Genomic DNA, 72,089 nt, shown 5'->3' on the forward strand with positions numbered 1-72,089 from the left:
GTTGCAAAGTGGGAATAAATACAATGGCAATCACAACTGGCCTCCACATTCTTTAACACGACTACAGAGGATTTTAGATGGATGGATGGATTAAAATAATATACTGTATACTGTTTACATAATGGTGGTACAGTTGCTTTGTAGTTAGCACTGTTACCTTTCACCTCCAGTATTGGGAGCCGGAATTTCACCTCTGGTCTGTATGCATGGAGTTTGCATTTTCTTCCTGTACTATTCTTTCCAAAATGCATGAGCCTTTAATACTAACACAATGATGCTTTAACACATTATACAGTTACCACAATGATGCTATTCAGCATGTTTTCTCATAGCTTTCTTAAATGCCCTAAATCACTCACCACATCACTGGCAAACTCAGCTCAAACACTTTAGTATGTGTGAACATTGAGACAGTATGTGAACACTCTATTTAACCTGCTGTTTTGTGTTTCTTTTAAACAGTTAAATACCATGAAATTGGTTCTGAGAATGTGCAAAAACCCTGTGAGCAGTTTGAAGAAGCACTTAAAAAAATAAGAAAAACTATGAAGAAGACTGAGATAAAAGAGAGTAAAGTGATTCTGTTTTATATCCCGATTGTTTCACGAGCTGGAACCGACATTGAAGCTGCACTGCAAAAACTCAAAGGCTTGGATGGTTTGTGATATAATTTTTTTCCTGCTTTTAAATTTTATGCTTTTTTTTGAGAAATGCTTATGCATTCTCTAAAAAATATTTACAGATAAACATGTCGTTGTTGTGGTGCTCCATCACACATTTGACAAAGAGAGTGTGGTACCAGACAGCAGCAGAGCTGTGAACAGAAAGAAGACCATCACTGTTGATTGTCTGTTCCATGAGGATGAGGGACTGCTCAAGTGCCAAAAGAATGATGATGCAGTAAATAAGGTTGCAAAATGGATTCATGTTGAAGTGGTATGTATCCTGAATTTCAGTCAGTTATCTGATAATTTTCTGTGTTAATGTAAATACATTAGAATTTTCAAAACAACAGCAGAGGTTAGTGACTAATTTAGTAAATTTTTGCCTTTTGTCATGATACTTTTTAAATGTTTATTTACAAAAGAATGTCAGTTTACCTAAAAATGTCTTCTTTCGACTAGCAAAATAATACTAGTTCAATAATTTATTTCAGTATTATTTAAAGTTTCTTTGGTTTTCACTCTGGAAACTAAGAACCATTGTGATTCATTGAGCCCATGAAGAGCTTATTATTTATTCTGGTGCACCAGGCATGGTATGTCTCACATTAACATACATTATTTTTCCCTTTACAGAAACATCCTAAGAATGTTAAAGATGGTAAGTCATACTTATTACCTCAAATGTTATTGTCTAATAGAATTAACAATTTTAATTACCTCGGTTCTCATTTGGAGGTTAAAGCACTCTCTAAATTCAAATAACTTTAATAACCTCAATTGTTTTGTTTAAAGATTTATTGTCTATAACAATCTTCATTTTTTTTTTGTTCTGCTAACTTCCAGATGGAAAGACAGCGGGAAGTGGAGATGGAGCAACAGTCAATGGGGGGTCCCCTGTAAGTTCGGAACAAAGTTCGTAGCTGATGTAATGTACAGTACGCCTAACAGAAACTTGTTACCCAGATGTTCTGCAATATTACATGTAACTAAAATGTTTTAAATAGTCCAATAGTTTGTTATTTAATTAATATTTAAAATGTTTAAAATCTCCTTAAGCTTTCGAAATGTTTTGAACCTTAGAGTGGTACTAAACTGCGTACAACTTAACCAATGTTAATAATTTTACTATAACAACATTGTAGGAAATGTCTCATTTGCTTTGTAACCCACCAGTAAGCATGACGAGTTTATTCAGTAACATTAACATCTGTATAATAAAATTCCAATGTGTGCAAACACACACAATAAGCACAAATAATGTACGGTTAGTGTTTTAATAAGTAGTTGAACATCTGTTAAATCTGTATAATCCTGTGTAACAGTATTAAATGGATGTTAATAAACATGTATTGAACGCTAATAAAATAAATTTTGTTTTACTTTTAAGCAAAAGGACATCAGATATCTTTAATAAGCTTATAAGCTTATATTTTAACATGTATAAATAGTTCACCATGCTCATCTGGACACCCCACTATGGAGACAGATTAAAAAGGTATATTTCAAGTATTTATTGGAAGAGATGTTCATACAGCACAGGTCAAAGGTCAAATATTGGATATACCTGCAATTATTGGTGATAAAGCTATCAGCTTGGTATAATGATAACAATAAAGGAAATTTACTTTCACTAGTGTCTCATCGCTATATTGAACTACTGACTTGTATAATATTTTGTACCTGGACTTCCCCCTTAGAAATGTTCACCTTGTGGCCATAGTGTCTGGGCAAATTAAGCTTTAGGTTACAGGACGATGACAGTTACCTTCAGTGTGGCAAAGCATCATGAAGATATAATTTTATCAAAATGCAATTTTATGGAATTTAACATACAAAATGTATTAAGGAAATACAAATCAATAATTTGTATAGCTTATGAGTAACAAGATATGCATAAGGAGATGTGTACAAAACCCTGTTCTGTTCTAACTTAAAATACATATTTTGGACCTCATGTTAAGAGTTCGAATGAAATGTAACACTCCGAACCACCTCCCAGCCTTTTACCTGCTCGATTAGTCATTGTCTAAGCAGACCTGGCCGTGCAACAGCTTGTCAGCCTTTTGTTCTAATACTTATGAACCCCCCATATGTGTGTGTGTGTGTGTGTGTGTGTGTGTATGAAAATGGCTGGACTGTAATTGCTCTAATCTTAAGTGTTTTATTTCGAACATGGTTATGAACTTGAGCCAAATGCCTTTTGTAGTTCCAAAATGTGTGGAGCTGACACTACTGTATGTATAGTATTTAAAAAGGTTGGGTTAAAAAATATCAAAAACATAATAATAATAAAATATTATTATTAGCTATTTTGATTATAGGGGAAAATAAGCAAAAATCTAAGAAGCAAAAAACTAAAAACTAGAAGCAAAACTGAAAGTTACTTTTGTTACTACATCAAACTATTTGTAATCTCATGAGTCTTGCCTTATTTTCACCTGTGTAGTATATAGAAAAAATTATCCATATCTTGTATTTCCAGTCTAACCTGATATCTGGCGAGCAGAGGCATGACCAGAGGTAATATAACAAAGTGAAAGCACTGTATTGTTCTTGGCTGCTCTCAAATGACTGTAAGCCACAGACAGAGCTTGGGCTTTCTTTCGAAAATAACTGTTGAATCTGATTTTATTACTTTTATTATTAGTAAGATTTTTTGACTATGTGATTATTTATATGCTATTTTGATTAGTATGAATAAAGTCTTTTCATCTTAAGCTCTTCACAGATAATATCAGGAGAAAGTGAATCAAATGTTCATTCTTTGCAGATTTTTACCTTTTCTTACAATTTAATGTCTTCTGCTCTCCTATTTTAGTCTGTTCATTTAGTATGAATGAATATACTTGTAGTAAATAATAATATGTACAGTAAAGTAAATACTGTACTAGGCATACAGTACATGCTGTTTAATTCCCATCCCTCCCTCAAAATAGTTACTAAGTCTTTCCTGAAATTCAGACTTGCTAACAGTTTACAAAAGAACTTCAAAAACCAAGAAAATCTTTGTTTCATTTTACAGTTTTTTTTTTCCACTGCAATGTTTTATTTGCACATTTGCATTTGCAAGTGTCCTACTGTGCATGGTGTCACTTGTTTTGTTGAATTTACTAATTCCATTATACGGCTTAAGCTGGAAATAAACTTTTGTATGTCTTTTCCAAATTATTATGTTTTATATATATATATATATATATATATATATATATATATATATATATATATATATATATATAAAAAGAAACAATCTTGAATTAACAAGAGGTGTTCTGATCGAACCAGGACTATTTTTATTTATCTTTATTTCTCTGCTACACTGATTCACTCATCCCAGCGTATGAAGGTAGAAAGTTTTCTTAATACGGCAGAGCCATGATCAAACTGCCTGCTTGCTGGGTTTCCTCCAACTACTCTGGTTCCCTCCCACAGTCCAAAGAACTGCAGATTAGGCTAAGTGTGTGGCACATACACACAGTGTGTATGTGTGTGCCCTGTGATGAGAAGGTTTAATTGTTATTCCCAATACTGTAATGGTATACTTTAAATACTCAGGCCTTTCATTCTATACGAGAATCCTTTGTTAAGCATTGTGCTTCTGTCTCATTTATTTTTCACTTGCAATTGATCTTTGCTGTAAAAATGGGTGTGTTTTTTAAAATAATTTGTAGAACAGTTATGTACTGTACATCATATCCAAATACATCATATTTTGATCCACAAAAACACAGAAAGAACCCCACAGAAAACAAGACGAAATACTGTAAGCCTTTGTGCAATATTAGCAGGCATCAGAATTCATTCCACAGAAGAAAAAAAAATTACAAAAGAAATATAAAAAATGAGTCTCATTCACAAAAATATGAGGGATGTCAAGTCATTTGAAGGATGCAAACGTTTTAAAGAAGGTTGTAAGTCCATGAATGAATGAGGCTCAGAGACCACTGCAGTCGTTCATTTGAACAATCAGCTAGTGGAACCCTCTCAGGCCTCTCAGCCTGGTTTGATCACCAAAGGCATTCTGGTTTTACAGGGAAATACATGACCACATACAGCTTATGGCTGGGAGTTATTACCACATCCCCTGTACAGTCCTGACCTCGCTCCAAGCCATTTCCACATGTTTGGGCAATTAAAGGAGTTCCTGGGAGGCCAGAATTTTAGATGTGAAGCAGGCAGTCTGATCATGGCTAGAAGGTGGTACTGAGTAAACTTTCTAGGTTGATGGTATCCAAGCACTAGTGAAAGGCTGGGATAAATGCATTAGTGATGGGATAAGTGCATTAATGTAGCAGGGATTACATAGTGAGATAAAGCTAGTTCTTATTCTCTTACTTGATCTGCCTTTAAAGATGAATAAAATTGCAAAACTACAGGATTTAAAAAAGAAGAAGTGAAAAACCCTCACATTCACTCATGTAAGACTTAAACATGGAAATGAAGCATCGATTTATACAGTACTGCAGTACTATACAGTAAGTGTTATACCAGCCTATTTTATTAAATATGTAATATACTCATAAGAACATAGTTTTGTCTTTTTCCTATTTGTCCTTTTATCTCCTTTCTTTGGGAAAGGAAAAATAGATATTATTCTAAATGATTTTGCAAAAAAAAAAAAAAAAGGGAAATAAAATATGCCAGTAAAACTATGCAGTACAGTACACATTCTCAGTATTATGAATGAACTGTGGTTTATTCAGTAGCATTTCACAGTGTGCAGTAGGGCTTCCAGTCTTCCATCTTTTGCTTCTAAAAGAGACTTTCCCAATCGGTACTCTGCTTCCCTCACAAACTGGAATCAGGGCACCAACAAGATTACAGTAATTGAGGAAAATTGTGACATCAAACCAAACGTAACACAAACAAGCAAAATGCACAAATGTTCTGATCATTCTGTTGTTCCTGAGGTTTATTCTCACAAGCACTTTTTAGACATGGAACATTTTGAGCTTCATCTATCTATATAAATAGATGTTTTTTTCATACAAGCCCTTTGCAGGGCAAGCCTTTTTCCTTTTCCTGCAACCATTTCCATACATAAAAAATGGTAGAGTTCAATTCTGAATTTTTTTATGGATGGCTAAATCCATAAAAATTGACCTAGAATGCTTTTGTTAAATTTAAAAGTGGGCTGAAAAGTTCTGAGTGAGTAAAGCTTGAGTCTGAAGCACAGCTGAAACTACTTCCTGAACTTTTAAAAATAACCTAATAGCAATCATGCAAAAGACAATTAAATACACCTATCTTATCTTGCAAAATGTCTAACAAGTCATTAACAGCATTAATGATGTTTAAAAAATGCAGCTCTACTTATTTCACATCATTTTTGATTTCCAAGGAATGTTCTTTAAGAATATATAGCCGTAACTTGAACATGACAGTGCTTAAAGATATATTGATTTTTAATACCTGGACAAGACATATTTTCCATCTTAGAATAAAAAAATGCATATAGAGAAAATTACCCAAAAAATTACCCAATCAGGCAACACATCCAGATTTTGCAGCATGATTTTCTAGATTGCTGTGATTGGTTGGGCTATGTTGCAGGTGTGCGTGACTATTTGTAAATGTTCCTCATGCAGTTTAGATTGGATCTACTTTGAAAGTGATTAAAAAAAAAATATATATATATATATATATATATATATATATATATATATATATATATATATATATATATTTAGTAGGGATGTCGCTTTGTTGATACTGGCCTATTGCTAAGCAAACACAACAGAGAGGTTGTTTCAATTCAATTCAATTCAATTCAATTCAATTCAATTTTATTCATATAGCACTTTTAACAATGGTCATTGTCTCAAAGCAGCTTCACAAAATGAAAAGAAAATGTACGGAAGTGTCCATGAGTGAGAAAAAATGTGTTTGAATAATAATGAGATTGTCCCTGATGAACAAGCAAAGGGTGTCAGCAATGGTGGCAAGGAAAAACTCCCTGAAATGGCAATAGAGCAATAGGAGGAAACCTTGAGAGGAACCAGACTCAATAGGGAACCCATCCTTATTTGGGTGATAATGGATAACAGGAATTATATAAGGACATCATGTCTGTTAGGCTACTGGAAGTTCAGTATAACAGAAGTTGTCATAACATAAAGTTAACATAAAGTCAAGTTTAGCACAGGGATGAAACAACAGGTGCAGAGTACAGATGGGGTCTGGATCATTGGGAGCTCAGGAGCAGCATGTGTAAACCTGGAGGTGGTCCTTTTCCGGATGCCTCAAGATCCTTGCAGGGTTGGCCTTTGTCTATTAGAGCTGGCACAATCTCCAGAATCCTCGGGATGGGTAGAAAAATAAAGAAGAGGTGGAAAGAATTAACATAGTAGCTGTTCAATTAGCGTAGTTACGGTTTCATCACTTGCACAATTTCTTATTAAGATAGCGATCTGGCTCTAGCAATTCCTACTGATTTCTTTTTGCATCTGAATAGAAAGACTTCATTTTTTTATTCAGGATCAACTTTATAGACAAAAATCATAAAAATGGACTGAAATGCAAGACTGAATTGAACAGAAGATCATTAACACTAGTGGTACAAAAGGTAGCAAGTAGGTTAAATTATGCCATGAATCTGCCATGATAAATGCTGATATTTGCTGGTGTGATCAGAAGGATACTAAAGTAAACTAAAGAAAGACTTGAGTCACACACTCAATTTTCCCATCCATTGGTATCAAAAATTAAATAAGGTTTTTAAACTGCAAACATTAACCACGAGGGCCCAGTATTGAAATCCTTGCTCAGAGGTGGATGAGCTAGTTTATTAATATTATTATTATTTTTTTCACTATTTTCCATTTTTTTTTGTTTTATGGAAGATGGTATATACTGTACTTTGTGTGTATTTATGTGCTTATTTTTGCTGGTTGCATTGGCATGTGTTTTTAATCTTAATTATAAAGTAGCTTTTGTGAATGTTGCATTCCTTATGAGAAGTAATAAATATATAATTAAATTATGATAGATCACAAAGAATCAGGTTATTGTCAATGATCACACATTTGCTTGTAGGATCTGATGCATGTGTGGATTCTTAGTAAGTATTCTGCAGAACATGGAATAATCATCTAAAGGAATTTCATAGAGAAGCAGGTGGATGAACTACTATTGCATGACTAAGCTGCACTTTTTCATGCAGCCCTTTTTCACATCCCTGGTATGAAGGATTGAACTGAACGGAAACTCTTTGTCAGTATCTTGAGAATTGTGTAATAGTTTTTTTTCATGATGTGTACAGTAAGCATTGTGATTGGACTGTAAGCTTGCATAATAACATCAGCTCACTTTTGATCAGTCTATGTTGAATAAAGTTTGAAATTGTAACAACGCGTGTCTCACGAGGGTCAAAGCTGCGAATAAATACTCTGCACTGTACAGAACGGGCAGATCTGAACAGGCAGAGGCGCAATATTTTATACACGCTGTTGCCAGGCAACGCCGCCGCAAGTCAATCAATTCAATTCAATTCAATTCAATTTTTATTTGTATAGCGCTTTTAGCAATTTTCATTGCCGCAAAGCAGCTTTACATAGTCAAAAGAATTATTTAGGTTTGTATGAAATGTGAATTTGTATGAATCAAAATGGTCAGTTTGTCCCTGGTGAGCAAGCCGAGGGCGACAGTGGCAAGGAAAAACTCCCTGAGATGGTAAGAGGAAGAAACCTTGAGAGGAACCAGACTCAACAGGGAACCCATCCTCATTTGGGTGAAACAAAAAGCAGTAAATGATCTGCATTTATACAGTGTGTAGGGTGGGAGGCAGTTCAGCTATAATAGCTGATGTTAATTGATGTTAATATGGAGTCCAGGTAGTTATTGAAGACCCAGGTAGACTTGTAAGAAGTTCCAGTCATGACCTATCGAACTGTCAAGTCCCCAGAGAAACAGTTGCCAACACCAGTCAAGGCCAGAACCATTTTCTAGGTAGAGAGAATCATTCCCAGACACCAGACGCATCCCAGAGAGACACACGGGGCATCCATGTGACGAGATCTTCAGCCAGAAGCGGGGCACCAGGATGGGTCAGACAGGTCCGGAGGGCAGAGGGAGTCTGGATCACTGGCAGCTCAGGAACGACATGTGTAGCTCGACAGAGAGAGAGAGAAAGAGTGAAAGGGGGGGACAGGAGGAGAGAGGAAAAAGAAAGAGGGGGGGAAAGAGAAGAAGAGGAGAGATGGCAGTTAGGTATGGTCACAGTCACACAATGTATAATGTGAATGTATATTAACTGTAGCGTGCAAGCAGAGACTCCGGCAGGACTAACTATGACAGCATAACTAAAAGGGAGAGCCAGAAGGAAACACAAACATGAGGGCTTCCTGACATGTAAAGCAAACAATCACCTCACCGTCAGCAAACCTGAGTGATTAATGAGAGTGAGGAAGACAGCATCCAAACATACCAGTTCACCATAATACTCTACGTCCATGAGTCCCCCAGATCTGCTCCTTTACCTATGGCAAATCTATTTATAAAAATGCTCGGCTAAATAAATAGGTTTTTAGCCTGGACTTAAACACTGAGACTGTGTCTGAGTCCCGAACACTATTTGGAAGACTATTCCATAACTTTGGGGCTTTGTAAGAAAAAGCTCTGCCCCCAGCTGTATTTTTCATAATACGCGGTACTGACAAGCAGCCTGCATCCTTTGATCGAAGTAGGCGTGGCGGATCGTAAGACACTAGCAGTTCGCTCAGGTACTGCGGCGCGAGACCATTTAATGCTTTATATGTCAAGAGTAGTATTTTAAAATCAATGCGAAATTTCACAGGGAGCCAATGGAGTGAAGATAAGATAGGGGTGATGTGCTCATATCTTCTGGTTCTGGTGAGGACTCTCGCTGCTGCATTCTGGACTAGCTGAAGCTTATTTATGCATCTAGCTGAACAACCAGACAGTAAGGCATTACAATAGTCCAACCTAGAGGTGATAAAAGCATGAACTAGTTTTTCTGCGTCGTTTAGCGACAATAAATTTCTTATTCTGGCAATATTTCTGAGGTGAAAGAATGCTATCCTGGTAATATTATCTACATGTGCTTCAAATGAAAGGCTGGAATCAATAATCACACCGAGGTCTTTCACTGTTGCATTTGATGGAACAGAAAGGCCATCTAAAGTTACGGTATGATCTAAAATTTTACTCCTAGCTGTATGCGGTCCTATGACTAGAACTTCTGTCTTATCCGGATTTAGCAGAAGGAAGTTAGTTAGCATCAATCAGTCTGAATACTGTAGGTGCGTTCCAAACGGCCTGAAGTACAGTACCATGCGGAGTATACTTCACTCGGTTATTTCAATCTGCAGGGGAATAAAAGTGGTCATATATTTATTATCATTATTATTAAGGACATATTAAAAGGACACAACAATTTATATTTTAATTTAATCATGATCATTAGTATTATATAGGCTAGTAATCTGCAAAAAAATACATCTCTGTTCATCTTTAATCAATTATTATTACAATTAATAAATAATTTATTTTAAATAAAATATTTAATATTTAATCTGTAGTGTGAAATTTTCACAGCAGCAGCGACATGTATCCGAGGGGTTTATGTTACCATGGTAACGCACGTGGGAAGTGACGTCAGCGCTGGTGCCTTCGCAAGGTGTTCCAAATGGTGAAATTTTGTTGAGCGAAGTTACCTTCACCGACATTCACTGCAAACGGAGCAGGGAGTAGGGAGCACCCTGTGAATGGAACACAGCCCGTGTCTATTTAACGGTCCTGATACTGTAGTGTACCTGCGCACTTCGCGTGATCATTTAGGAAGCACCAGTAAGGTATCAGGGCCAGAGAAAAGACAAACGTGCAGACAGTTCAGAAAGAGCGGCAGAGAGCCAGCCTCTGTCTTCCTAAGACGCCGGTGAACGAGAGAGAGAGAGAGCGACACGCATCAGTTAAGCGTGCTTTCGGTTTGGGTTAATAGTGTTAAAACATAAAGCTCTCTTTCTCTCTCTCTCTCTCTCTCTCTCTCTTTCTCTCTCTTTCACACATACACTCGTATAAATCCTCAGTAAGGGTGAACGCCCTGAGAGAATCTTAGGTTTTATTTTTAGTTACCAGAGCCACGTCCGGTGTCGCGTAGACGGCGGAGCTCTGTTTTTTTTTTTAGTTTTTCAGTTTCCTTTTGTGTCGTATTGAGTTAATAATTAATAATCCCACGCTATCTCCATACGGGAGGATCATCCCGTGAAGGGGTTTCTTTCGTTGACCCCTTCAGAAGCTCTGCGTTAGGGCTTTTATAAATACTATAACCATACTGTATGTTGTGGTGTGGCGCTCCAAACCGCACCACGTAATAGAAATAGTGAATAATTGAAGTAAATATATATAATATATAAAGTAAATATATAATTGGTTTAGAACTCTCATAATATTGTCTTTGTGACAAATATATTTATTTTTATAATAACCTAAAATATTTTTTATAACAATTAAAAACTGTAATTTTATTTTTAAATAATTTAATTGTATTATTAAAAGTGACATGTTTCTGTGCAGGAAGCGGGGAGGGGCGGAGTTCTGGAAGGGAATGTACAAATGGGTGGAGCTAAGAGAGGAAGGGGCGGACCTATCAAATCAAGAAAGTAAAAGTGAAAGAAGAAGTTAAGGTAGGAATAAAATACATAAACGTCTGTTAATAATAATACACATAAATATACCAAATGATGGTTTTATTTTGTAGCTAGATATGAAATAAATATAGAATGTAGTTATATAATGTTTTGTATTTGTATAGTCAAACTATGAATTCTGTGTTTTTGTTTCTCTTTCTCCCTTGATCTTTCTACTTTGTAGGTTTTCTTTTAGTCTGAACCCCACAAAAATATTAATATGGCCTCATCTGGAAGCAGCAGTAAGTCAGATATACAGATGGTTATGGTCTGTCATTCCTCACTGTTTAACTAGCAGAGGTTATAATTGATATTTTGTCAGTATTATAAAGCTTTCTTATGGAATTTTATTAGTGAGTTTAGCACTGAGTTAGTGATTTTGTCTTTTTCCTGCTGTCTAAGCTGGACAGTCAATACAGAATTATGCTTATGATAGTTTTGAAGTAAAGTTTACAGTAGTGGCGTCATGGTTGCATAATGGTTAGCACTGTGGCCTTGCACCTCCAGGGTCTCCTGGGTTTAATTCCTGCCTTGGGTCTGTGTGCATGGAGTTTGCATGTTCTCCCTAACCTTGGTGGGTTTCCTCCGTGTATTCTGGTTTCCTCTAACAGTTCAAAGACATGCAGATTAGACTAATTTGCGCTCCCAAATTTCTCGTAGTGTGTCAATGAGCATGAATGTGAGTGTGTGTACTATATGTTTGTGTGCCCTGCGATGGATTGGCACTGCATTCTGGGTATACGCTGCCTCGTGCCCTAAGTCTCCTGGAATAGGCACCAGGGCCCTGAGACCTTGTATACAGGATAAAGTGATAGAAACAATGAATAAGAAAAATAAAAAGAGAGAGAGAGAGAGAGAGAGAGAGAGAGAGAGAGATGAGAGGTTATAGTAGCATTAGCCTGACAAAATTGCTAGTTCCCTACTGCAATAAGACTAATTTAATCATTCAGGCTAGTTTATAAAGTAAAAGTTAGTTTAACTTATGCTATTTACATTGTGTGAGTAGCATAGTCTGACCCATTAACATGAATTAGCTAAAAACACAACATTAATTGTTAATAATTGACTTTTTTCCTCTTATTTAAAGCAAGTTAATAGAGGCCTGGAAAGCATAAAAACATAAATGAATAAATACATATATTAATAAATCAATAAAAAAAATAAAAATGGATAAGCAAAGTATTGTTCTGTTTTGAGTATTCAAAATCAGAATGTCAAAAACATTAAGAACAAGTATGTGAAACTTCATGGTTCTCTACATAAAATCTGATCTGAACGTCATAAAATCTTTTATGTCTCCATCGAGAACAACCATAAAAATCCTCAGTGCTTGTGGAAAAAGTATGTGAATCATTGAGTTAATAACCTCAAAAAAGCCAATTGGTGTCAAGTGTTAGTTTGGAGGTGAGGACTAGAACTATTTTAAATGATTAGAAACCACTCAAACTTTTTGAGTTTGTTCTACACAAGATTCTTATGTGACCCATGCCTCAACAAAAAGAGCTTAATTTGTTTTATTTATAAGAATTATATGATTAAGAATTCTTGATTTACATAAAGCTAGACAGTGTTACAAAGTAATTTCAAAAACTTCAGAAATTCACCAGTCTGCAGTTAGGCAAATGGAGACAGTTTGGAACTGTAGCTACTCTACCAAAATGTAGGCGCCCAGTCAAAATGACACAACGTCCAATGAGGTAAAGAAACAATCCCGAGTAACAGCTATAGATTTTAAGGCATCATTGGAACTGACTAACATATGTGTTCATGGGTCTACAGTACGTAAACATTGAGCTAGTAGGCTGTGCATGGTGGGACCTCACAAGGGAAGCAGCTGTTTACTAAAAATAACATTGCTGTGAAAGAGTACATTGACACTTCACAGTGATATTGGCAAGATGTTTCGTGCACTGATGAAACTAAGATTGAACTATTTGGAAAAAACACACAGCACTACATCGTACATGAAAAAAAAAGACATTGCATATACAGTAATCATGAAAGCATCATCCCAACCATAAAGTACGGTGGAGAAAACATCATGATTTGGGCCTGTTTTGCTGCATCAGGGCCTGGCAGCCTTGTTATTTAAGGGGGAAGATGAATTCCCAAGTGTATCAGAAAGTATAATGTGGGAATGTTTGTATGTCAGCTGAACTCCTGTAGAAGTTGAATGATGTAACAGGGCAATGACCCAAAACACCAGAGTGTGTTTTTCTGAAAGGCTTCAGAAAAACAAAATCTGCCTTTTGGATTTCTATTCAACCCAATAGAAATGCTATGGAAAGACTTGAAGAAAGTTGTACACATAAAATGTCCAACGAATATGACAGAGCTTAAGCAGTTCTAACAGGAAGAATGTTCCTCTGGAATAATGTGCAGATCTTATTCACAGCCACAGGAAGTGGCTTGGTTGAGGTTATTGCTGCCAAGACGGCGGGGTCAACCAGTTATTAATTTCAAGGGTTCACATACTTTATACTCCACTACCATTTCGAATGTTGACTGAATTTGTTCAATAAAAACATGAAAGATCATATTTTTTGTGTTATTATTTTAGGCACATTATTTTTGTCAATACTCTTAACTTAGATGAAGATCAGATGAAATGTTTTAATGACAAATTAATGCAGAAAACCATGAAATTCCAAAAGGTTCACATACTTTTTTTTTCTTTAAAATGTTTCGTTCCACAGCCCCAAAAAAATTAATACATAAAAATAGTTAATATGTGACATATATAAAATGGGCCGTTTTCCTATATTATATGTACATATACAGTATGTGTACATATATACATGCATATATGTACCTATATATACACATGCATACATGTACCTATGTGCATATATATGCACCTATATTTTTACCTAGATATTAGTAAAATTATTAAAATCCATAGCTGTTAGACAACATAAATAAAAGCCCAAAATGTAGAAATTTAATTATTTTATTTTTTTAAGAACAATCAAATAGTAAAAGAACAAAAATATAGTACAAGAAAAAAAATAAGACAAAAAAACTCAACAGGAAGAAAACATATATATATATTTTGAGGACCTTCTCAGCTTCGTGAGCTTTGAATTGATAGATGTGCCTGTCTGCCCTCGGGTGGCTGCCGGCCACCTCTTCAATGTAGCATCTAGAAAAGACAAAAATAATAAGACAGTATAATAATAATAAATGATTATTTATTAAAACGTTTATAAACATCTGTAAACTCCATAAGGCATTAGCTTAGCCACCGGGAAATATCATGTTTGTGCTACATACAGAAAGGCAGCATGTTAGCATGATTTACCTAAACTATGTAAATGGCATTGAAAGCCAATGTATCACACAAGCTGACAAGAGCTAGCTGAAGTGAGGAAAATATTTACTAATATTAGTTTAATATTATCAGAATAAGAGTTATTTAAGACTTAATAACTTACCCAGTGTGTCCTCCTGGATTCTCTCTTCAAAATGCTCCCGTTCGTCGTCAGGGCCACACGGTCTTCTTCTGAGGTAAATGTAAACTCCTCCCCAGAACATTCTGAAGAGTTTCCTTGTCCGGGGGCGTGGCCTAGTATGTAAATTAGCCGGACTGATTTCCGTGTGATTGGCGTGTGGGTGTGTCCTGCCTCGGGTCATTAGCAGATAATGCGACAGAAATTCTAAAATATGTTTTTTATTTAGTTAGTTCTTAGTTATTGCCTTGATAATAGAAAATATTAGCGCATCATGTATGACAGTTGCCAAAGTGAGATATGAGCTAAAATGACCACATCCTGCCATGAGCTATATAGGAGACATATCTTGTATGTACATATAGGGCTTATATGTGGATATAAAGAAGCAGTACAGGAGACCTATATGGCCTGTATATGCACATATATGCACCTCAATTTTGCCTATATGCAGCATATATATTATCATATATATGCATATATACTGCATATAGGCTTCATATATGCGCATATATCCCCATATAGGTGAGGATATATATGCATATATACTGCATATAGGTGAGGATAAATGCGCATATATACTGCATATAGGTTTCATATATGCGCATATATCCCCATATAGGTGAGGATATATATGCATATATACTGCATATAGGTGAGGATAAATGCGCATATATCCTCATATAGGTTCTTTCCATGTGGGAGGCGAGAGAGAAAGAGAGCATGTGTGTGTGTTTGTGTTTGAACAGGCGCGGTGTCAAATTATGCGTGCACACACATAACACACACACACACTCTGCAGCGCAAGAGAAAAAAACACACACACATAACACACACACTCAAACACTGACACACAGTAAAGGCGAGAAAGAAAGAGAGCGAGTGTGTGTGTGTGTGTGTGTGTGTGTGTAGGTGTGTGTGTGCGTGTGTGTGAGAACCGGCGGTGTCAAATTATGCGCGCACACACAACACACACACTCTGCAGCGCAAGAGAAAGAAAAACATACACACACACACACACGCACACACACACACACACACACACACACACACACACAAGGATTGATTATACCAGTAAGAGACGAGCACTAAGACCCAGCAGGGGAGATGTAACCCGCAGCGCCAGTGAGAGAAAAAACACTCAGTTGTGATGACGCGACGCACGGTATCAAAACAAGAAGCGCATGCGTTATACATGATACTCGGACAACGCTCGTTTTTTAAGTAAAAATTTGTTAAAAATCTTTGCTCGTCTTCCGGAACACTCGCAAACCCCGTTACTCGTAATCCGAGGTTCCACTGCATAGATAAAACCGACATTGTGCATTCTATATGGTCCCAGTGCATGATCTCTGAAACTAACACACTGAGACTGAGAGAGACTGAGTTTTATTTGAGAATTTTATTGTAAGCACAGAGATTGCCTATGAGAAATTAATTATGAATTCATTTTTGCCTTAATTTTTTTTTTTTTACAGATCCTTTATCCGGGGTAAGTAAATAAATTTGTTATCCTCTTACTGGTGGTAAGAATCATTTGCCATTTGCCAATGATTGAAATTATATTTTATTTCATGCAGTTTTCTTATTAATGATTTAAACCAACATCTTTCCTACCATACACATGCAGAATGTCTGACTGTACTGCAGAAAAATACTTAATACTTAATAAACACACCCACTGCCCAATTTTATTTTATTTTTTAAATCTTCCTTATGCTTATTCTGATTATACTTTGTATATTAAGACATGCATAGTCACAAATAGACAGCCACAATTAGATAAATCACAGGAAGGCAAAGCAATCTTATAATAAGATAATATCAGAGCCTTATTTTACACATTTCTTTCTTTTTTTGGAAATGAATCAAAAAACAAAAACATTCTAAGAATCAAAACAGACAATAAAAAGACTTTGCAGCACACAAGGTTGGAGGGGATAAAATGAGAACTGAAATTTCCATGATGAGCCACTTACTGTATCAGCAAAAACACTTTTCCTGTTTTTGGGGGGAGCGGGGTGATATTTAAGGTTAAAAAGCATTAATCCAAGCACCAACCAAGTGCAGATCTTCTAGGTAATTTAGGAAACATTGCTTTTTGTAATCTGTAGCCAGTCAAAGATCCATTAATCCAAATTCTTATAAAAAGATTAACAGGCAGCTATGAGATATCTAGCAATTGATAGTTTTGACACAACATGGGAATTTTGAGATTTTGTTTGATGGTTGTCCATGTATTTAATTTTTTTATTAATTTTTGTAAATAACAATTTGAATTACATTTATTGGAGATGTGGTCTGTTTCTGTTTTAGTTGTTGCGGAAACAAGGACGTCATCAGGTAAGATCATTTTTGTTGTTTGTTCAATAGCTTAACTGAGTACTGTAGGTAGTCTATTTTTCCACTTTTATATTAATTATTACTAATGTTCTATAACAGCAGCTCTGTCAATAATTTAGCTGCAAATCACATCTTTATCCAGATCCGTACAGACATACAGACAGATTTTCAGAGACAGATACATTTGAGGGAAACATTTTCCCTCAAATCTATGAAACCTAAAGATATCATTGAAAGAGCGAGTTTTGACCAGTGTACAAACATATACTGTATACAGCTTATATATATTGTGGCGTGGGCGGGGCGGCGGCTGACGACCAGCATGCCTTGCGGGGATGTCGGTGTGTTCACCATGATGGGGAAAGGTGTTTGGGTTAGTGGCTTCGGCCCTGTTGGGTGTGTGATGTGTGAAATGTGCTCCAGTTCAGGCTGACGCTGAATTGGATGTAGGCTCCTGAGTGAAGGTGCTGCTCATGCCATACCTGCTGTGTGCCTAATAAAGTACTCCCAGCCATTGCATTGGGCAGCAAATAAGCTCACTTGTCTCTCCAGCATTCTTTCCGGCGTAAAAACGCTACATTGGTGTCAGAAGTGGGATGGAGAGTAACGGGTTTGAGCGCACAACGGAGGACCTTCTAAAAATCCAAGCGGGCCGCCGAGTAGCGGAGCGACCACTCGCGCAGAAGAAGCGCTTTCCTGAAGGAGCTAGCGCGAGCACACCACGTCAACCAACGTGGAGCAGCAAGAAGAAAATCCCAGCGCTGGATCTCGGGGCGGAGGCTGGCGCTGCGCAAGCGCCGGAGCAAGATACAGCTCCGTGCGCCGTTAGCCGGCGAAGCGACCTGCCGCTGCGCGAGGCCGAGTCACACTGAGCCCATATCGGCGGTACATCGCGGCGGAAGAGCCGAGCGACCGCCCGCAGCTCAGTGGCGCTCCATTTGTGAACCTAGCCGGGGACAGGGCTACCCGTCGCTGCTAGGCAACGAGCAACTCTCCGACGTTTCGCGGCGAGGCCGAGGCACGGGACAGCGTACACCAGCAGCCGCTAGACTAGCACCGGGAGGACGCGTGGTAAGCCGCGCTGTGCTTTACATCGACTGTGTGCTGGACGGCGTCTTACTGCGGGCGCTCGTGGACACTGCCTCCACTTTTTCGCTGCTGCACTCTGGGTTCCTGGGGCAAAGCAAGCATGTTTGCGGACGGCCTGATCCCGCCTTCAACATCTGCACCGTTGCTGGGGGCTACGTGAAGGTAAGGGCGTGTCGCACAGCGCGAGTCCAGGTGGGTGGACGGACTTATTCCCACGGGTTCGTTGTGGGGAATGTCGAGGAGGACTGCGTTTTGGGGTTGGACATTTTGGGTAGATGGGGTGCGGTGCTGAACTTGTCCAGCGGAACTCTGTGTGGTAACTTCGGTGTAGCCAGGTTGCTCGGACCCAAACCACAGCCGGACAGGTTAGCAGCACACACCCGGGGGGGGCGGAACTTCCGGTAGCAGACCGAGCGGGAAATCTGCGCGCTAACACCGGCGCTTTACCTCGCCGGCCGGGCAGCAAAGCGCGTGGCCGGTACTGCGAGCGAGTGGAGCACAGTGTCGACGTAGAACCCTCGACGCAGGACTTTCCCCCCGTGCAGTCCTCCAGGCCCTCCGGTGGTGATCAGCCGTCCGAGCCAGCGTGCAGCCGTGTTCCTGTGTCACCCGCAGTCGCTCCGCCAGTCTCACAGCTGAACTGTGAACCGCTCATCGCCAGGCAGAAGGGCCCCATCCAGCGCTCGCAGGCACCGCTGCAAGACTTTTGGGTGGGGGCACCTATGGGGCGAATGGGCATGGACACTCACAGCCAGGGGCGAGATTTTGCTGCTGGCGAGCAGGTGTGGGTGTGTTCCTCCGGAAGGAGGAGGAGGGGGCTCTCGGCCGGGCGTGTGTCTCACTGGGTGGACCCCTGTACGGTAATAGCTCAGCTCTCCGAGGTCATCTACCGGGTGCAGTTGGCAGGGCGGGCACGAGTTTTGCTCCACCGGGACCGTCTTGCGCCTTACCAGCCGCACGCCGAGGAAACAACGAACTCTGTGGAGGCCGGACCGCCTCAGGACTATGTTTGCGTTCATCCCTCACCTGCCAAAGGACGCCGGCGCTCCCACCGCCAGCGCCGACCGCACCCACGCCTCCGAAACAAAGTTCGTCATGGTGACCAGGGACGATCACAGCTCGGGTGGGGGCAGTGTGGCGTAGGCGGGGCGTCGGCTGACGACCAGCATGCCTTGCGGGGATGTCGGTGTGTTCACCATGATGGGGAAAGGTGTTTGGGTTAGTGGCTTCGGCCCTGTTGTGTGTGTGTTGGGTGTGTGACGTGTGAAATGTGCTCCAGTTCAGGCTGACGCTGAATTGGATGTAGGCTCCTGAGTGAAGGTGCTGCTCATGCCATACCTGCTGTGTGCCTAATAAAGTACTCCCAGCCATTGCATTGGGCAGCAAATAAGCTCACTCGTCTCTCCAGCATTCTTTCCGGCGTAAAAACGCTACAATATATATGTATATATATATATATATATATATACAGCTCTGGAAAATAATAAGAGACTGCTGCAATTTACTCCAGAAATCTTCCGGAATGTCATCAAGAGGAAGATGGAGGGTCACAAACCATCAAGCACAGCTAGGACGTGTACAATTTTGATAAAAAACATTGTGTTCAAACATTGATTTGAATTTCAACATTGACATTCAAACTTCAATTTACACCTTTACACCCCCGTACATTTCCATGCTTCCATTAAATTCTATTTGAAATGCTTACGGTACCCAAGGCATAACACTGATACAAACTGATTAACCTGAATGATGATGAAAGCAGATCATATCATATTTCTTTAATCACACATCTGCAAATATTTTATATTAACATGAGGAAAACACGTTATAACACAGCTGTTATAGAATTATTATAGAAAAAAAATATCACATTATGCAGTGTGATAAAGTAATTATGAAACCACACAGTGTAAGATAGACTTTACAGTAGCTGTTCACTTTTTTATGTAACCTGACACCAGACATGCTATATGATTTATTGATTATATGTATGATGTAATAAATATTTATTTATTACATGTATGAATGTATGATTCATTACAGCTTATGCTGTATGATTTATTCCCACAGGAAACATCTTCTATACAAAAGGATGAAGGACCAAGTAAGTAAAAGGCAAATATTCAGGGACAGCAGACACAAACCTCATCCTTTTGTAAAAATTCTCCAAAAGACAATTTCTCTCATTTCTGTTTGGGCACAAAGTGAATGCGTACATCATGTGCTCCCAGAGGAGAACGTGTTTTGGACAAATGTTCTACTAAAATCATGCTTTTTGAAATTTTGATTAGTCTTACTGTATATGCAATAAATTCCTTTCTAGTTTTTTTTTCTTTAAATAAATCTTTACTTACAACAGTCCCGTTGAAACGACTGTATAATAAAGGAAGAGCTTGGGATTTTTCTCAGTATTTGGCCTGAATTTAGCAGTTCTGTTACTGATTATAAATTATTTTATGATTATTTTCTTTGATTATTTTGTTTGATTATTTTTTTTCTTATCTTTGATAATTACCTTTGTACATGAAAGTGGAATGCTGTAAATCTTAATTATGGCCTCCGAGTGGCGCAGTGGTAAAGTGCTCGCCCTATCATCCGATTCCCGGGTGATGCTGTAACCTCTCGCAGCCGGAGGTCGAGAGAGAGCTGATTGGCCGAGCTTTCTTAGAGGTAAGGGATGATAGGTACTTTGTGCTTTCACATTAATCATTGTTGTACAGCCAATCAGGGGCGTCTGTGAGCTCGTGCAAGCGGAAGGAGCAGATAGCACTGTCCTCTGAGTGTGTTACGCCGCCCCTAACGGTGTGTGAGCAAGCAGTTCTAAAAGATGCGGTTCGGAGGAACCACATGATAGTCTTCAGCTCTCCCGACTGATTGATAGTAATAGCCTTAATGTGGGAGCCCCCTAGTGATGGGGAGGAATTGGACACGACTAAATTACAGAGAAAATGGGGGGAAAAATTACTTTCATCTTTATCACTGGTGAAATTTGGATATTGGAAAATTAGTGTACAGAATTTTCTCAGTGTAAGTTTCGAAAGACTTTGCTAAGTATAAGATCTTAATAGCCCATGTCCTTTTAACAACTCAATTGCTGTGAATATTACATATCTTTAATAAATAATAAAAAATAATACATTGTTTTTGCTGCTTGATCACAGGTAGAAAGTTTTTTATAATAAAAACTGGAAATACACTGAATTCCCACAAGGACTTTCTAAGAAGTCTTAACAAACAAACACGGCTGCAGGAGGTGTTTAGAGTGGATGAGTGCGATTTTATTCTGGGTTTCTGTCCTGTTGTGTCAAGAGCTGAAATCGATGTTGAAAGAGCACTGGACAAGCTTCAAAATGTTTCAGGTACGGATCTTTTCTGTAAAGTGGAACCTTCGATTACGAGCATAATTTGTTCCAGAAGCAGGCTCGTATTCTAAAACACTCATAAACCAAAGCAAATTTCCCCATAAGAAATAATGAAAACTCAAATTATTGGAATGAAAAATCAAATTACTCAAATTAGACTCAAATTACCGTATATTCCACAACCCAAAGAATAAATACATTAAAATAATTAATACAAAATATAAAGTAAAAAAAAAAAAAATTACCTGCACTTTACCTTTAAAAAGAATCGGGACAGAGCAGTGTTTTCATTAGAGCGAGAGAGTGTGTGTGTGTGTGTGTGTGTAAAGACGAGAGGAGGAGGGATGTGTGTCTATGTTTAGGCGAGAGGAGGAGGGTGTGTGTGTGAAGGGTAATGTTTACCGATGACGCGCGTGAACACAAACTGCACACTGACACACACAGAGAGAGAGAGAGAAAGAGAGAGAAAATGTATATTTAACCTTTCTAATGAGACTTTCTTTTGCTTTACATGCTCACACACATTTTATAATAAACAGTACATATGCGCTGTACACACACACACTTAAAAATACAAAACAAAATATGTTTAACACACACGTGGTCACATTGTTATAGTAAACAGTACACCTGTGCGCAGATGTTGATTATACCAGTAATGGACGAGCACTAAGACCCAGCAGGGGAGACAATTACAATGATTTTAGCACAAAAGAGACAAAACAAACATTAGCTCAGTTGTGATCATGTGACGGTCGGCGTCAAAACAAGAAGCGCATGCGTGATACTCGGTACTCATAAACCAAAACTTGTTGACTAGAGTCAAAATTTATAAAAAATCTTTGCTCGTCTTGCAAACCGTATTACTTACAATCCGAGGTTCCACTGTATATAAATATATATTATGCAGAAATCCTTTTACTGAATACATTTTTGGGTTTCTATTTTGTTTGTACAGACACCAAACTTACTGTTCTGGTGGTCCTTCATCACACATATGATCCAGATTGTATTGTACAAGACAGCAACAGAACTGTAAATTTTTATTGCAAAATAAATACTATCGCAGTCGACTGTCTTTTTCATGAGGATGTGGGATTACTGCAGTGTCATAAGAATGACGAATCACTGTTCACAACATCAACATATATAAAATCTCTGGTATGTATTCCTTTTATTTATGTAAATATTATATTTTATCCTTATTTATACTTAGTCAAGATTCATGTTTGATAATAAAGAAATATGTGACATTTTATTTCTATATCTGTAGCATATACAAGCAATGCTCAGAGAGGTAAAAGAAAAATGTGGAGAAACAAAAAGGAAGCTAGAAAAGAATCAGATGGAGTTGAAAGACAAAGAGAGACAACTAGAGAGTGTGATCAAAGAGCTGGAAACCAGTAAAAACAAACTGATAGAAAGAGACAAACAGCTTCAGGAGAAAGACAGACTTCTAATGGAGAAATCAGAAACACTGGAGATGAAAGAACGAGACGCTGCACTGGAACAGAACGAGACGCTGCTCAAACAGATTCAAACTAAATTTGATGAAACAGTTAAGAAATTAGAAGACAGTCAGCAACACATGGAGCAGAAAAACACACAACTGGAGAATATGCACAAACTGGAGACACTGGGACAGGAGCTCCAGGACAAGAAGAGACAACTACAGGAGATGATGATCGTACTGGAGCAACAGGAAACTGAGTTAGCAGAAAAAATCAAACAGTTTAAAGAGAGACTTCTACCTGAGAGAGAGACGCAGCTAATGAAGAGAGACAAGCAGCTTCAGGAACAAACAGATCCAGAATCATCAGCCGCCATCAGGAGAAGAAACAGCAAGGAAGTGTTACATCCAAAAAGTAAGGCATTCGTTTAATTAAGCATTCACAATAAGTGAGAAATCAGTAACTAACAGTAAAATATGGGATAATGATACAGTGGAACCTTGGATTACAAACATAATTCTAATGCGGACTCATTTTAAAACATTTGTAAACCAAGGTAAATTTTCCCATAAGAAATAATGGAGACTCAAATTATTCATTCCACAGTCCAAAAAAAAAAAAAATACATAAAAATAAGTAATACAAAATATAAAGTAAAAATAAAACAAATTAACCTGAACTTTACCTTACAAAAAAAAGCAAAGATAAATCCCGACAAATAAGTGTTTCCGTTTATGTGCGCAGATGCTGTGTGTGTTTGTGTGTGTGTGTGTGTGAGAGAGTTTGTGTATATGTGTGGAGCTAAAGTAAGTAGAAATAAGTAGAAATGATTAGTAGAAATCAGACCCTCCTCTCCCTTCCTCTTTTTGACTTGTACAGTAACTCTTCTTCCTCTCTTAATTGAGTTTTTTACACACACACACACACACACACGCACACACACACACACACACGCTAATGACACTAGCGTGAGCGCACACTAACGGAATCAATGCTGTAAAGTAAAAAAAAAAACGCACTTTATCTTTGAAAAGAATCGTGACAGAGCAGTGTCTCAGAGAGAGAGAGAGAGTGTGCGCGTATGAAGGCGAGAGGAGGAGGGGAGGAGGGGTGCGTGTGTTTGTGAAGGCGAGAGCAGGTGTGTGTGTGTGTATGTGTGTGTGTGAGAGAGAGAGAGAGAGAGAGAGAGAGAGAAGGGGCATGGTGTCCAATGATGCGAGCGCAGACAAACTGCAGGCTGATACAGAGAGAGAGAAAATGGATCTTTAACCTCTCTCCTGAGACTTTCTTTTGCTTTACACATGTTCACACACGTGTGTTATAGTAAACACTACACGGACGCATGGATGTTGATTATACCAGTGAGAGACGCGCACTAAGACCGAGCAGGAGAGACGATTACCCACAATTCCGCAGCGCAAGAGAGAGAAAAACCATTGGGTCAGTTGTAATCACGTGAGGCTCGGCATCAAAACAAGATGCACATGCATGATACATGATACTTAGACTTTTTCATTTTCCAAGACAAAATGTATTAAAAATCGTTGCTCTTCTTGCGCAAAGGACACTTGCAAATCGCGTTACTCGCAATCCGAGGATCCACTGTACTTAACTGTGCAGTTCAGATACTAGGGGACTGTAAAAGTGGTTAATTAAAGTGTATAAAACATGACTTATTAATAACGATATCTAACTCTACCCTCTAAAGAATGTGTTTCTTACTCTGACTGGTTCTAATGTTTACTGAGTGGAGCGACTCATGATGACTTAGCAGCACCAATCAGAAGAAGTAAAAATATAAATTATTACTGTATACCCAATACTACAGTATAGAGAAGTTGGCATATTTAGGGATTTAAATGTAGAAGTTTATTAAAATGCAAATATCAATATTTGAAATAAGAAAAAGAGAAAATAAAACCTGAAATGTAAATACAAGTATATGAAGGCAATGGGCTTAACACTGTAAAGAACCTATTAATTCTTTATTTTCAGTGAGTGGAGAATTGTCTAGTCCACATTCTCCTCTGTCGGTTCCTGTAGCAGAACTGAGGCTGGTGCTGCTGGGGAGGATGGGGTCTGGGAAGAGTACAGCAGAAAACACCATCCTGAGCAGAGAAGAGAGGAACCAGGCTGCTGCATCTACATCTACATCCACACAGGGGGAGGTGGCTGGGAGGAAGGTGACTGTGGTGGACACTCCTGACTGGTTCTCTCCTAAACTCTCTCTGGAGAGGCTGAGACAGGATGTGGGACTCTGTGTCCATCTGTCTGCTCCAGGACCCCACGCCTTCCTCCTGATCATACCTGTAAAGCAGCCTAAAGGAGAGGAGAGAGGGATGCTGGAAAAAATGGAGGAGATTTTTGGAGAGAGATGTTGGAGAAACACCATGATCATATTCAGTGTTACTAATAAATCTGAGAAGGAGAACATTGAGGAGTTTATCCAATCAGGAGACCAAGAGGTTCAGAGACTTGTAGAGAAATGTGAGAACAGGTTTCACTGTCTTAACATTAAGGAGAGTGGAGATGGTTCTCAGGTCTCAGAGCTCCTGGAGAAGATAGAGAAGATGATGGAAAGAAACAGAGAGAAATTCTACAGCAGTGAGATCTACCTGGAGACAGAATCTCAGATTAGAGCGATGGAGATTAAGATCCTACAGGAAAGAGAAGAGAAAAGGATGAGAGAGGAGATGGAAGTGAAGGGAAAAATAGACACTGAGGTGCAGGACTCTCTGAGAAAGATAGAGGGAGTGATCCAGGAGCATGAAGGAGACATTAGACAACTGAATGATCGAACAACTGAACTGGAGAGAAAGATGAAAGAAGAGAGAGATGAAGAGAAAAAGAGAGAACTTGAAAGGGAGCTGAAACAAGAAGTAGAGAGAAGGGCAGAAATGGAGAAAAAGGTAAAGAAACTAAAAGAAAAGAGAGAGAGGGAGAGGAGAGAGATGGAGGAGAGGCACCAACAGGAGATGGAGGAGATCAGGGAAGTGTATGAAGGAGAGGTCAGGATGGAGACAGAGAGAAACCTTATGAAGATCATCCTGCCTGAACTCCAGAGAAACATGTTGGCCTCAAAAACAAAGATGCAGGAAGAGTTCAGCAGACAGATGGAGGAGAAGAACAGAGAGCTGGAGACTCTTAAACATAAACTATCAGATCTCACAGAGACTTACAGTCTGCTTGAAGAGGTTTATGAGGAAACTGTGAGAAGCAGCTCAGAGTCCGAGAGAGCAGCTGTAACAGAAGAGATGTCAAAGGGAATTTTTCAGACATTTACAGAGTATTTTTTCACTGGGTAACAGAGTTTATCAAGCCACAGACACTCACCAAGTCAGATATGAAGGGTTTCAGCCTGGTATTGTGGACAGGGCCAGACCATGACAAAAAAAATCAGCCTTGGCTTTTTTGATCCAGGAGACCCACCACTACAATCCAGATTTGGTCCAGTCATACACCGCCTACACCAGTGGTTCTCAAAGTGTGGGGCGCGCCCCACTAGTGGGGAATACAGACATGACAGGTGGGGCGCAATGAACGGGAGGGAATTAGTGGAAAATAACAGGAAAGTACCTATTCTAATTCATGCTTTTCTTTATTGATTTATTTATTCTTCATTTTCTTTATCGGACACTCGAAACTAAATAATGACACACAAACAAATGGATCATTAATACAAGTAAATTAAAATAACATCAGAGAAAAAGTGGAACCAGAGTGCAACAATAACGGTTTAACGTCGGCATGTTAATTGCAGAGGAACAATATATAAGGAAACATTCGGTATTATATATTTAATTTCATTTATTCCAATGTGTATGCTGATGTTTCTGTATTTTTGTTAAACATTAATATTTTGTCAGGCAGTACTAGTCTGGCATTTCTAGTTTCCAGTGTGGTAACAAAGTTGCTTTTTGATCCTTCAGGCGCTGAACAGAAGGGAAGATCAATATCGTTCTACGCTTTTTGTTGGTGTGCGGCATTTTGCGATGATCCCTAAATCATTCGTTGCGCCGTACAGAATAATGGTGTTTATGCTTTTAAACATGTATAATTTAAGGCGGATGTAGCTTAAACACAATGTAGAGAGGAAATATATGTGGGTATCTTATTTGCGGGTTTATTTACGCAGCTATTGAATTCGGAGATGTGAATATCAAACTAACTTTACCGCGGACACAAACAGGTGTTATGCGCTAAAATGCCCCCCTGCCACGGATTGCCCCCCTACATAATCTCTATTAAATATTATATTAGGACATTCAAAGGTTTATTATTATCGAATATATTATTACTATTACAATTAACCCTAGGCATGTGACACTCGTCGAGACGATTAATACAAATCCCCAAAAATGATTTATTTTATGGCACATTTATTTTGTAGGGGTTTGTCAATATACAAATAACAAATTATTTATCACAAATTACACTAAATAAATATTGTTTGTGGTGAAAAATTACAGGAAACGATTTTTAATATAAAATAAGCAATATAAAAATATATATGTTGTATATAAAAAATATATAATTTATATATTTTTCCCCCTATACAACCTTCTTTTTTATATTGCTTACTTTATAATTAAATTCATTTGTTACAATTTGTAATTTGTAAACCATAAACCTATGAATTTAGGTGGGCAATCCGTGGCCTAGGTCGGGGGCATTTTAGACCATAACACAGTAGTGTTCTGTATGTAGTGAGCATAATGACATCAGTGAATACATTTGTTACATGGACCACAAATAAGCAGGTGATTCAGCACTATCAGCCTAATCAACCAAAAATCCAGCCGAAAGAAAAACATGATGAAGCCTATGTTGCGCTTGGATTTATGGTGGGGATGGTGGGGCAGAGGAGAGACCTCTGTGTGTTTTGTGTCTTAAACCGCTGGCAGCAGACAGCATGAGACAAAGTAGGAAGACACTTATCGACAACACACCCCAGTCACGTTAATAAGTCACTCGACTTCTTTGAAAGAAAGCTCTAGATAAGTGACAAAGTAAGCCAGTTATAACAAGTGCACGTGTATTTTATCTGTTTTGAACTTGGTGTTATTTGATCTTACTGGTTTAGAAATTGATTTTTCAATAAATAGTATACTTGGCCATTTTCGTTATCATTTTGTTGACAAGTGGGGCTTGAAAATTCGCCCACCCCCTTAAGTGGGGAATGACAGAAAATGTTTGAGAACCACTGGCCTACACACAGTACATCTTCAAAAATTTAAAATGTGCGGGAAAAGTTGTTATTACTACTATTATTATCATTATTATTATTATTGAATTTTATTTTATAATTTTTTTATTATTAAAAAAGTGAAACTCTCATACGTTTTAGCTTCATAACAGATTGAAATACTTCGAGCCCTTGTTTTAATCTTACAGCTCATGAAAATCTAAATTCCGTTATCTCTATATATTAAAATATTTCATTAGATCAGGCACACAAAGGATTTAAAATGCAGAAATATCAACTAACCAAGTAGTATATTTATTTACTGTATGCACTAAAAAGTTTCTGTATTAAATCCTTTTTGTTCTTGGTCATGAAAAATATTTTAAGTTTTTGAGATGCAAGATTTATTTTTTTTATTATTTTATTCAAGGTCTACTTAAAGAGATAAATCGGATGGGATTGAATTAAAGACGGACAGTAATACCTAAAACAAACCACAAGATCTGAGTAAAACAGTCATAGTGGCCTGTTTTACTGAGAAACACACCTCGAGACTCTCGTAGGTATTGTGTGGAACGAATCCGGTAACAAGAATGTACACAAAATCTAATTCATAATGATTATCCATAATTTAAATAGCAAATAATAGTGTCAGCTTTATTACCCAGATTTCTTGTTTTCATTTACTTTTGTATCTGAACAGTGAACTGATTTTAATATTTACATGTAATTAATTGTAAAATGATGCAGTATTTATATTACACTATGGCTCTCTGGGACAGTGATTTACAAGATGTGCCAAGATTTGTTACACTCGACTGTATATCCTGCATAATGTAAGATGTGTAGATGGAGTTTTACATTACTATGATCAGTGTTTGTGTTGTAAAGAGTATTTGAATATGAAATGTGCATAAATTGTGCAGTATGGTAGGTAAAGGTAAAATCAGATTTTGATTAAGTTTTAACAAGATAAGAATTCCCTTTTTGTAGATGTTATTTGTAACAGTGTGCTTTACACTGCTTGTAATAAAGTAAATGTGAGGTTTACCATTGACAAGTTCCAACCAATTTTCTGCTCTTTTTAGTCAATTTAATCTGACCTTCCCCACATGGAAAGAATCTATATGAGGATATATGCGCATATATGAAACCTATATGCAGTATATATGCGCATATATCCTCACCTATATGAGGATATATGCGCATATATCCTCACCTATATGCAGTATATATGCACATATATCCTGACCTATATAAGGATATATGCGCATATATGAAGGCCTATATGCAGTATATATGCGCATTTATCCTCACCTATATGCAGTATATATGCACATATATCCTGACCTATATGAGGATATATGCGCATATATGAAGGCCTATATGCAGTATATATGCGCATTTATCCTCACCTATATGCAGTATATATGCACATATATCCTGACCTATATGAGGATATATGCGCATATATGAAGGCCTATATGCAGTATATATGCGCATTTATCCTCACCTATATGCAGTATATATGCACATATATCCTGACCTATATGAGGATATATGCGCATATATGAAGGCCTATATGCAGTATATATGCGCATTTATCCTCACCTATATGCAGTATATATGCACATATATCCTGACCTACATGAGGATATATGCGCATATATAAAGCCTATATGCAGTATATATGAAGGCCTATATGCAGTATATATGCGCATATATCCTCACCTATATGCAGTATATATGCACATATATCCTGACCTACATGAGGATATATGCAGTATATATGCATATATATGATAATATATATGCTGCATATAGGCAAAATTGAGGTGCATATATGTGCATATACAGGCCATATAGGTCTCCTGTATTGCTTCTTTATATCCACATATAAGCCCTATATGTACATACAAGATATGTCTTCTATATAGCTCATGGCAGGATCTGGTCATTTAAGCTCATATTTCACTTTGGCAACTGTCATACATGATGCGCTTATATTTTCTATTATCAAGGCAATAACTAAGAACTAACTAAATAAAAAACACATTTTAGAATTTCTGTTGAGTTATCTGCTAATGACCCGAGGCAGGACACGCCCACACGCCAATCACACAGAAATCAGTCCGGCTAATTTACATACTAGGCCACGCCCCCGGACAAGGAAACTCTTCAGAATGTTCTGGAAAGTGGGAGGAGTTTACATTTACCTCAGAAGAAGACTGTGTGGCCCTGACGACGAACGGGAGCATTTTGAAAAGAGAATCCAGGAGGACACACTGGGTAAGTTATTAAGTCTTATATAACTCTTATTCTGATAATATTAAACTAATATTAGTAAATATTTTCCTCACTTCAGCTAGCTCTTGTCAGCTTGTGTGACACATTGGCTTTCAATGCCATTTACATAGTTTAGGTAAATCATGCTAACATGCTGCCTTTCTGTATGTAGCACAAACATATTTCCCGGTGGCTAAGCTAATGCCTTATGGAGTTTACAGATGTTTATAAACGTTTTAATAAATAATCATTTATTATTATTATACTGTCTTATTATTTTTGTCTTTTCTAGATGCTACATTGAAGAAGTGGCCGGCAGCCACCCGAGGGCAGACAGGCACATCTATCAATTCAAAGCTCACGAAGCTGAGAAGGTCCTCAAAATATATATATGTTTTCTTCCTGTTGAGTTTTTTTGTCTTATTTTTGTTCTTTTACTATTTGATTGTTCTTAAAAAAATAAAAAAATTAAATTTCTACATTTTGGGCTTTTATTTATGTTGTCTAACAGCTATGGATTTTAATAATTTTACTAATATCTAGGTAAAAATATAGGTGCATAAATATGCACATAGGTACATATATGCACATATATATGTACATATAATATAGGAAAACGGCCAATTTTATATATGTCACATATATGTCTATATGGGTACATATATGCACGCACGCATATATGTACGCATATATGTACATATATGTACATATAATATAGGAAAACGGCCAATTTTATATATGTCACATATATGTCTATAGGTACATATATGCACGCATATATGCACGCGCACATATATGTACGCATATATGTACATATATGTACATATAATATAGGAAAACGGCCAATTTTATATATGTCACATATATTAAAAACCTATATCAAACCTATATTAAAACATATATGTTTTATATAGTTTTTTTCCATGTGGGTAGTAAAACTACTGAAACTAATGAAAGCTGACTGGCTTCAAACACTAATTGGTGCAAGGTAGAAGAAGGTAGAAGCGTATAGACGCAAATTAAAAAAGAGACTTGGGTAGAATCTTTTCTTGTAAAATTATAGGTTTAAATCAAAGTAAAACATATAAAAAAAACATATAAAATGCTAAGTGCATTTAGCTGTCACATTAGTAAACCATCTCTGACAAAGCTTAATGTCAAGCCCTGTCAATGGGTAAACACGTCATACATTCAAATTAAAATTTTCAAATTCAAATTCAAATTTTATTTGTTACATACACAGTCATACACAGTACGAATTGTAGTGAAATGCTTACACGACCGCCAGTGATCTTAAAAAGAGAATTAAAGCTTATAATAAGAAATAAATATAAATTAAAGAAATTCGATGGAAAAGTTAAATAGAAAAATTTAATTGAACTAGGAAAAATAGAACTAAAAATAGAAATATGCTGTACATAAAAATAGAAATATACTGTACAAATTGAAATATACTGTACTGTACAAGAACATTTAAGAAATTGAGAAATTTTGATATTTTGGAAGAAAGATGGTGCGCAAATATGCATAGAACAAAGTGTCTTTCTGCAAAGGTTATTAAAGTGTCTTTGTGCACTGGTCCAGGATGTAAATGTAAACATGTAGTGTAGATGTGAAGGTAGGTGTGCGTGAAATTATCCATAGTGTCCATGAATGTAAAAAGATTGATTGATTAATGGATTGATTGTGAAAAGATTGTGTTATTTCTGCATAGTGGTGTTGTTGGGAGACCTTATCGCCTGCGGGAAGAAGCTCCTCCTCAGTCTCTCTGTGTTGGCCCTCAGGGAGCGGAATCGCTTCCCAGACCGCAACAGAGCGAACAGTCTATTGTTGGGGTGGATGAGGTCCTTAACGATCTTCCTGGCCTTGGTCCAGCACCGTTTGGTGTAGACTGAGTGCAGGTCAGGGAGCTCGGTGCGGATGATGCGCTCAGCTGATCGCACCACCCTCTGTAGAGCCCGTCTGTCCTGCATGGTGCTGTTTCCGAACCAGGTCGTGATGTTTCCCGTCAGGATGCTCTCTATTTTACAGAAGTAGAAATTCCTGAGCACCTTAGAGGGCAGTCTAAAGTCTCTCAAGCGTCTGAGGTGGTATAGACGCTGCCGGGCCTTTTTTACCACGGTGTTGATGTGACAGGACCATGCCAGGTCCTGCGTGATGTGAACACCGAGGTATCTGAAGCTGTCCACTCTCTCCACTAGGCTCCTGTTGATGACGGGGGTCTGGTAGTTCCTCACCTGCTTTGTACTGAAGTCCACTATCAGCTCCTTTGTCTTGCTGACGTTCAGGAAGATATTGTTTCTCTGCCACCAGTTCTCCAAATTTCCAACCTCCTCCAGGTAGGCCGTCTCATCGTTGTTCGTGATCAGGCCCACCACAAAAGTGTCGTCAGCAAACTTGATGACGGTGGTGGAGTTGGTAGTGGCCACGCAGTCATACCTGTGAGTGTACAGAGAGTACAGCAGGGGGCTCAGAACACAACCCTGGGGGGCTCCAGTGCTGAGAGTAAGGGAGGCTAAGACATATCCGCCCATCCTTACTGCCTGTGGTCATAATATTAGTGACAGAAAATAAATTAGATCAGTGGGAGAGAAGACCTCCCACAACATGTACAGTACCAGGCAAACGTTTGGGCACACCTTCTAATTTATTTTTTTTTGTTTGTTTAGTGATTTATTATCTACCTTCTAGAACAATACTGGAAATTTCCAATCTATGAAATAACACATATGGACTTGATTAATAAAGTAATAACATTTTTTTTTTAAGACAGAATGTCAGATATTCTGGAACAGTTCTTGCAAGAACACAATTGTGTGTCAAGTGCATTTGCAAAAGATGAATATCATTCCAGGAAAGCAAAACAAAAAAACGGACCTAAAGTTACCAGCCTCAGAAATCACCAATTAACAAACAGCACCTTAGATTAGAGCCGTTATGAAGGATTTGCAGATCAAAAGTAGCAGATACATTTCAATATCAACTGTTCAAACAATTCTAACCCTAGATTATTGCATATTTTCTATTCCTTCAGTATTGTTTTACAGTGTAGAATTAAATAAAAATCTAGAAAAAACATTGAATTAGAAGGTGTGATTAATAGTGTATATTATGTATATTATTTCCCATATAAATCATTATCAATTGAAAAAAATATATAAATCTGGATTGAGTTTTCAGCTGTTTAAAATAACAATAAGCAAATAAAGAAATAACCTCACTGAGTGTTTTCTTTACGTTTTGAGTTAAATGTAAGAAAATATTCCTCCTCTACTGTAGTCTTATTAAAATAATTTTTTATTTTATCAGTTTGGGAAATTCCACATTTTAAGTATTAATTATATGTTACACTGTCTAAAAGGAATTTTGGCAACAACATGAGCCTTTTCAAGACAGAAAACCTCAAGTGAGTCTGGTGAAGGAAAGACTATTTATAGCTGCTATACTTAAGTGTTAACAGGAATTAATGTATATGTCAGTGTTGCGCAACCTTGATCAGTATAAAACACAACATCCATCAGAACACCAAACTACACCACCTGGTGTCTCTTGTCCCAGGATATAAGACGCAGGATACTTTTAACTGCAGGCATTTCCCATCACAGGGAAGTACAGTTATAAAGTATTGTTCAAAATAATAGCAGTACAATATGACTAACCAGAATAATCCAGGCTTTTAGTATATTTTTTATTACTACATGGCAAACAAGTTACCAGTAGGTGCAGTAGATTCTCAGAAAACAAACAAGACCCAGCACTCATGATATGCACGCTCTTAAGGCTGTGCAGTTGGGCAATTAGTTGAAAGGGGTGTGTTAAAAAAAATGGCAGTGTGGCATTTAATCAGTGACGTCATCAATTTTGTGAAAAAAAACATGTGAATCAGGTGGCCCCTATTTAAGGATGAATCCAGCACTTGTTGAACATGCACTTGAAAGCCTGAGGAAAATGGGTTGTTCAAGACATTGTTCAGAAGAATGGCATATTTTGATTAAAAAGTTGATTGGAGAGGGGAAAACCTATAAAGAGGTGCAAAAAAGTATAGGCTGTTCAGCTAAAATGATCTCCAATGCCTTAAAATTGAGATCATAACCAGAGAGAAGGGGAAGAAAATGGAAGAAAATCATCAAAATGGATCGAAGAATAACCAGAATGTCAAAGGCTCAGCCACTTATCAGCTCCAGGATCATCAAGGACAGTTTGGAGTTACAGTACCTGTAAGTACTGTGACAGTTAGAAGAGGTCTGTGTGAAACTAATCTATTTTCAAAAATCTCTCTGTTGAAAAAAGGCATGTGCAAAAGAGGTTACAATTTGCCAAAGAACACATCATCTGGCCTAAAGAGAAATGGAAGAACATTTTATGGATTGATGAGAGTAAAATTGTTCTTTTTGGGACCAAGGGCCACAGACAGTTTGTGAGACGACCCCCAAACTCTGAATTCAAGCCACAGTACACAGTGACGACAGTGAAGCATGGTGGTGCAATCATCATGATATGGGCATGTTTGTCCCACTATGGTGCTGGGCCTATTTATCGCATACCAGGGATCATGGATCAGTTTGCATATGTCAAAAATAGAAGAGGTCATGTTGCCTTATGCTGAAGAGGACATGCCCTCGAAATGGGTGTTTCAATAAGACAATGACCCCAAACACACTAGTAAACGAGCAAAGTCTTGGTTTCAAACCAACTAGATGAATGTTATGGAGTGGGCAGCCCAATCCCCAGATCTTAATCCAATCGAGAACTTGTGGGGTGATATCAAAAAAGCTGTTTCTGAAGCAAAATCAATAAATGTAAATGAATTGTGGAATGTTGTTAAAGAATCATGAAGTGGAAGAACATCTGAAAGGTGCCATAAGTTGGTTGACTTCATGCCACACAGATGTGAAGCAGTAAAAAAAAAAAACTGTGGTCAAAAAACTAGTTTAGTCTAGTTTAGTTTAGTGATTCACAGGATTGCTAAAACGTTTGTTCGAACTAGTTTTGAGTTCATACAGTCAACGGCAGATGCCCAATTGCACAGCCTTAAGAGCGTGCGTATCATGAATCTTGCTTGTTTTCTAAGAATCTACTGCACCTACTGGTAGCTTGTTTGCCATGTAGCAATAAATATACTATAAACTTGGATTATTCTGATTAGTCACATTGTACTGCTATTATTTTGAACAATACTGTATAAGAGAGAGGGAGATACAGTTTATATTTGAGTTCGGAGGGCAGATTTATTAAAATGTCCACCATATTTGCACTCATACACATAATCTGCTCTAAAAACATTTATTATTTACAACACCATTAGAGAGGAGGATACATGCGACGATCACTTCTAAAAATCAAAATAACTCTATTGGATGATCGACCACCTGGTACCAGAAGATAGAAGGACTACTCGCTTTACTCGTGCCTCTTAGCCTCAATAGTAATAACTACTGATAGCAAACTCCTGGATCAATCCATCGCTATTATTTTAACATTTCAAAATAAGCCATTTGGAATTAAATGCATTAGTTTATATATTATTAGTACATTGTGTATTTACATAACATACTAATCCTGCAGGTATGCTCAAGTTCTGACCTGCACCTGGATTAAAATGACCTTTAAATTCAGTAGCTTTTATTTTTTATCATTACTTATACTGTCTGTCTGTATCATTGTTATATGAATAGTTAATCAGCAGAAACAGTGATATTGGATTGTTCACTTCTTGTATTCTCCTGTATGTGTTTGGTTTTCCAGAGTGTTTGAGTGCCCCCTAGTGACCACTAACTAGATCACATCTAATGATTTTGATGACATTATTACAGCTATTTTGATATTTCCTGTTTTTCTTGTTGTTTGACACCATGAGGAAGACTTGCTGAAGCTAAGGTGTATCAGGTGACTGATAAGAGCTCTTTTAGTGTGAGGGACCGATCTCTGTCAGAGGTGAGGGGTGGAGCTTCAGGACGAGGCTTCAGGAAGAGCTCTGAAAGAGAAGGCCTCAGCTGTGTAAGGGAGGGGAGGGGTGTATCTCTCTCTCTTTTTCTTTCAGCTCAGAAAGCTCACACCTCAGCCATTGTACTGAATGTGAAAGTGAAAGAATTTAGGCTGAAATCTCACAGAAAAAAAGCATATATTTCTATGAGCAGAAATAACGGTAAGAAGAAAAGGGACACTCCTAATAATACTAAATAATACACCTAAATATGCTGAATCATTTTTTTTATAGTTTAGATGATAAATGGATTTCTATATCTGTGTATTTATATAATGAGTCTGTAGATTCTGATCTCTCTCTCTCTCTCACTCTCTCTCTCTCTAGCTTCTCTTTTAGACTGAGCCAATAGTGATAGCAAGACCTTAATATGTCTGCAAGGGGTAAGTTCAGTAACTCACACATCAAATATACAGATGTTTAAAGACTGTTGTTACTCATTATACAATGTCAGACTCAAAAGGAAATAGTTTTAGATTACCAAATTGGTTTAACAGCATTATAAACAGCTAAGCTACTTTTTCTTTCAACCAGAGTATTTCTTGTCCTGATGTGACCAGATGTTATAGTACCGTTACAGACCTGCAAACTGCATGTCTCTTTTTATCTGAAGTGTCTCCTACTCTAATAAGCAAGACTATAAGTTATTCTAATGATACTTTTGGAGTAAAGTTCTCATCAATCTGCTAGTCTCACTGCATTAGTGCTAATTTAGTAGAATCTTCATTATTACTAACCTCACAATGAAAGGGGTCGTCATAACCCCCCCCCCCCCCTAAAGACTAAGTTCACGACCAACATTTGTTTTCATTACATATTTTTTTCCTTAGCAATAATTATAATTTTATCACCGTCCCTCATATAAATTGTTAACATATGACCGACACCTGTATGTGGACATGTCTGATAAAATAATTCCAATAAAAATAAAATAAGTAAACTGTTTCTATCGAATGATTATTCAAATTCAATTTGAAACAAGTAAACCAAAACCTGGAAAGCATAAAATAGTGAACTAATGAAAACTTAATGACCCACGTGATCAGAATATTATCCAGTATTTATGTTTAGACACGTCCAAAAAGTACATAAAGAATATTAAAGAGGATAAGCCTGTATATCAGAGAACTTAAGGTTTAGAGAAAAAGCAACACATCAGATTAATATTAGAATTACTCTAATATAAAATTCATGTAAAATTCTATTATTTCATCTAAACAGTCATATCTATTTCCTCCCCACAGATTCATGGGTAAGTAAATAATTCTACACTTCTCCTCTTCCTGATAGTTGGAGTTGATGATCACATCACTTGTACAGTCAGGACAGTGTGACATTACATTCTGTTTAATGCAGTTTTCTTACTAATTAAACTCAGCATCTATTTCTCAGTAATCCCGACTGTAATCCTGACTGTAATCTTGACTGTACAGCAGAAATAAAAATTCTCAATGCAATTAGTAGAAGATAACAAATTAAAAGTTCACTAAACACTTTCGCAACTTCTACATGCATTTTCTGATTTATTAAAACACAATTACAGTAAATGCACCTTTATAAGCTACAATCACACTAATTATAGGAAAACCAGACATGGCCTTTTTTTGCACACTTCACTCATTCTTTAGAACATTTTTTTTTATAAAAGTACGAAAAAAAAGAAAAAAAAAATCAGATTCAAAGTCAGGTAAATAAATACATACAAAGTTGGACAAGATGAAATTGTAGAGATATTTTCATTTCTCTCTCTCTCTTATATGATGGGTTGTTTATCAGGAAGGTGCAATTTATTTTGAGGGGGGGGGAGTTTTGTCAAATTACAAATTACAAATCCAACCATTTAGTAGCAGCTCCTTTAGGTAAACTGGGAAACATGGTGTATTATCATTTGTAGCCAGTCAAAGATCCACTCTTTCAAATGTACCAGATCCATGAAGAACTTATAAACATCTAACAGGCAGCTATTATATTTCTAGCTAATTAAGATAAAGTTGTAGACACATCATGATTATTAAGAGATGCATTTGATCAGTGTTAATGTTGTCCATTTAAGTCCTTGGTGTTTTAAAATTATTTTCATTGTAAATTCTTATCTTCATCATTGCTGTGTTCTGTTTGTGTTTTAGCCATGGCTGAAAAAAATAGCAAATTCAGGGTCTGATCAGGTAAGATGTCATAAAGTGATAGGTGGGATTAGCTAGATGACTTGTTGAAAAAGCTTAAATAGGCTATTTAATTGAAATTGATTAATATAGCCCTATTATACTAATTACACATTCTTTATTTTGATTTTGTATAACAGCAGCTCAGTAATCCAGATAAAATCCCAGATTCATTTTAATACACTTGTTCTAGTGTGTTATAGATAGACAGACAGACATAGTTTATACACAAGTTTTATACACAGGTGGCACCACAGACACGAGGTCAGGTCTTAGGAAAAAGGGTGATTTTATTTAGGAAAATGTGGAAGGAGAGGGTTTGAAAGGAGGGAGGATGAAATATTAGAAAGAAAAATAGTAAAGGTGTGTGCACGTGCAGGTCTGGAGGCAGTGCCCAGCTGGCATGTGGGCATGAGACTGGTGAGCAATAGTGGCAGACAGAGTGGCACATTACATCGCCCTGCTCGTATGCCACTCTCCTGTGTTTTTCAGCATCTACCGCGAGACTCTCCTCAGTCGTACTACAGGACACACAGCACCATCAGTGATAATTAATTCACAGCCGTGCCCGTTTCCAGTGGCCCCGCCCCTTCTCTCACCTACAGAAGGGGAGGTCGCCTACCTAGCGAGCCTTTGGAGTAAATGAGGAGCTACAACAGATTGAGGCCACGTCCACCACTGGTGCATGTCGTGGCAATAGATAAATAGAGTAGTTTATTATCAAAGCAGTATACAATATACAACAAATAATGACACAGGACAAAGACATAATGGAATAAAATAATACTAGTTATAAACAACCCCCAAATCCTCCTTTCATCTATTACACAGAGGGTTGATTTTTATTTTATTATCATTAAAAGATCACGTTGTTACAGAGTCTGTTATAGAATTTTGGAAAAATATTTAACTTGGGATCTCGTACAGTTTGACACTCGAGAAGTGATATAAGTAATGATCAAGTGATAATAATAAGTAAGAATCAAGAAGTGATAAAATCACATAGCGTGAGACAGAGTTTACAGTAACTTATTTACAGTAACACATGCATACAGTATCATCCAGCAGAACATCTGACTACACCACCTGTTGTCTTTTACCCCGGGATATATGATAGATCAATTTAACTGCAGGCATTTCACATCACAGGGAGGTACAGTAGTGAAGAAGAGAGACAGACAAGTTTTCGAGCTCAGGTTTCAGATGTATAAAAATATCCCACCATATTTACACTCACACACATAATCTATTGCTAAAACAACATTTATTACTACAGAGAGTTAAAACCCCTCTAAAGGGGAGGATCCATGCAATGAATTTATGCAACATTTATTTTTTCCAATGTGTCACTGGTAATGAAAATTTCACAGTGTATTGTTTATTCCTACAGGCAACTTTTGTTTTCCGAAAGAATGAAGCGAGAAGTGAGTATTAGACATTTAGGGATAGAAGACAGAAAACTGAGCTTTTTATAAAATTTCTTTTTTAAAAAAAATGTGATGCTTGTGTGCTGGGGTAAGAGCTAAAGAAAGTATGCTTGACAAACATTTTTTAACTAGATTAGACTGACCTCACTTGAATGTACTACCACAGCCTTTACATTTCAATTCAGGAAACTTCCTGGTTGAGGTGTTTAATAGAATACAGTCCTTGACTTTTTCCAAAAAGAAACTCATATGAAGGTATTACGCTTCCAAAAAACCTTTTACATTGTATTAAAAAAGAAAGCATGACTTCTTCTATTTATCATCAGTTTTCTGCATTATTTTAAGGACTTGTAAAATATACTGTAACATGAAACTTTTTGTGGAACTTTGTAAATCTTTTGGAACATTTCAAATTTACTTCTGGTTTAAACAAAAAAATACATTTGTTTATTGGAAATCAAGAACCAGTGCATATTATTAAAGTGTAGGAATAAATAAAAACTGTAGTTAGTATTGGATGTAAATCTGACACTGCACCTATTAACAATCAACACTTAAGAGTATAAGTTATCTGTAATAAATAATCAAAATAATCAAAAGTTTTTGCTGCTTATTCACAGATAAAAGTTTTTTTCTTTTACTGACTGGAAATACACTAAATTCCCACAAGGACTTCATAGATCGTCTTAAAAAACAAGTACGTCTGCAGGAGGTGTCTACAGTGGATCAGTGTGATTTCATTCTGGTTTTCTGCCCTGTTGTGTCACGAGCTGGAACCGACATTGAAGCAGCACTGAAGAAGCTTAATCGTGAATCAGGTATTCACAAAATATTTTCTAAATAATTCGTTATATGCTGAATCATTTTTGCATACAGTGAATAAATGTTTTATTTTTTTATTTTATTTTTTTTCATACAGACACTAAGCCTGCAGTTCTGGTGGTGCTCCATCACATGTTTGATCCAGAGTGTGTTGTACCAGACAGCAGCAGAGCTGTACACAGAGAGAATACAATCACAGTCGACTGTCTGTTTCATGAAGATAAAGGATTACTGCAGTGTCATAAGAATGATGAATCACTGTACAAAACTTTAGAATATATAAACTCTCAGGTATTTTATTTCTTTTTTCCACATTTACACAAATGCTTTGTTTTCTTACAAGCTCTTACAGGTATTGGTGCTTAGATTTACTGAATTTATGTGTCATCACCACAAAACAACAAAGTAAAGAAAAAGTCCTACATTTATATATAGATAATAACATAATAGTATATTATAATAACATAATATTATATGATAATATAACCAGTTCAACTGAAGTGGAAACACTGGTACAGGAACTGCAGGACAAGAACGAGTTTGTCATTCTGTGGTGGGCGTCTTGTCTCTTTTTCTCCTGTGTTTAACTGTAGTGCTGTCTTTGGGTGTCAGTGGTGGTGTGCAGATATGTGGCTCTGGTGCCTCTTCAGTGCAAACGTTATGGGCGTGGTCAAGGTTAGATGCGGGGTTGCTGTCAGCGCTGACTACTGTAGGTACTGTATGTCGGGATCTACACTTGCGCTGTGTACAGTAGTGGCGGAGTTTGTATAAGCGCCGAGTGCGGTGTGTGTCTCTGTGGTGCCGGTGTGTACAGGACTGACCTTCGTAGGTTCTGACTCGGGTGTGTCGCTGAGGCCCTCAGTAGACTCGGACTCCTCCGTGTCTTCTGGCTGGCTGTCCCTGCTGGCTGTCCCTGCGCTGCTGCTGCTGTTTCCCGGCCAAGTTGCCCCTTAAAAAGGTGCATGTGCAGGTCTGAGGGCAGTGCCATGCTGGCATGCAGGCACACAGCTGGCGATGCGGTGCACACATGGTGGGTCGAGTGGCAGAACAGAGCATGCGGAGGCAGCGCTCCTGCACGCTTCCTCATGACAGCGCTTCTCTCGCTTTCGAAGGCTGGCCCTGGCACCTCCCAGCTCTGTGGGTACGGCATCAGGCGGGAGTCCTCCCTGATGTCCGTCAGCTGGGCGGCTTTGCCGGCTGGGATCTGGGGCCTTAACGCAATCCTCCTCGGTGGCGAAGGCAGGCTCGGCGCGGGAGTGAAGGTGCCGCGGGAGCTTTCGGTGTCCATCAAAGCGTGGAATTTCAGTGTCCTTTTTAAAAATCCACAGACAGCGGTGTAACTTGTATCATGGAGCTTCTTACACATATTCCAGGCTTTATTATCATGCTCAAGAAATTCAACTTTGTGAGAAACACAACCACTGCTTTGTTCATTTGGGAGGCAGAGTAGATGTTCTTACACCCAACCTGCTCTCCTACTGCTAGTAACACCTCTTCCACCTGTACGCCATCTTCCGGCATGCACCTAACGTCATGCCGGAGAGACAATGTCCCCACACCGACCTCAGAGGCCATGGTGCCTCACTCACTCTCTCTCACTATAAGCTTTTAACCACTATTTATTTATAACATTTATTAGTAAAACAAAAAGCAGTAAAAAGTGGACAGTCTGTCTAAGGGGCTAAAGGGGCAGTGGTGGCCCTGTTGGTTAAGGCTGTGGGTTACTGGGTTACTGATCAGAAGGTGGGGGGTTCGAGCCCCAGCATCGCCAAGTTGCCACTGTTGAGCCCTTGAGCAAGGCCCTTAACCCTATCTGCTCCAGGGGCGCTGTAAGCTGGCTGACCCTGCGCTCTGACCCCAGTTTCCTAATTGGAATATGCAAAGAAGACATTTCACTGTGCTGTAAAGTACATGTGACAAATAATTGAATATTCTTCTTCTTCTACTGTACCTGGACACTCTGTCTAACAGCATTTCTCGCGCTTACCTTACACTGTCTCACATTAAAGTGGGTATAAACCTCAAAAAGCATACACCCAGTGCATGCTTTGTAAATTTTATACCCACTTTAATGTGAGACAATTTAAGGAACATTATTTACATATACTGTATTTAAACTTACAGTACTTGCACACATTCATTCGCATAACACACACACAGACATGGTTACTTTTCGCAGTGGTGTCTTTAGGGATGTCGGGTTTTCTACTCATGGTGTCTGTATCTATGTTGTGTTTGTCGGTGCTGGGTGCAGTGTTTCTTTCAGTGGTCCCAGTGCTCGGGACTGACCAGTGTAAGCTCCAACTGCAGTGTGCCACTGCTCTGGGGTTTAGCGAGGCCCACATGGCGAAAATTTAAAATTCACATTTAATGGTCCCTCCTGGTTCTTGTCAGGACAGTTGCTCTTACACCCGAGCGGGATGGGTTTCATCGGGCTGGTGAATTTCCAGAAGTGGATCAGCTCTTTCATTATCTGGTCATCTTTAATGAACAGGGAGACATTGGAGATCACCACTCGCATTGCTGGGACAGCCTGGGGTAATCTGGACCCTGACACCTCTCACCCGTGTACCGTTTTTTAATAATAATGCTTACGAGTTTTTCTTGGGTGAGGAAGACCACCACCGCCTTGTTTATCAAAGAGCCAGAGTAGATATTTTTGTATCCGCCCTGGTCTTCCACCACTAGTACTACCTCCTCCACCCATAATCTGTCCAGCAGTATGCACCTAACGCTATGCCGGAGAGACAGGTCTCCTTACCAGCCTCGGAGGACATGTTGCCCCGCTCTTATTTCTCTTACTATAAACCTTTTAGCTTATTAAAATGCTAACATTCACTTATTAAAGAAAAATAAACAATTAAATAAACTGTCTTTTGAAAACTTGCCAACACACTCTCTCACACCCAGTGCATTTGCAGAGAGAGAGAGAGAGAGAGAGAGAGAGGAAGAAACCACTGCTCAGAGAGGTGAAAGAAAAACTGGGGTAACAAATAAAATGTTACAAGAGAATCAGACACAGGTGAAAGAGAAATAAACTCAACTAGAGGAGGTGATGAAAGAATGGTGTACGGACAGTGAAAAAAATGCACAAACACTGCGGATGAAAGATGCAGAACAAGAAGATATGAGACAGACTGAATAAGATAAAACAGCTAAGGAATTAGAAGACAGTCAGACACAAATGTACAGTAGGAGGAAAATGCGAACAAACTGCTGAGTGAGTGAGAAACACAAGACTGCTGAGTGAGCTGGAAACCAGTATAAAGAAACTGGAGACACTGAGACAGAAACTGCAGAACAAAATGAGACAACTACAGGAAATTATGATAATAGAAAAAGAAAAAAAAATATTGCGAATCATGAACCAGTGTATATTATTAAAGTGTAGAAATGAATAAAACTGTAGTTTGTATTAGATCTGCTATATATACATGGAATATACAGTAAGTTAAATTAAACAATCCAATATATATATATTTTTATTTTTATTTATTTTTTTGCTTCTTGTCCACAGATAAGCAATGTTTTTGTTTTACTGACTGGAAATACACTTAATTCCCACAAGGACTTCATACATTGGCTTAAAAGACAAGTGCGTCTGCAGGAGGTGTCTACAGTGGCTGAGTGTGATGTCATTCTGGTTTTCTGCCCTGTTGTGTCACGAGCTGGAACTGACATTAAAGCAGCAGTGAGAAAGCTTCAGAATATTTCAGGTACTGTATTTACAAAATATTTGTAAATTAATTAATTCTTTATGCTGAAATATATGGTCAGTAACCAGCAGTAATTATTATTTTTTTTTTAATACAGAAACAAAACCTGCAGTTCTGGTGGTGCTCCATCACTCATTTAATCCAGAGTGTGTTGTACCAGACAGCAGCGGAGCTATACATAGAGAGAATACAATCACAGTCGACTGTCTGTTTCATGAAGATAAAGGATTACTGCAGTGTCATAGGAATGATGAATCACTGTTCACGGTCTTAGATTATATAAACCCTCAGGTTTTTAATCTTTTTTTTTCTTTCTAGTTCCTTAATCGTGATGTTTGAGATGCTACCAAACTCTAAATGTATATATGACTGTATGTCTAACACATGTCTAACAAATGTCTAACACACGTACAGGCACTTACAGGTATTGGTGTTTACATTTACTGGATTTATCTATAATCAGCACAAAGCAACAAAGTAGAAAAATAATCCTACATTTTTGAATAACTATGTTTAATAGATAATAACATTATATTTATATTAATCTTACATTCTTATCTTGCAGGAGCTGCAGGACAAGAACAGACAAATACAGGAGATGAGGATCATACTGAAGCAACTAAGAACTGAAAAAATAAAACATTTTAAGGAGATAGAGAGACTTCAAACTGAGAGTGAGCGACAGCTAATGCAGAGAGACAAACATGTTCAGGAGAAAGAGGAGACAGGTAAGTGATTTGTGAAAAAAAAAACCTCATTTTAAAAATAAGTTTAAAATATAAAAATGCCTTTTTAAAAGTTTCTAAAAAAGCAAATTTAAATGTTATAAATTATATAATGATATCTTTACTTTTTATACATTGGAGGATTCGAAACTGTCTTTATTTGTGTATGTCTGTAGGTCTCTCTGTCTGTCTGTCCGTCTGTCTGCCTGTAGGTCTGGCTGTCTGTCCAGACAGATTATATCACTGCATCATGCAAAACTGTCTAGACAGAATTTTATTTAAACTTTTGCAGTACTTAGATGTCTGCCTGAAGTTTAACCTGCACCAAAAGTAAAATGAAAATGTTGAGTAAAAGCGGTCATAAACAGTTATGTGCCAGATTGAATAATCTTATTTTTAGCATTAACTTTTTACCTATTTCTACAAACCCTTTTCTTGTCAATGACATGTATTAAAGCTTTTTAATAATGTATTTAAACTCATCTAATATATTTAAGAAGTACTATTCATGTATTGCTTAAATTTAAAATTTTATACTAGAGGAAAATCTAATTTAAAGATTTCAGTGGCATTTCCTATGTGCACAAAAAATATATTAATTAAAATTAAATTCCAAACCATATTCACAGCTGCATTTTCTAAACAGCAGTAAAATGTTTCTGACTTTTAAAAAAGTACATTGAAAGTAAATTTAAATGTACATTTAAAGCCCATGTGATTATAATTTTTTTTATATATATATTGAGAAATCTGAGAAAGCAAGAGCCATCATTATTATTGTGTTTGCACATTTCCATTCTCACACATCAATATAAACATGAAACAAAAGTACAATCTTTTTTCACTGAAGTACAGTATGTACATCTGTCAATCAAACTATGGTTGAGACATTTTTTTATAGGTAACACAAAACCACATTTCTCTCCACACATGTTTAAGTTCACTAAAATGTGTGTAAGCAAGATTTTTTTTTTTTACCCATTATGTGTTTTAATTACTGAGCAGACTGAACCTCTCTCTCTCTCTCTCTCTCTCTCTTCATCACAGTGCAGTGTTACAGCTTTAGAGTAAACAGTGAAGTTGAAAACTCTTAATCAGTTACTGAGGGAAGCAGTTAGACTGAGGAATTGTTTATTACTCTAAATATCTATATCAATAGGAGGAAAATGTGTTAAATTCCAAAATGTGGTGAGAATACAGCATTCATGCTTTGGTGCAGACCAGATTACCTGATTAAACAAGATTTGGTGATTATTACGATTTCTGCATACACATAGCAGATGCATATTTACTTTTCCCCCCATCACCATGTTTCTGACAGATGAATGAAAGAGTTTCATGCGTTCACGTTCAGCCCAGTCAGACCTTCTTTTCTGGGTTTGAAATGTCTAGATGATGAAAATGTCATTGCATTGCTCTCTCATAATATTCCATACTCCCTTGATTCTTGATTTTTTTCCTTTTCAGTATTAAAAGATGATATATTATCAGTTTATATTGAATAAACTTGAATAATGATATTTAAAATGCTTAAAAGCTTTTAAATAAAATTTTAGCATGGCTTTATAATGAAAAATAATCTCTCTTAGAATTAATCAATCTGAATCAGCCCAGTTTCAAAGCCCAGCCTGCTACACTCTAAGCTCAGAGATATTAAGAAAAAGAGAGCTAAACTACACGTTTACTGCAGTAAGGCCAAAATAAATAGGTTTTATAAGCTCCTCACTTAGCAGAATCTTATTTTAGTTATTCACAGTAGACATATTAGAAAAGTATTTTATTGTAAAACTATTAATATGCCAAGTAATCCAGCAATTTATCTTTAATAATAATAATAATAATAATAATACATTATTATTATTATTATTATTATTATTATTATTATTATTATTATTATTATTGTTAATATTTTTATTAATTTATTTTCTTGTTATTATTATTTTTATTATTTTTATTATTATTATTATTATTATTATTATTATTATTATTATTATTATTATCACTGCTTCTACTATTGCCTGGTATCCAACCATTTTAGTACTGTATATATCCTTATCCACAATTAAAGAAATGGGGAAGTGCCATTACAAATATATCTATAAAATAGCAATTTTGTAAATTTATATTACAGTTATGATTGTCTGGTGATTATGATTTCTGAACAAAGGTCTGTCTAATTCTGACTGATTGGATGGAATCAGGATTTGGCAGCAGAAAAAACAGTATGGATTATAATCATCCAACAAATAAGTTTTTTATGTTGTATTTTTTTTTATGTAACCAAGTTTTTAAAAATGGAAAAAGAAATAGATTTTAAATTAAAAATATGCCAAATATACTGTATCTATAGACAAGAGTCTAGGAAACCAAAAATGGCCATGTACTCTCGGTGGGAGGGACTGAATTACTCACTTCTTTTTCAATAGTCACTTTCACACAGAAACACGTTATAAAGTTTCTAAGAAGATGGCTTTAAAGGGGTCATACAGCACTACATGCACTATTTTAAGCTGTTTGGACTAAACTGTGTGTTAGGAGAGTGCGTACACAACCACTCTACGATGATAAAGAGCCGCCCAGTGGTTTTCTTTTCGTTTATTACAGTAACATCCCCCTTCTGAAATCAGGCCAATCGCAAAAGCCTGTCGATGTGACGCCAAACCGACAGAGGCCGCTCCTACACAAGTTGATTGACACTGGTGTTTTAGCAAAGACCCGCCCCGAGTGAGAAGACGCTGTCGGCTATTGTTTTTTCGCCGCTGGAGCAAAATGTTGCCTAAGCGAGTGTTGTGTACAGTTGTTGGGTGTAATAGCGAACACAGCAGTCGTCATTCACTACCTAGGGTTAGTAACCTAGGGTACCTACCTAGGGTTAGGTATCTGAGCCACTGAGGACGCAGTGGCTGAATTTAGTTTTTAAAGCTAACGTCCCCGCTGATTTACCTAAATGCGTTCATGTTTGCGATAATCATTTTTTACCAGACTGCTTTATAAACGCGGGTCAATATAAAGCAGGTTTTACTAGGAAGCTGCTCCTAAAAATCGGATCTGTACTAACGCTTCGTGTTCCTGCTTCATCTTTACCAGGCTCGGTGAGTGTGATTTATTTTACTATAAGTCTTTGCAGATCGCCTTTTCTAATAATCACGATGAATGCGGAGTGTAAGTTAACTTATACTCTCATAGAACATGGTTATGGCTTCTTCTCTATGTACACCCGTCTCTATATAATCCCTAATCGCACGTTTATAATAAACAATGCATTGAGGTGATTGTCTAGTTGCAAACTGTGTACGTAGTCGGAAAACTATATTATGCTTACCTTTGTTACGTTAGATGGTTTATAACGATGTCTGTCGAAGATTAAGAAGTCATGTAAACACATCAGTAAACACATCGCGTCCGTATCTCTCTCAGTAAGTTTCTCCGCTTTTCTTGTTGTTGCTCGCGGCAGCGCAACAGCCCGTTAATTTATGCACATGCGGTGATGAGAAAGACAAACGGGTCGATGCATGTCCATTCTTTTAATTTTTGCGTTGTCATGAGCATTTAAATTAGCATGTACTGAAACAGGTTGCTGAGAACAGAGCTAGTTTTTACCAAGTAAAAGTAGTGTTTTTTTACACAATCCTTTTGAATTTTTAATTAACGTATAATACAAACTTTTCATTAGGACCCTAAAGATCATATTAAAATTTAATGAAAAATATAATGTGTAGGACCTTTAACATGCCATGTTGAGTAAGTTCCCCTCTTTCAGTCTGATGCAAAAAACGAACCTATGGACACACAAGAAGTAGGTGTGGTTAAGTGTGTGTGTGCGTGTGTGTAAGCATGCACCTGACCAACTTTGTTTGTCTGTGTGAACTGTCTATGTCTAAGATTATGTGTATGTGTGTTTGTGTCTGGCTGTTTGTCTGTATGGGACGTCTCTCTGTCTGATCATCTACAGTATGTGTCTGTTTATTTTGTATGTGCTGCTGTCTGTCTATGTCTGTATGTATGTGTGTTTGAGAGAGAGAGAGAGAGAGAAAGAGTTTGATAGAAACTACTTCTGTAATTAGTTCTGCTAAATGCTGTAAACATAAATGTCTGTCTGTCTGTCAGACTAACTGCTTGTCGTTCTATGTTTCTGTCCATCACTATCACTTTACCTGCTATGGTTTACAGAAGCATCATTTCTGTCTATTTTGCTGTTCTGAATGAAGATCTCTTTGTCTTTCCCAGGTGGCACATCACAGTGCAGTGACAAACTAGAAAACATGACAAGCGAAACCACACTGGGGATCCAACTGCAGGAGAAGGACAGAAAACTTAAGGAGATGAGGACAGAGCTCAAAAAACTGAAAACTGAGTTGGCAGAAAAAAATGAGGAGCTTAAAAAGAAAGAGAGTCTACTAACCTTATCAGAAAGACATCAAAAGCATGTCCAGGACAAAGGGAAAGACAGACAGTTGAGGGAAATAACTCAGAATGAAAAGAAATTAAAGGAGGTCAAAGCTGAGTTGGACAATACAATAAAGAATTTAGAACAGATACAGAAAGAATTGCAAATTGTGAGCAAACATCTGAGTGAGGAGATAAAGGTATGTGAAATTAATAAAAGTGAACTGGATTTAATGCAAAGGAAGCTGCAAGAGAAAAACAAGCAAATATAGGAGATTGTATCCTGAGTCTTTCCACATCTGATAACGCTGATGAATTCTAATTTTTTTAACTGACTAAATTTATTTCTTTTGATTTTTTTTACTTTAGATTATTAGTAGCTGTTTGGTGATTTAAATCTTTATGCCATAATTACTAGCTAACTTGTAGCCAGTTGTTTCTCTCTGCAGCTCTTTCCCTTTGTGTCATGCTGTCACTTTTTCTCACGTTCTCATGTTTTCCCCTAGCCCGCGTTTCCGCCCTGTCTGCTCACCTGTTTCTCATTCTCTCCACTGATTATTCCAGTGATTTAACCACTTAAATTGCTGGATTATTGTGTGTTTTCATACCTCGATTTTTTCGCGTTTATTTTCTCTTCGGATTTCATGTTGCCAAGCTCGCTTTGTTTCTCGTTTTCGCTTTCGGTTTCTCGTCTCGGATTTTTTTGCCTCATTCTTTGATCTCCCGGTTTTGACCTCACACTTCCATTTCTGTTTTTTTTGCCTTCTCGTCTACATTTTTTGATTAAACGCCTTGCTCTTTGATCTCCTGGTTCTCGAATCTTCGCTCTCCTTTTTGACTACGCCTCCCGCCTTACGTTTTTGCTCTGATGCTTCGCCGCCTGACTTTTGGTTTTAACTCCGCTTCCGCTCCTTGACCACGCCCCCTCTGTCTGCCGTCATCTTCCTCGTTTGGATCCATCGTGTCCTGCTCCATGACAGAATAATCCAGCCACAACATGGATCAAGCAGATTTTGACCGCATGAGAGCAGCATTGGAAAACCAGAGCGCTCTGCTCGGAGCACATCAGCAGGAGCTGCTCACTACCAAGCAGTCGCTCGCCGACGTCACAAGCCAGCTCCAAAGGCTCCGACTCTCTCCAGCGCAAGGCGGAGTCTCTAGTGAGCAATGAGAGCCACGTCTCCACGCCCCCCCCCCACACACACACACCTTTGAAGGCGATCCAGGTACCTGCCGCTTCTTTCTCTCCCAGTGCTCACTGATCTTCGAGCTCCAGTCCTCCACTTTCCCCACAGAACGCTCCAAAGTGGCATACGTCATTACACTTCTCACAGGACGAGCCCGGGAATGGAGTACTGCGCTCTGGGATGCCCATGACCCTTGCTGCTCTAATTACAAGAACTTTGCCCAGGAGATGAGGAGGGTGTTTGACCGTTCATGTCATGGAAGAGAGGCTGCTGAGACTTAAACAAGGCACACGCTCGGCCTACGACTACACCATCGAATTCCAGACCCTGGTGCTCTCCAGCGGGTGGAACGACCGAGCCTTGTGTGATGTGTTCTTGGAAAGCCTAACAGAGACACTCAAAGATGAGCTGGTCTCCCAAGAGCTACCTTCGTCTCTCCAGGGACTGATAGACTTGGCCGGTCGAGTGGATTCACGTCTCCGCCTTCATAGATCTACCCGGGGTTTTCCACCCAAATTTTCCCGTCGATCCTCTTCTCCACAAGCCAACACCCAGGATGAACCCATGCAACTGGACAGAACACGCATCTCTCCAGAGGAGAGAGGTTGACATCGAGTGGAAGGGGCCTGTTTTTCCTGCGGCAAATCGGGTCACCAACTTAAGAACTGTCCAGCAAAAGGGGGCACCCTCTAGAGGGCGTGACTCCAAGAAGGCTTCCAGACCAACGCCGCTTGCTCCCTGTTTTCCTCACACCGTACAGGCGCTAGTTGACTCAGGCTCTGGGTATCCCCGCACTGCCTTTGGAGAGGTCAGGATCTCAGGCAACCACACAGAGCGGATTCGCTATTTATCATGGAGGGATCTACGATCGTTCTGGGCCTGCCCTGGCTAATCCGTTACAACCCACTGATAAATTGGGAGAGGAACTCGATTTTGGCCTGGAGCCTATCATGTTCCATGACCTGCTTAGGAGCTGCAGCCACACCCTGCCTCAGCCCCACCCCTGCAGGGGAACCACCAGACCTCACCCACGTCCCCTCAGAATACCATGACCTCAAGGAGGTCTTCAGTAAATGTCACGCCACCTCTTTGCCCCCCCACCGCCCATACGACTGTGCCATCGACCTGCTTCCGGGCACCACACCACCCAAGGGCTGCCTGAATTCGCTATCACCCAAAGAACGCGAGGCGATGAACCAATACACCAATACAATTCTGTCCCAGAGAGCCCCACACGATAACAAACTACACCCCTGCTCCTTTTTCCCACACCGCCTAATGCCCGCTAAAAGAAACTATGGCATTGGCGATCATGAGCTCCTGGCCATTAAGCTAGCTCTGGAGGAGTGGAGACATTGGTTAGAGGGGACGGAGGTGCCCTTCCTGGTCTGGACCAATTATAAAAACCTTGAATACCTTCAGAGCGCCAAGAGACTCAATGCCCGCCAGGCCCGATGGTCCCTGTTCTTTAGTAGGTTCAATTTCACCATCTCCTACCGCCCAGGATCCAAGAAGGCCAAGCCAGACGCCCTCTCAAGACAATTTTCTGCCACTCACGTCATCCTGCTCACCGCTGCAGAACTCGACATTGAGACCAAGGTGAAGCAAGCCCTGACCCACGAGCCTGGGCCTAGCAACGTTCCCCTGAAATGCCTCTTCGTCCCTCTCTCCCTGCATTCCCAGGTCCTGGAGTGGGCCCACAGCTCTAAACTTTCCTGTCACCCTCGCGTAACCCTCCCCTTGGCACAAACCCAGCAGCGATTTTGGTGGCCCACACTTAAGGAGAATGTCTCCAGCTTTGTTGCGGCATGTGACGTTTGTGTAAGATCCAAACACACCAACACAGCCCTGGCGGGCCTCCTCAGGCCTTTGCCAATCCCACACTGTTCATGGTCCCACATCGCCTTGGGCTTCGTCACGGGGCTACCCGCATCTAACGACCACACCTGCATCATGACAGTGGTGGACCGGTTTTCAAAGGCCGCCCACTTCATTCCCCTGCCACGACTGCCCTCCACCAAGGAGACCACCGAACTCATGGTCAACCACGTCTTTAAGCTGCATGGCCTCCCAAGAGACGTTGTCTCGGACCTGGGCCCACAGTTTACCTCTCAATTCTGGAAGGGCTCTTGCAAATTGATCGGGGCCACCCCCAGCCTGTTGTTAGGGTTTTATCCGCAATCAAACGGTCAGACTGAGAGGAAGAACCAGTCCCTCGAGGTTGCCCTGAGATGCATGACCTCCCGGGACGCTACTTCATGAAGCAAGTTTCTGCCCTGGGTAGAATAGGCCCACAACTACCAGGTCTCGTCATCAACTGGCCTGTCTCCTTTCCAGTGCTGCTTAGGGTATCAGCCACTGCTGTTCCCGTCTCAGGAAGTGGAGGTCAATGTTCCGTCTGCCCAAGCCTTTATCCGATGCTGCAAAAAGACATGGCTGCAAGCAAGGAAAACCTTATTGCGAGTCAACAAAAGATACAAGGACCAAGCAGACCGCAGGCACTCTCAGGCCCCTAAGTGCAGAGTGGGGCAGAGAGTCATGCTATCCACCTAAAGGCCGCCTCTCGTAAACTCTCTCCCCAATACATTGGGCCCTTCACCGTCACCAAGATTATCAATCCATGTGCTTTCAAGCTCCGGCTCCCCTCTACAATGCGGCAAGACAATCTCACGTTTCATGTTTCCCAGCTACGCCGCCTCGCCCCATGCCCATTAAGATCGCTGGATTATTGTGTTTTTTTATATGTTGATTTTCGATCAGTATATCCTGATTAGGGTTTGTGAGATAATTGTCATGGATGATGGATGGAGACAATTAGCATAAATATATAATACCCTGTAAAGTGTATTAAACCACAATGCCCCCTGCCCAAAAAAACACTCACACTCTAATATTTTGTTATTTATCTAATATTTTGTAAACTTCCTTTTGCTTTTATTACAGTTCACCATGTCATTATTTTAATAAAATTATGCAATGTCACAACCTTTATTTCCTCCCAGAGTCACATTAATTTCTTTCCAAGTACAAGGGGCATACAATTTGTAATATCTCATGAAAAAATTGTTTTCCCAAAATTATGTCTCTGGAAATGAGTGTGTCTATGAATATTTCTTCTTGTTTAAACAACCTGCGGTAAAGCTCCACACAATACTGTTAGAAGGTCACAACCAAAAATGCGCAACTGGTTGAAAAAATAATAACAAAAACTTGATGCCACGCACGGTGACAATTCTCCTGTAACAACATAGGTCTTGCAAAGTGCATATCCGCGAGGTGACATGCTGCACTGCTCAGAATTAGCAAAGCTGCAGGCAGTCATCCTGCAGGGTTCTGAACAGGCAGATCCACGGTCACCCTCATGTGTGGTTGCTAGGCGATGCCACCATGGACGTAATCAGTGTCGATGCGCTACACCTGTAAGCTTGACTATTATATACTGTCACTCCAGTAGTGAGTCAGAGACCAAGACAAAGGCAAAGACCCAGCCAAGTCAACATCAGAATCTGGAGCACTAGAGTAAAATAGAGCAGCACGCCACTTGTGTGCTTTCAGTTAATGTAAAAAAACACACACACAAATAAGACATAAGCACTAAGAAGGGATAACTCATACAGAGTGGACGAGAGAGTTTTAGGTTTAGTTTCAGAGCCCTGTCCGGTCTCAAAGAAACGAAGGAGCTCTGTTAGTTTTTGTTTTGGGACAAATAAACGTATATCTTTTCTTATGTGATCATTGATTAAATTGTTGATTCTGACCATAAGATGATTGTTCATGATTGACAATCAAAGACAATTGCCCTTCAAGGTTTAATTAATAATGCATTGGACTGGTTTTAACCCAATTTTAGTAGTTTCAGCAATCTCTTTAGTTGTTTTCTAAATGCAAGACAAGAAATTGACCCTTTTAAACAGAGAAATATATTTGCCATGACCACGTGCTATTACACTCTAAAAAATAAAACTGTGCTGTACTCAATTTTTTTGGTGAAACATTTTTACACTTAAAAATATTGAGTAAATATAAAAAAATATAAAAATCATGTAAAATATACTTCATAAATTGAGTACAAGTCAGTAAAAAAATTAAGTAGACATGAATAACTATATTTAGTACAATGATGTACAAAATTTAGTAAATGTAATGAAAATTTGAAGTTAATGAAAAGTGAAAATGAGTAAAATAATTGAGTAGATATAATTGAAATGGAAGGTAGAAGATACTTAAAATTATACTATTATTTAATAAACAAATGTGCTACATTTACTAAATATTTTAACTGAATGAAAGAAACAATACACACATTTTCATTTTAATTAAACATTTATTTGCCAAATTTGACAAGACATGAAGTCTAAACTCAACCTGGTTAATTTGCAAATGACATGTAACAAGATCATAAACAAAGAGCTGAATTTATGTTATTATTAAACAGTTTTAGAAACAATACTCATGCCACAAGTATTATACAGTTAACACATGGAAAGTAGACTTTTGTTTTAGAATCTAATGAGTCACATTTTACATCTGAAAGATTGCACACCTTCACACTTCAGTTTCCTGCAAACTGTGGGATCCATACAAATGTGTGTGCAGACCTTCTCAGGTCTTAAAGAAGCAATGACAGTCTAAATGAAGACAGGACACTAAATATCCATGACCAACAGTACCATGCTTCACTCGATAATGATCGAAATTCCTTTTGATGATACGACAAATGTGCAGAGCCACCGCCAGCCCATAATGCTGGCACCTAAAAAAGGAACAATAGTATACAAGTAAGTACAAGTGTGACTGTTAATATAAAGTCTACCAGACTGGTAAAATAGTACTTCTGTTCAAATACATACTTTTTGGACTAATAGTCTATTTCTATCTTTGATTCAATGGTTACACATTTAATACTTCTGTAACATTTAAAAAAGTTGACATTTACCTCCTGTTTTATCTCCATTCAACTTCTCTTCATTAGTGGTGTTGGTGCTGTGAAAGAGATATAGAAAATATATAACATGTTTCACACAAACACACACACAAAATCAATCAGTTTTAGGTTCTTTTACGTACATATCAGAACATACATAATGTTTCACTTCAATATTTTAATTGCATATTACTTTCTCCCAATTCTAATTCTGAGAGAAATGTTGTATTTTCACTAAATCTTTATATTTCATAGCTTTAGTTATTAGTACAGTACTTAGCACATTTATTTTATAACATCTGCTGCTGCGTGCTCAGTGTTTAATCATGTTAAAAATACTCATATACAGTAACGGATAAAACAGAACCCGGACACTGCACCTCATTTCTGCTGTTTAAACCGGATTTGGTCCGCGTTTCCTCCTTAAAGTGTCGGAGTGAAATGAGCAGACTTGCGGTTCAGTGTGTGAGGTGGACCGGTACACATGCGGTAATTATTTGAACATGTTAGTTTTATATCCTCTCCACAGTGGCGATAGGCTGCGCAAAATCACCGCATTTGGCGGGAGAAATTCAAATATTGCGGCACAACCGCCGCCGGTTACACCGAGAAACCCGGACATGCACGCGCTGCTGCTCGGTGTTAAATCTCTCCTTTTACACCAGAGTTTAAGTGTCTGTATTAAACGCGCTTTAGCTGAGCAGTTTGGTGGTTGGAACAAACAAGCTAAATCACACTGAACCCCAGGACTGGCCTGTTGCTAGCTATCGTTAGCTCTGGAGCTCGGCTGTGACAGGATTCAGAACAGTAACTCACACCCTATAAAGTTGTGTGTGCAGGCAGACAGAGTCATTATGACAGTAACTTGTGTTAGCTGTTTACTCACCAGGATTTGTAAGGAATGTTCCAGGTGCTTTATGTTTATTCTCACATCCTCACAGCCTTCTTGTCTCTGATGTTACACCAGACTTCCCACGAGCACTTGCACAGGGCAATTTACTCAATTATTTAAGTTTTTGTTGTTAAAAATAAAGAATATTGAGTTGGAATAAGTGATTATTGTAGTTCTTGAAACTAATCAGTACAATTACTCCATTAACAGATATTTTGATTTAAATGTATCAAAAAATATTAAGGGCATGTTAAAAATATAATTTAGTTAGTCAAATACTGATTTTTACTAGTGAAGTAAACTTAAATTATAGTGTAAATTTAAGACAAAATGAATAATTGTTTTTTTAGGCATTTATTTTGATTTGTCTAACTCAAACAATCATGTATGTGACTATTAGAGATTTTATTTAGGTAACATAACTTTTTTATAACTGTGAAATTTACAAGGCCACAGAATCATTTTTTAGAGTGTAACCATCTTCTGACATGGTTGTTTAAGACATGAAGCTAGGGTTTAAATAACTTGCTGTTAGAATTATTTTATATATAAAGGAGTTATTTCTACTCTCTTGCTCTCTTACTCATAGATCTGATATTAACGTGTTAAATCGTTCCTGCTGCTATCTTCCTGTCTCCTCTTGCATCTGTTCGTTAAGGTGTGAACGCTCCCACGCTCACCTTCTCATTCTCTCTTTATGTCTCTCTCCCTCTCTCTCTGAAAATACTGTCTGATATTGGGTTATTTGTGTTGTAATGTAATTTCCTTTAAATATACACTCTAAATATAAATATTATAAATATAAATATAGGCGTGGCTGCAGGTCACTATGGTTAACAATAGAAGTACAATGATTTCAAGCATCACCCTCCTTTTAACATGTCAAGTCTGCCATTCTAACCCAATCAGCCTGACATAATGATCTCCAGCCTTGTGCTCGTCAACATTCTCACCTGAGTTAACAAGACAATTACTGAAATGTTCTCAGCAGGTCCTTTAATGACAGCAATAAAATGCAGTGAAAAGATTTTTTTGGGATTAAGTAAATTTTTATGGCAATGAAGGACTATGCAATCATCTGATCACTCTTCATAGCATTCTGGATTATATGCAAATTGCTATTATAAAAACTTAAGCAGCAACTTTTCCAATTTCCAATATTTATGTAATTCTCAAAATACATACATACATAATATATATATGCAGTAGTATAGTACTATACTGTCTTAGGCAGCATATTATATGCTCTACCAATTATGTTATATATGTTTATCATGTCTGCATATTTATGTATAAAATCATTCAGTATTTCCATAAATAACTTAAAATTTAATAAATAAATAACATTACAGGAGAATATATGCATGGCTGTAAAAAAAATAGATATATAGTACAAGAAAGACCAGTTTTCAACTAAAAACCCAATGTACTCTCCTGGGATTTGCATAAAAATAGAAAGGAGCGAGTGTGACAAAGTTACCAGAAGAACTCATATTTTTTAGCAAGCTCAGTAAAACCTAACAACTATTATACTTATAGTACTGTGCAAAAGTCTTGGGCACTTAAAAAAATATGGCATAAGCAAAAGATGATTTTGAAAACATTTCTGCATAAAAGAAACTTCTATAAAGAGCAATAATGATTAATAAAATAAACAGTCAATATTTTGAGTGAAAACTCATTACTTAAAATCAGGAATTTTAGACACAGAACATAGACATTTGTGCAGTTTTATAAAAAAAAAATCAGCTGAACACCAAATGCGCGAGGAGTTGCATGGGAGAGGCATGTTGCAATGCGCCAAGGACTTCAAGGTGTGAATGGAATGGTGCCTTGCAGGGTCGCCAGTGAGCTGGGAGGGGCTGGTTCGCCTACTAGGGAAATCGAATGACAAAGTTTACATGACCACCTGCCCATGCAGGCCCACTCTACCACTCTGCCCGCTGCCACACACCAACCTGTGGCCGCATGCCAGCAGGGCACTTCCTACATCCTCATTTTTCCCTAAGACCGTGCCTTGTGTCTGTTTGTGGTGCTACCTGTCCGTCAAACCCATTACAATTATAAATATCCTATAAATATACTATACCCGTACATTTCCATGCTTAGATTACATTCTATTTGAAGTTTTTACAGTACTCCAGGCATAACACTGATACAAACTGATTAACCTGACTGATGATGTAAGCAGATCATATTAATTTGATCATGAACATGATCACGTTCTGAACACAGCTGTTATAGAATAATAAAAAAAAACACATTACACAGTGTGATAAAGTAATTATGAACCCCCACAGTGTAAAATAGACTACCGTAACTTTCCACTTTTCTTATGTAACCTGACACCAGGCATGCTGTACTGTATGATTTATTTATTACATGTATGATGTAATAAATATTTATTTATTACATGCATGTATGATTTATTACAACTCATTCTGTATGATTTATTCCCACAGGAAACATCTCCTATACAAAAGAATGACGAACCAAGTAAGTAAAAGACAAATATTCAGGGACAGCAGACACAAATTCCATCCTTTTGTAAAAAGGCAATTTCTCTCATTTCCGTTTGGAAGCAAAGTAATTGTGTACATCATATGCTCACTGGGCACAACGTGTCTTGGACAAATATTCTACTAAAATCATGCTTTTTAAATTTTTTTATTAGACTTACTGTATATTATTTTGGTGTGTTGACACAGCCTTTCGTCTCTTCCTCTTCTTACAGTTCAATTAGCAATAAATTCTTCTTTAGCTTTTTCTCTTTAAAAAAATCTGAACGACTGAACTGTATAATAAAGAAAAAGCTTGGGCTTTTCTCAGTATTTGGCCTGAATTTAGTCAGTTTTGTTACTGATTATACATTATTTTATGAACTTTAATAATGACCTTTGTACATGGAAGTGGAATGCTATAAATGTTAACTTTATCTCTGTTGAAATGTGTATATTGAGAATCAGTGTACAGAATTTCCCCAGTGTTAGTTTATAAAGACTTTAAGTATTAGATCTTAATAGCCCATGTCCTTTTAACAACTCAATTGCTATGCATATTACATATCTTTAATAAATAATAAAGAATAATACATTGCTTTTGCTGCTTGATCACATATAGAAAGTTTTTTATAATAAAAACTGGAAATACACTGAATTCCCACGAGGACTTCATAAGACGTCTTAACAAACAAACACGGCTGCAGGAGGTGTTTACCGTGGAAGAGTGCGATTTTATTATTTTTTGTGAAGCTGCTTTGAGACAATGACCATTGTTAAAAGCGCTATATAAATAAAATTGAATTGAATTGAATTGAATTATTCTGGGTTTCTGTCCTGTTGTGTCAAGAGCTGGAATCGACGCTGAAAGAGCACTGGACAAGCTTCAAAATATTTCAGGTATGTGTCTTTTTTATTTATTTATAAATTTTTTTATAATACATCATATGTGCAGAAATACTGTACTTTTACTGAATACATTTTTGGATTTTTATTTTGTTTGTACAGACACCAAACTTACTGTTCTGGTGGTCCTTCATCACACATATGATCCAGAATGTATTATACGAGACAGCAACAGAGTTGTAAACTACTATTGCAAAATAAATACTATTGCAGTCGACTGTCTTTTCCATGAGGATGTGGGATTACTGCAGTGTCATAAGAATGACAAATCACTGTCCACAACATCAACATATATAAAATCTCTGGTATGTACAATTTTTTTATTTAAGTAAATATTTTATTTTATCCTTATTTATACTTAGTTAAGAATCATGATTAATGAAAAGATAGAGGCACATTTTATTTTATTTATTATATATATATATATAAAAGAAAAAAAACAGGGAAAAAACAAAAAGGAAACTAGAAAGCAATCAGATGCTGTTGAAAGAAAAAGAGAGACAACTGGCGGATGTGATAAAAAAATAAACTTCTAGAAAGATAATTTTTTTCTGACATATGCTAGATAGATAATCTAATATTATGTTTATATTAATCATGTATCATTTCCATACATGCACAAAGAGAACTTTCAAGACAGATAAAGAGCTGCAAACCAGTAAAAACAAATTGAAGACAATGGGACAGGAGCTGCAGGACAAGGAGAGACAACTACAGGAGATGATAATCGTACTAGAGCAACAGGACACTGAGTTATCAGAAAAAAGCAAACAGCTTGAAGAGAAAGAGAGACTACTAACTGAGAGAGAGACACAGCTAATGGAGAGAGACGGATGGAGATGGAGATGGAGAGTTTACTCTAATACAGCAGCTGATGGCCTACTTTGATGAAGGAATAGAGGGACTAATACTCGTATGTTTTGTTTACATTAACATATACTTACTATTACTGGGCTTGCTATTCTGTCATTTATAATTTGTATACAATTGCCTGTATTCTACAGATATCTGCCACAGCAGCAAATACTAGCTTGTATTATATTATTTGCTAATAACGATCTAATAAAATCGATTTTTCTGAGTATTATGTACTGAATTAGCAATGTAGTAACTACGTTTGCATTGCCAGTCAACGTAAGTTTAGTTTATTTTCAGCTCAAAGAGGACTTGTGTTAAACTAGCATGGTTATTTTGCTGTTGATATTTGCTGACTGCAGGAGAAAATAATTATTTGCAATATTTACAATAAAACCTGCAGCAATTACTTTACGCATGTGAGGCATATGTGGATGCATAGTTTTTTGTATAATGCAATGTTTAAGTGCGGTTTTCCTCAGTGCATAAGACGTTTTTCAAAGTTTTCAGCGTTCAAATGTCACACATATGGTCATAAATTTGGAAAAAATAAGACTAAACTGGACAAAACAGATGATTTAACGTGTCACGTTGACTTTTACAGCTCGAAGTGTGAGGATATCCGGGGTCTAATCTTACACCTGAAAAAACACATTACCGAAGGTAAGACCAAAAATTTAAAGTCAATTCTACATTCACATGACATGTTTCAAGAAAGCATAAACACTGTTCTAATTACAGTTTACTTGACTCAGTTGCAAATTCTGCCAGTACTAGTGATGGTAATAATACAAGTTGTGATATGCAAACTGACGATTTCAGTCTGGAAAAAATGGATGTGTGCCCAGAAAAGGAAGATGAAGGAGAATTTATAAGACATTTAGGCTTTTTTAATGAACCTTTAATCTAAATTGCTCCTTCCATCCTCTACTATTCAAACAATTATTGAACACTATCAGGAAATACATGAGATAAATCAGTCACACCTAATTTCCAAACTTGTAGATAAATTGACATTGCTTGGACTAACTAAAGCTGACAAACACTGTGATTAATACCATGAAAAGTGGCGATCTCCACAGGGCTTGTAATACTCATGCACTTAAAACTGACCATAAGAGAAAAACTTTTTTCAAAAATAACTTCAGTTATGTAGAGCCAGAATCCATTTGTCTTAGTAAAAATGAGTCAGGCAACAAGTTTTTTGTGCAATATATTTCTGTGAAAAACACGATTGTGTCCCTTTTGTCCTCAGAGTCAGTGAGAGACCAGCTACAGCAAATACAAACTAGAGTCCAGCCTGATAATATTTTTTCAGGATTTGTGGGTTGGCACAAACATTAAACAGAACTTGCTACTCAAGCACACATCATCTTCAATCGGCATAATCCTTTATCAGGATGCCTTTGAAGTAGTAAACCGGTTAGGGAGGAAAAAGCACAAAATTATAGCCATGTATCTGACACTTACAAATATTTTGCCACACAACAGATTGAGTCTTAATCAGATGCAACTTGTATTGTTATGTTGAGAACAAGACTATAAGCATTTTGAGCAGAATGGCTCTCTGGTGAAAGATTTAAAGGATTTTGAGACAAATGGAGTAACATTGCCAGATTGCCAGCTTTTCAAAGAAACCACTTATGAAATTTGCGTTCACACAATATTGGGGGTTTCCAGAAAATTTTAGCAGCAGCTCACATTTTTGCAGGTATTGTGAGATTAATCAAGAAGCATTTCTGGCAGACCCTCTGCAAGGACCCTGACCCCACACCAGAATCATTTCAAAAACATGTTAAGGCTCTAAGTTGTAATGTAGAATCACGTGACTGTGGTGGTGGTAAATTTGGCACCATCTTCAATGAGCTCACATATTTTCATGTATGTCAGCCCGGATTACCTCCCTGCCTTGGTCATGATCTTTTTGAGGTCACTGTATCTATAGGTTTGGTGTTATACCTCAACCGCCTTGTGTCAAAAGAGAAAAACTTTACTTATTTTCAATTGAATCAGCGCATAAATCATTTTAAATATCTAGGCAATGATGCTAACAACAAACCTTCTGAGGTTAACCCTAGGGCTGGAAAACTTTCCAGACATGCAGTTCAAAATTGGTGTTTCCTGCGAATGTTGCCAGTATTAATTGGGAATAAAATAAAATGTCCTGAAGATAGTGTGGCATGGCAACTTATCTTACAGCTAAGAGAAATTGTAGAGCTTGTTTGTGCACCAGCAATTTCCACAGGTCAGGTAGCCTATTTACGAGTTCTAATAGATGAATATTTGCATACCAGAACACAGAGTTTTGGGGAACATCCATTTAAACCTAAGCATCACATCCTAAGTCATTATTCAGAACTTATTGCTCAGTTTGGGCCACTCATCCAGTTACAGTATGCACATTAAGGTTTGAAAGTAGGCATACTTACTTCAAACAATGTGTTCCCCCCCTCTGTAGTAGTAGAGATAGGAACTGAATTCTTTGCTGGAGACTACAATGCCAAAATAATACGGTCAGGTGCTCATCTGAACTTTGATCTTTTTCATACACTTATAAAAGGGACAACTTATAAGAGCAACATGTTTGTGGTGATAGGCCATAATGATGAGTTATAGTAAGACAAATCAAAAAGGCATTCATAAGAATTCAGCTGTGTATTTTATCACTGAGGTATATCAGGCTGTTCGTCAACCTTACAGTAACACTTATTGCACTACACCAATGCAGGAGGCCTATTACTGGGTCAGTCAATCAGGGGTGCGTTTCCCAAAAGCATCGTTAGCCAACTATGGTCGCAAGTTCCGTCGTTATCAACATAGTTCAACAATTCGGTGTTTCTCGAAACCATAGTTCAAACGAACATTCGCAAACAGCGTCGCAAACTTACGTGGTTGAAACTACAGCCTTCGACCTGTGGTTAGAAGCATAGTTCCCTGCCGCGGCTGGGTGTGTTCTATTCACAGTTCACGACCCTACGCACTATTAGTTTCTAAATATTTTCCCAACCACTTTGAGCGATTTGGACAACTTAATGTTTTGGTGCTTAGATATTAAGCTATTCATTGTTTGGTTATTTTAATTACAAATTCACTTTGAAACGATATAACAGCGATACCATCGCAATTTTTCCCCCTTCGAAGTGCCCTACGAAAGCATTATTTATGTTCCGGTTGGAACACAGCCTTGGTTTCGTTTGTGCGAAGAAAAGGTGAGTTTTTAAGTGAGTTTTTTTGTTGTGCTCTCAGAAGTAGACGTAGAATATGGACTATTCATAGGTAAAAAAAAAATTATATATAATTTGTATTTTTTTATTTATATATATATATATATATATATATATATATCCTCATCAGAAGTGTCATCTTCCTCATTCACAGCAGCACCAGAAAGACCCCCTCTTCCTTATCAAAAAGCGGGAAATTTTTCTCGACTGCAATGTTGTGGAGAATTGCAGTAACTATTACATACAGTAGCAGCTTTTGGAGGGGTTCGGTTTCAGGCCACCACTGGACTTGCTTGTTTCTGACTTTCTCTGGGCTTCTCTTATACCCATTTCCAGAAGCATTAATTTTTTGTGCGATTTCATTCCATGTTTTTTTTTTTTTTTTCAAAATTTGTAACTGTGTTTTTTAATTTGGAGAAAAGCAAGATTTGATTGTTTCCCACCTCCTCCAAAAGAACTGCAAGCTCTTTTTTAGTAAATTGCGGTTTCCGCTTCATTTTTTCAGATCAACTCTCATTAAAACATGGCTTCATGTAAAGGGACTTATATAGGAAATAATCTTGAGCAAAATAGGTAACAGGTGTTCACAACACAATCCCAGCATTTTCAAAACCCATAATTTCTTTTTATTTTAATTGTACTTATGTATCAATAACAAATAAAAATGAGTTCTAATGAAATATAACTAACAGTTATAGACTTTGTTATTCGAACAGAGCACATTTAAACTGTGTATGCCTATGAATGTTTTATTGTACAAATAATGAATGTTGCGTTCGTGACATTATTACACCACTTCTACGTAACGTCACTGCGAAAGCGCATTGAATGCGAGCCGAAGAGAGAGAAAAAAACACTTTACAGTAGGGGGCGATATGTGCCTCTGGCACTACTCCGCCATTGTATCGAAGAAGAAGAAGAACGACCGATTAAACCAACGTGGTTCTAACGATGGAAGTGCGACACAGGTACTATGGTGTTGGGAAACACTCGTGACTAGTTAGTTATTTTCTTCAACGTTGCATCGTACAACGGTGGTTAAGTAAAGAGCTACATCGTTGTACGGGAAACGCACCCCAGAGCTTCTTGATTATTACGCACTGCCTAAATATTCAGTTTGTGGCATGTCTTTGGTAATTCTTCACCACTCTGTTCCCACATTTTAGATTCCTTTTCTACATGTCAATCCATAACGAGATAAATGCTATTAACCTCAGGGCTTTGCCCAGTCTGACTGAGGAGATTCGAGAACATGTCATCACTTCACTTAAATGCTCAGGTGTGGAATCAATAGAAGACCTCATATATGTACAACAGGAAGTATCTCAAAGATGCCCTGCCTGTTATACAGCAAAGAAAACTTTTGAAGGCATTCAAACTTGGTAATTTTTTGTTTCTACAGTGGAACCTCGGATAACGAGCATAATTCGTTCCGGAAGCGGGTTCGTATTCCAAAACACTCGTAAACCAAATTTTATTTAAAAAAATAAAAAAAATAAAAATAAATCCCGACAGATAAGTGTTTCCGTTTGTTCACGCAGGCGCTGTGGGTGTGTGAACATTAACGGAGAGATCGTTTTTAAAACCGTTTAAAAATTAACCGTTTAAAAATTAGCAAGGAACATCGCTAGTCACACTCGCGTGAGCGCATACTAACGGAATCACTGCTGTCAAGTAAAACAACAACAACAAAAAACAAATTAACCCGCATCTTACCTTTCAAAAGAATCCCGACAGAGCTTCTGTTTAAGGCAGAGAGTCTGTGTGTTTGTGTTTGTAGCCGAGATGGGGTGGGGCTGTAAAGCTGAGAGAGAGTGCATGTGTGTGTGTTGGTGTAAATGAATGAGCCCACACACACACTTGCCTTTACAGCCTCCCTCCTCTCAGGTTCCCAAACAAACACACACACTCTCTGCCTTGGTTAGTGCTTTCAGAGTTTATGTGTAAGGCAGAGAGTGTGCACGTGTGTTTGTGTGCGTGTGTGTGTGTGTGTGTGTGTGTGTGTATTCATCCAGCAGGGAAGACGATTACCTACAATTCCGCAGCGCAAAAGAGAGAAAAACTGTTGGCTCAGTTGTGATGTCGTGATGCCTGGTGTCAAAACAAGAAGCGCATGCGTCATACATGATACTTGGTGCTCGTAAACCAAGACAATGCTCGTTTTTCCAGTCGAAATTTATTAAAAATCTATTATTATTATTATTTGTTTTGCTGTACAGTATATGTTTTATATGTACAGTATATGTACATACAGTATATTGTCAAAGGGATGCTAACCATTGATTTTTTTATCATTCAAATTTTATTGTTATTGAAAGCAAAAAAATTACCTACATCTTGGTAGGAAATTGGATTTGCTTTTAAAAAAAAAATTATTTTAATTTTATGTGTTTCAGAAACCACACGTCACACTTGATCTCCAAAAATTGCTAGATGAGTCAACAGATACAAGTATGTCTTCACTCTCCAGTCCACAGCCCTGCACATCTTCAAGCTTAAGCTCAAGCTCTTCACGAGCATCAACACCTTGTACTTTCAGTAAGGAAAGCCAATCACCCGACATATCCAGTAAGTGGTATGAAAATTTTGAGATTCCTTGGGATAAAATGCTTGTGGAAGTGCAGTCAGCTATTTCCAATGGCAAGCGTCCTGCTCCTGACAACCGGCGTCAGATGATACGTATCCTAGCTGATGAAATCAGGAAATGTGAGAATAACCCCACACGCAAAGAATGTCATCATCTGTCGCAACATTGTTAAGCATTTCCCCAACAGTTTTGCAAATATGACACCAGGTGGTTACATCATTGGAAGTGGATTTACTTCATTGCTTTGTCAATTAAAAACTAGAATTGAGAACATAAATCGTTTAGGGTGAATAAAGACTTCGAAAGTGCCTGGACAACTGCATCAGAGGCCAAGTAATTCTTATGGATGCACACAATTTAATGTTGAACTGCCACCAGAAGAAACATATGAAACCCTGAAGCAGAAGAGGCAACAGTTAGAGACCATTTATAAAAAAAAAAAAAGGTATTCACAGTGGTGAGAAGGGGGAAGTGATTAACCTTATGAAAACAACATTCTGTCTTTAGCGTGAACATATAAATCAGACTCCATCACCTTCCATCGAAGATATAAGAATTTAGTGGCCTTACCTTTTTACCCAAAGAGGTATCTTCAATCACTTCGAGTTACTTACTGACATTAACGTTTAAGGGGCTTTGCACCTATCCATTAAAGAATGTGGACAGAGAATCAGAAAGTACCTGCAGACCAAATCGAAGAACAAAGATGTGCAGTCTGGCGTCTCCCAGGATGAAGATGGAGAGTTTACTCTAATACAGCAGCTGATGGCCTACTTTGATGAAGGAATAGAGGGACTAATACTCAGTGCTGACGTATGTTTTGTTTACATTAACATATACTTGCTATTACTGGGCTTGCTATTCTGTCATTTATAATTTGTATACAATTGCCTGTATTCTACAGATCTCTGCCACAGCAGCAGATGTTGAGTGCACCCTGACCCTCCCCACCTCTCCACGACTGATACTGCTGTGTAAGTGCCAGATAAGCAAGGTTCTCCCATCAGTCTACCTCATCAATATTGTTTTAGTTATCCCAGGTCATGAAAAGTACTAATCTGCAGAAAATTTGTTACTTATTTTACAATGAGTAAATAAAGTACTGATGACCATATTAGAGACCGTTTTCACTACAATTTGTTGTCTTTATCAGTTGCCGGTGATGAAGCCACAATTGGAGGATGGATGATCACCATTGAAAATCATGTAATCTGTGAAGGTGTTGAACAAAGCTTCATCACAGGGCTTCATCACTTACTACGTCTTTAATCTACAGAGAAAGCTTCAAGGACCCTGGAGTTTGTACAAAGGTAAATCATGTTTTGGTATTGTGCCTTATTTCCCAGATCTGTTAAAGGTCCTACACATCCCATTTTTCATTAAATGTTAAAATGATCTTTAGGGTCCTAATGAAAAGTTTGTATTATACGTTAATTAAAAATTCAAAAGGATTGTGTAAAAAAAACACTACTTTTACCTGCTAAAAACTAGCTCTGTTCTCAGCAACCTGTTTCAGTACATGCTAATTTAAATGCTCATGACCTCTGCTGAGCCCGCCCCCGGGGCTGCCGCGGGCAACAACAACAAAAAGCGGAGAAACTTACTGAGAGAGATACGAACGCGATGTGTTTACATGACTTATTAATCTTCGACAGACATCGTTATAAACCATCTAACGTTACAAAGGTAAGCATAATATAGTTTTCCGACTACGCACACAGTTTGCAACTAGACAATCACCTTAATGCATTGTTTATCATAAACGGGCGATTAGGGATTATATAGAGACGGATATACACAGAGAAGAAGCCATAACCATGTTCTATGAGAGTATAAGTAAACTTACACTCCGCATTCATCGTGATTATTAAAAGAGGCGATCTGCAAAGAGTCATACAGTAGTAAAAGGAATTACTCACCGAGCCTGGTGAAGATGAAGCAGGAACACGAAGCGTTAGTACAGATCCGATTTTTAGGAGCAGCTTCCTAGTAAAACCTGCTTTATATTGACCCGCGTTTATAAAGCAGTCTGGTGAAAAATGATTATCGCAAACATGAACGCATTTAGGTAAATCAGCGGGGACGTTAGCTTTAAAAACTAAATTCAGCCACTGCGTCCTCAGTGGCTCAGATACCTAACCCTAGGTAGGTACCCTAGGTCACTAACCCTAGTTAGTGAATGACGACTGCTGTGTTCGCTATTACACCCAACAACTGTACACCACACTCGCTTAGGCGCCATTTTGCTCCAGCGGTGAAAAACAATGGCCGACAGCTTCTTCTCACTCGGGGCGGGTCTTTGCTAAAACACCAGTGTCAATCAACTAGTGTGGGAGCGGCCTCTTGTGGTGTGGCGTCACACGGCAAGGCTTTTGCGATTGGCCTGATTTCAGAAGGGGCATGTTATTGTAATAAATGAAAAGAAAACCACTGGGCGGCTGCTTATCATCGTAGAGTGGTTGTGTACGCACTCCCCTAACACACAGTTCAGTCCAAACGGCTTAAAAAAGTGCATGTAGGCCTGTATGACCCCTTTAAGAACTTGTCATTTAATATAAATTGTGCAATGATTTAACAGGAAGCAGAGAGCTGTTAATGACATAAACAACGCACCCCCATAATGTAATGTTGGTTCTTCATATTATTATGTTTGAAAAAATATATTATCTGTATTTAATACAAGTCTCTTTTATTTATGTAGTGCTTTATAAATACACTTTCAATGGGTACACTACTCATATTACAAATCATGTTCATGTAGTTCATGCACATATTGTGTTCACTTAATGTAAAATAATGAAGATATTAAATTACTTATTTTTTTTAAATATTTACAATACAGTTGAGAAAAAATATGGCAGGTTCATTTGATTCCAAGCCTAATGTATGTTATTTCTACATTGCTTTTTAGGCACTTCGTTGGTTTGAAACCTAAGAGAGGGACAAAGGCCAGCCAGGTGAAGGTGATCTCCAAAAAGACTAGAAAACTTGTCCATAAAAAGACTGCAACTGTAAATGTCCATGTAGCCACCCTGACAAAAATCTTTTGGACTTTGAGTGGGGCTTTGTTCAGTAATATAAAGTCAGTACAGCACATGTTCAACATCCGGTTTTGGATTTGAAGTCAGTGCTATGCTCTGCCCAGGGGCGTCGCACCCGTGGGGGATGTGGGTGTTTTAACACCCACACTTTTCCCGGCGAGAGGGTTCAACACCCACACTTTTTCTACAGTTTTCCCACAGTTTTAAACAAACGCATTTGCTCCTCCGTTTCTCTGGCCGCTCTGTGTCTCCGCTCCCTTCAGCTCTCCGCTCCCCTCCCTCTCAAACATGACACCGGCTGATGATTGGCTGTTCTGCCTTAAGTCCCGCCACTCTTGGTGTGTTAGATTTATCGGTCAGCTCGTGCAGAGGAGGCGGGAACTTATGGTTGTTATGATTATTTACATCTCCGTTTTCCAGCTACTTTGAATGTTTATGCTTTTGAGGTTTTTAAATAAGCTTGATATATGTTTGGGAAGATGTTCTGTTTTGTTGACATGTCGAATGTTTTCTATATTATATTTCGTTTTTTAGACTAATGGCAATTGCTAATTGGGATAGTGTTCAGTAGCTAACTTAGCTAAATTCGGTTATGTGTGTGGCATCAATGCATAAAGTAACTGTGATGAAGAAGGCGGGAAATTGATGAGGAGGGACAAATTGACAATGTTAAGCAATGTATTTATGGGTTTATTGCCAGTGCAATTGATTTTGATATTTTGAGCATTGTTTGTTCTTTAGCTGACCTGCCTGTCGTGTTTGATTGGATCTGTTGAGAAAAAAAGTGAGAAATAATGTCAGTTTGCATAGCTGTTGACTATGGAAGAATATTTTAATGTGTATATTATTTTAATGTTTAAAAACAGTAAATTGTTAAATTTTTTATACTATTATTTATATTATTATACTTTTGTTTATATTATTATTATTTAGAAAAAGCTTTTTGTGAGGACTTTTTTGTTTTATATCTTCATTGCTTACTTGCATATCTGCAGTCCCAGTCCTGTCAGACCCATGCCACTATCAAGCTTACCACTGTCCTTTTGTCATGCAGTATCATTAAGATGCAAAAAAGAAAGAGGCAGGAGAAGATTGACACCTTTACCTTAACAAGATATTTGTTTAAATTCATAGGATTTCGGTATGCTGCTATTTTACATGTTGATAAGATGCATTTTGCATTTTGTCCATTATTTTAATGTCCACCTATTTGTTAAGTGGAAACAATGTTAATGTATTTTTTATTGTTGGGTTTTAAAAAAAAATTAAGGCCATCTTTTGTCCAAGCAATTTGTTTAAGAAATTAAGAAATTTGAATTATAAATAACATTAACATATAACATAAATAAAACAAATATATACTATAACCTAATGCATACTGAAACAGTATAATGCTAACCAATATATTACAGTGTTATACTGTACATCATATATTTTTACAGTTGAGTACTGTAATATATTTTACAGTAATAAACTGTCATTCCATAATGCAGTACATGAACTGTAAAAATACAGCTTAAAGCCGGAAAATCTAGCTGCCGATCGTTGTAGGTACAAAATACAAATGCGGACTATGTACGTTTTTTTACATTACGGTGTATTTTATCTATTTCCGTTTAATACACTGGTAGATAATATTTTTCTGCAAAGTTAAGCTTAAAATGTAACTTCTGCTTGGGTTCGTTTTCGATATATTTTTGATGATATTTTCGCTGATGTTTTTCCGCTGATAGTCAAATTAGCATAACAAATCGATTAATGGCGCATAATATCTGGAGCAAATATCTGCACATATGGATCAGTATTTCTTTAGTCATTTAACCAGCATAACGTTCCCCCATCAAAGATCTAATGGGACATTAATCACTTATCACAACTGTGAATAGATACGCAGAGACAGATTAAATCCCCATAAACATTCACACTTGAAAACAATACTAACAGAACTAAACAGTTCTGCCTGTTATCGCAGGACGGGGATCACATACAGTTTACTACTGTATTTTTCACTGCTTATATTTTTTGCCCTAGTTTCATTTGTGTGTGTGTGTGTGTGTGTGTGTGTGTGCGCGCGAGAGAGAGAGAGAGAGTAAGGGGGAGAACGCTTGCGTGGGAGAGGGCTTATATTGTGATTTGTCCAAGGGTACTAAAACCTGGCTTACTACTAATAAAAAATATTTCGATGTAACCCATGTGTCTTAATCACAAAATCAGCCAACTCTGCAAACAAATGACACAACAAATTATATACTCTGAAACGTTTATTCGAACATTTAAA

General features: G+C 37.8%; 2 protein-coding genes and 1 long non-coding RNA gene across 7 annotated transcripts; all 3 read left to right on the plus strand.

The window, feature by feature from the left end:
• The first annotated feature begins 11,299 nt into the window (after positions 1-11,299).
• Positions 11,300-27,432, plus strand: LOC128512032 (trichohyalin-like). Of its 5 annotated transcripts, XM_053485142.1 has the most exons (10): positions 11,300-11,305; positions 11,493-11,550; positions 11,816-11,882; positions 16,236-16,249; positions 17,074-17,100; positions 20,263-20,296; positions 21,354-21,551; positions 22,513-22,715; positions 22,828-23,419; positions 25,001-27,432. In XM_053485142.1, exons 9-10 carry the CDS (start codon positions 22,840-22,842, stop codon positions 26,308-26,310), a joined length of 1,890 nt encoding a protein of 629 aa, XP_053341117.1. In that variant the 5' UTR covers positions 11,300-11,305; positions 11,493-11,550; positions 11,816-11,882; positions 16,236-16,249; positions 17,074-17,100; positions 20,263-20,296; positions 21,354-21,551; positions 22,513-22,715; positions 22,828-22,839; the 3' UTR covers positions 26,311-27,432. The 5 variants fall into 5 exon arrangements, with proteins under 5 accessions (XP_053341117.1, XP_053341115.1, XP_053341116.1 ...); XM_053485141.1 differs by lacking the exons at positions 11,300-11,305; positions 17,074-17,100 and having other exon boundaries at positions 11,442-11,550; XM_053485139.1 differs by lacking the exons at positions 11,300-11,305; positions 11,493-11,550 and having other exon boundaries at positions 11,599-11,882.
• A 2,855-nt stretch (positions 27,433-30,287) lies between these two features.
• LOC128512113 (uncharacterized) lies at positions 30,288-30,957 on the plus strand. The gene is made up of 2 exons (XR_008356239.1): positions 30,288-30,479; positions 30,769-30,957. It is a non-coding gene; the product is annotated as an uncharacterized LOC128512113 (long non-coding RNA).
• Positions 30,958-44,777: 13,820 nt separating this feature from the next.
• Positions 44,778-50,160, plus strand: LOC128512095 (DNA ligase 1-like). The gene is made up of 3 exons (XM_053485227.1): positions 44,778-44,877; positions 45,152-45,314; positions 49,539-50,160. The coding sequence occupies exons 2-3, from the start codon at positions 45,185-45,187 to the stop codon at positions 49,967-49,969; spliced, it is 561 nt and encodes a 186-aa protein (XP_053341202.1). The 5' UTR covers positions 44,778-44,877; positions 45,152-45,184; the 3' UTR covers positions 49,970-50,160.
• The last annotated feature ends 21,929 nt before the right edge of the window (positions 50,161-72,089 follow it).

Source organism: Clarias gariepinus, chromosome 24 (genome assembly GCF_024256425.1).
Source record: "Clarias gariepinus isolate MV-2021 ecotype Netherlands chromosome 24, CGAR_prim_01v2, whole genome shotgun sequence".
Classification (NCBI taxonomy): Eukaryota; Metazoa; Chordata; class Actinopteri; order Siluriformes; family Clariidae; genus Clarias; species Clarias gariepinus.

What these genes read in the sequence shown, in the direction of transcription:
- LOC128512095 (XM_053485227.1), top strand. Translation starts at nt 45,185, where the DNA reads ATGAGGATCATACTGAAGCAACTAAGAACTGAAAAAATAAAACATTTT. An exon ending in TCAGGAGAAAGAGGAGACAG is followed by an intron (nt 45,315 to 49,538) that starts GTAAGTGATTTG and finishes TGTCTTTCCCAG; the next exon opens with GTGGCACATCACAGTGCAGT.
- LOC128512032 (XM_053485139.1), top strand. Translation starts at nt 11,786, where the DNA reads ATGGTTAGCACTGTGGCCTTGCACCTCCAGGGTCTCCTGGGTTTAATT. An exon ending in CAAGCTTCAAAATGTTTCAG is followed by an intron (nt 21,552 to 22,512) that starts GTACGGATCTTT and finishes TTGTTTGTACAG; the next exon opens with ACACCAAACTTACTGTTCTG. An exon ending in CAACATATATAAAATCTCTG is followed by an intron (nt 22,716 to 22,827) that starts GTATGTATTCCT and finishes CTATATCTGTAG; the next exon opens with CATATACAAGCAATGCTCAG.